General features: G+C 44.4%; 7 protein-coding genes across 7 annotated transcripts; all 7 read right to left on the reverse strand.

Moving 5' to 3' along the window:
* Positions 1-17,359: 17,359 nt before the first annotated feature.
* On the reverse strand, positions 17,360-18,067 carry LOC122519045 (piggyBac transposable element-derived protein 2-like). Its single transcript, XM_043638207.1, has one exon. It carries the CDS (start codon positions 18,065-18,067, stop codon positions 17,360-17,362), a length of 708 nt encoding a protein of 235 aa, XP_043494142.1.
* Positions 18,068-18,230: 163 nt separating this feature from the next.
* LOC122519046 lies at positions 18,231-18,887 on the reverse strand. Its single transcript, XM_043638208.1, has 2 exons — positions 18,690-18,887; positions 18,231-18,605 (listed from the first exon to the last, which is right to left on the reverse strand). The coding sequence occupies exons 1-2, from the start codon at positions 18,693-18,695 to the stop codon at positions 18,231-18,233; spliced, it is 381 nt and encodes a 126-aa protein (XP_043494143.1). The 5' UTR covers positions 18,696-18,887.
* On the reverse strand, positions 18,756-19,668 carry LOC122519047. Its single transcript, XM_043638209.1, has 3 exons — positions 19,095-19,668; positions 18,886-18,974; positions 18,756-18,827 (listed from the first exon to the last, which is right to left on the reverse strand). The coding sequence occupies exons 1-3, from the start codon at positions 19,630-19,632 to the stop codon at positions 18,756-18,758; spliced, it is 699 nt and encodes a 232-aa protein (XP_043494144.1). The 5' UTR covers positions 19,633-19,668.
* Positions 19,669-27,058: 7,390 nt separating this feature from the next.
* Positions 27,059-28,159, reverse strand: LOC122519048 (piggyBac transposable element-derived protein 4-like). Its single transcript, XM_043638210.1, has 3 exons — positions 28,090-28,159; positions 27,535-28,035; positions 27,059-27,438 (listed from the first exon to the last, which is right to left on the reverse strand). Exons 1-3 carry the CDS (start codon positions 28,157-28,159, stop codon positions 27,059-27,061), a joined length of 951 nt encoding a protein of 316 aa, XP_043494145.1.
* Positions 28,160-54,520: 26,361 nt separating this feature from the next.
* On the reverse strand, positions 54,521-55,771 carry LOC122519049. The gene has a single exon (XM_043638212.1). It carries the CDS (start codon positions 55,769-55,771, stop codon positions 54,521-54,523), a length of 1,251 nt encoding a protein of 416 aa, XP_043494147.1.
* An 8,312-nt stretch (positions 55,772-64,083) lies between these two features.
* On the reverse strand, positions 64,084-64,626 carry LOC122519050. The gene has a single exon (XM_043638213.1). It carries the CDS (start codon positions 64,624-64,626, stop codon positions 64,084-64,086), a length of 543 nt encoding a protein of 180 aa, XP_043494148.1.
* Positions 64,627-65,633: 1,007 nt separating this feature from the next.
* Positions 65,634-68,187, reverse strand: LOC122519051. Its single transcript, XM_043638214.1, has 2 exons — positions 66,680-68,187; positions 65,634-66,519 (listed from the first exon to the last, which is right to left on the reverse strand). Exons 1-2 carry the CDS (start codon positions 68,185-68,187, stop codon positions 65,634-65,636), a joined length of 2,394 nt encoding a protein of 797 aa, XP_043494149.1.
* Positions 68,188-71,012: the final 2,825 nt, after the last annotated feature.

Below are 71,012 nucleotides of genomic sequence, written 5' to 3' on the forward strand. Positions count from 1 at the left end.
CGAGCTCGGGTCTTCATCACTTTGATCGAGAACGAGCAAAAGCTTCCTCTCATTTTCAATTTTGTCGTCTATGTAGCAACTTTTCCTCTCCTCTCTATATATAGTATATAATATCGTCAGAACTATCATAACCTGTTTAACAAAGAGGATTCTCAATCGGTACACATCTGCAAATAAAAAATATCTTTAAAAATGTAAGATAAATAAACATAAAAAGTTTTGGGTATGAATTGTTTTTTTTTTTTAATGGTATAAAACCATTATTCCGATTTTGAGATACTTTAGAGTTTTAGTTTGAATTGAATTAAAAATATTGCTAAATGTTTTTATGAATTTGAATAATATTTATAAAATACAAGCATATTTAATTTTATTATTCGATAATAAAAAACGACTAATGAAAAATAAGGTTCTATAACTTATATATTACTTCGGGGGAAAAAATTAAAAATTAAAAATTTGTTGCATTAAGATTTTAAAGTGAAACTTTTTTATGATGAATTCGTAATTATTTAGTGTGTCTACTTTGTTATTAACAATATGAAAAGAAGTTGTGCATTCCTGATTCAAACTAATATACTATTCAATTAAACTTATACCACTAAAAAAAAAAGCTTATGCAACATAAAAACACATAATTGAAACAGCATATTTTCTACATATTGCAATATATTGTAACGCTCCCGCCCAAAACACAGATTACGTAAAATAACAAAAACTTTATTCAACAGCGCGGACTCTTACAACCGTTAAGGCCCTTTCTACAGTTTCCCGTAATACAAACACGTCCGTGCTTTCCGAGCTCCTGTCAAGATCTCCCGATCAACAATTCGTTGCCTGGAAACGGCCTTCACGTCCTTTTTCCAGGGACGGCTCAAAACAGGGTCGTAACACTATATATTATATCTTATATATTTATATATATAAGATATGTTATAATAAATCTTACAAATACAAAAAAGTAAAAAACAGATGATTTATTTCTTTTAATATTATTAAAAATGAAATTTTAATTTCTACGAGAAGTTTAACTTCTTCTCAGATAACAGCCTAATGCAAACTTTGTAAAAAAAACAAAAGTAAAAAATTATTTTAGATACATTTGCCGAGCTAATTTTTTCTTTACGCGATTAAACTTGCACTTAAGTTGATAACATGATTAACCGTTAAAAATTTTAATTCTCTAAGCGTATCCTAGTATTAACAGACACGAATCGATACTCCGTTTTCTATCCTAACCCGATAAAACTACCTCTTAATTATTTTCTAGTTTGCAAATATAACGAGACAACTTTTGTCTAAATTAATTTTCTGCGAATAATTCTTTTATTTAATCAAGTAGAAAATGTTAACATTTAATTACGATTAACTTAATTACGGAGATTTTTTATTTTACATAAATTTTTATAGCGTTAGTATTGATATTTGATTATGTAGAGCATATAAATCTTATGTTACTATTATTAACATTCCTGTCGGATAATTTATATATAGACCGTTTATTTTGAAAATGATGCAAGTCCATTTTCTGTTTATTAAGAAAATTAAAGGTTTACATTTCTGTCAGTTAAGAAATATAAGTTAATTATGTCAAGTCTGGCAGTGTTTCTACTAATTTATCTCAATATGTAATTTACATATATAAATTTCTTTCTACGTAATTCTTTTACAGGCCAATTTTAACTTGGACAAAGCATTGGCATTTTTAAAGGAATTAAGCACCAACTAGTTATAAACAAAAAGTTTATGCTAAATTAAATATAAATTACGTGATCTTTTTTTTTTTTAAAATGGACTTCTTACACCACTTTCAAAGTAAATAGTCAATATGCGTATTAAATTAAAGTCGTGTAAAAAAAGTTTGTGTAAAACATTATCGGGTGTATTTATCCCGGAACTAAGTAGCTATCCATAAAGTTGAAAACCTCTGATAATTAGATTTTAAAAAGTATACAGTATAACCTGCTGAGTACAAAGTTATCTTAGAGCTCTAAGAGATAACATATTTTTCATCTGATATCCGAAAAAACTGGCCAGAAAGATAACAAAGTTAATGTAAAGATCTCTTATGCGCCGTTTTTGACGTCGGTAAGAGCTTTAAAACCTGATATCCAAAAGTTAACATTAATAAGATGGAATTCGGAGGTTATTCAAGACATTTTTTTATTGAATAATGTAAAATATTTCATATTTTAATAATTTTTATTTTCCTATAGTTGATAAATTAATAGAATAACTTATATTGAAATAATAATTATTATAATTAAATGCAAAAATAATAACTATAAAATATACTATAATTATAAAAAATATAATATACTGTATTTTAGTTACTATAAGCTACTCGTATAATTTTTTTTTTAAATAGAAGAGGTAAAATAGAATCAATAATAATTTTATAAATACTTTTTCGAGAAATTGACAATAAAATTTTTAAATTATTAAATTTCTCTATCTTTTTTCTCTCGTTTTATTTCTTAGTTTCATTTTCTCGCAATAGGTACATATTTATATATGGATCAATTGATTATTTTTAACACGATAAATACAAGTTTCGCTTCTATCGGGCATTTGAAGGACACACAAAGTTTTTGTTTTTTTATATTTTTAATACTTGTAAAATTGTTAAGCCTTAGCAGTCTTCGAAAAATTGTTCAAAGTAGCTCAATTTTGCGATATATTTAAATAATTAAATAATGTAAAATAAGCGAAGATCTACTGTGTTTTGATAAAAAAGTTATGATAAACTCTTTTGTAGTTTTAGAATGTTCCATTAAAGCAAATATAAACCTACTACTCTTTTCTCTCTTCTATCTCTTTGTACTTTTGTTTTCAAAGTTCTCCGCTTTATCTCGTGTTACGTTACCTGGTACTGCAAGCGGTAAAATTACACTTTATATTTACTGTTAACGTCTCATTATGTGATAGTCTTTCATTAATGTATTGCAATTTGTATATTTTATTGGGTTGTCCTTAAAGTTCGGGTCGGTTTATATAAATACATTTGTTCGATTTATGTTTTAATTATACAAATTGGTTTTTTTTTCAAAATTATTTTTACATATATTATAAATATTAAATTTAACAAAATTTTTTTTCTTATTTTCCCGGTAGGTAGTTTTAAAATCGCATACCTCTGATAATATTTAATCGAATCTGGCAATATTTATGTAGTTTAACAATTGCCATATCGAAGAGTAATTAAAACAAAAAGTTGTGTATTTATTTTTTCAATCAAAAGTTATTGCATCTTAAAAATAAATTACAATGAGTAAGAAAGTCGGGACATTTTGAAGTTTTTTTAGGATATGCGTGAGATGAAGTTGGTTCAAGTGTTTTCAATCTGGAAATTTTGATGTCAAAGATACACGTTGGGTCGATCAATCACAAAAAAAGTTAATGAAATCATGGACTACAGTAACAAGAGTTATCACTTTAGTTAAAAGATGACAAAAGGTGGTCGAGCGAAATGACAGATATTTTTTTTGAATAGATTTCATTTAAAATATCAATAAAACTACTTTCTTTACTTTCGCATTAATTTATTTTGAATTTTAAATAAATAGAACCTAAAATAATGAACAAACAAAGATTATTTTTCTTGAATAACAAATGTTATTAATAACATCTCACTTTAATGAATTTTTTAAACATGTGAGGTATGCATTAGTTTTCGGCAGATTTAATAATTATAATTTTTTTCCGAACGCTAATAAAGTAAATTATATTCCTCTATCACTGATTGTATTGTGCGCAGATTTTCCCAACAATGGAGGTCTCTAGTGATTGTGATAAGCTAATGATCAGGAAAAAGAAAGGTTGATTTAAAATATGAAATAAAACACGTTATTGAGCCAATAGAAAATATATAATATTTTTATTAGCTCGTCAGGGAAAAGCTTCGCGGCATATAAATCCTCATTGATAAATTGGATATAATACTGAACAGCGTCCAACCAAAGATTCGGACACGTGGTTCTTCACCTCTCGCTCGCTTCGCTTCTATATAGATACAATAATGAATCTCGCCTCTGGCTCGTCTGTAGAGTGTCAAGAGAGTTTAAACACTTCGCTTATTCTCTTTCTCATCGGTTTGCTGCTTTCGCGGTGATGCACCTCTCTCTCTCTCTCTCTCTCTCGTACGTGGAAGTATAAGGGATACACTTATACCTCGCTTATATACAGGGTGATTTACTAACTCTTGTCACCAAGATAGCTCCGAAAATGTGAAAGTAGCAGGAAAGTTTATTCAACAAAAGTTGCAAGAAAAATTCAGAAGTATAATATGACGTCAGTTTTTTTGCTAGGTTTAGTCGCTTCTAAGATTTAAGAGTCAAATTTGTTTTTTTAAATGGAATGCTATGTTTTGGTACTTATTTTCTGATAACGGTTGTCGTGGCGAATCCAACGATGTGTAACATTAAATACAGAAAATATTTATTAAATATGACGTACTCATTAAACCTGACTATTCCGTCTGACTGTTCCGTCCTTTGTCGGATACCTGAAGGATGACGTAACCCTGTCGCAAGCACGACGCGGAGGAGCTGTATCGTGGCTGGGCTGGCTGGTTCGCCAAACTTGACCTTTGTTGATCTTCAAATACCTTAATGTTGCACATTGTTGGATTCACCATGACAGCCGCTATCAGAAAATAAGTGCCGGAACATATCATTCCATTTAAAAAACCAAACTTGACTCTTAAATCTCTGAAGCGACTAAACCTAGCAAAAAAAAAACTGACGTCATATTATATTCCCGAATTTTTCATGCAACTTTTGTTCTATAAACTTTTCTGCTATTATCATACTTTCAGAGCTATCTTGGTGGCAAGAGTTAATAAATCACCCTGTATATTTTTTTCTTGTCGTATAATATCTGTTCTCCTGGGGGCGTGTACTCTCCAGCGGAAGAGAATAGCAAATGCGGTTTTGTTAGCGGGCATAGCATGGCGTGCTTAGCAACGGTTCAAAGAGAGATGTGGGGCGTCTATTGACACTCTTAAATATTCCCTAAATGACTAGAGGCGACAATGGCTATGACCATAATATAGGTAAGATTAATATAACCATACGTATACCTACATTAAAATTAAATAAATTGCAAATATTAACTTTTGAAGTTCAAAAAAGAATATAAAAAGTTGTTTTCAAACGATTACATACTTTCTAAAGTATTTTACATTATATTTTATTGTTTAAACTAATTAATAATTCGCGTGTCTCATAAAGCCGTACAATAATAATAAAAGTAGACCGTTAATTACGGAATAGATCTTTTTTGTCTCATAAGCACGGTCAATTCAAAATTTACTGTACGTACTATTAAGACGCTATTAATATTGGGTTGGCAACCAAGTGATTGTGGATTTTAAATAAGAAGGAAAATTCCAAATTCGATAATTTAACTATTAATTTCATAAATAGATAATATAATTTTATTTATCAACTAATAAACTATCATATAAATATAAAAAGTTATCAGAAAAATTCGTTGTGTAGATAATAATAAACAAAATTGCAAAATTTGCAAGCAATTTGTGTATTCAACGTAATGAAAGGAATTTCTATGCATTTCAAGTGAACGAATAATAATTAATTTTTTCTTAAAAGTCACAGTGATTATTAAAGTAGTAAAATTGTTGTATTTATTTGTTAGGTGTTACAATTAAAAAAAGTGATACTTATATTTAATTTAAATAAATGCGTAGTCAAAATATTTTCTATCTATTGGAATGTCTCATCTGAGGGGACATATGTTTCATGGTTAGGTCTTTTACCTTATTGGAGAGTCGTAACAATTGCCCTACAAATCCTGCTGTGATAAGTGCTGTGAAAGGAAAATAAAGCAGCAGTTTGAAATAGAAATATTAATACGAAATTATAACGGTAAACATTTAGGTTGTTTAAGTATAAATAATTAAAATTGAATAAATAATTGTTTAATTATTGTAAAATAATGTGTAAATAGTAATAATGATAATAATGATAATAGTTGTAATAGTGGTAATAGTGGTAATAGTGATATTAAATCCTAATCATTTAGTAAAAAAAAACGAGTACGTGTTATTCGACCTTTTATAATTTTATTCACTTCTCCACTTAGTAAACTTATGACATAAGAATCTTAAATTGCTACTTTTTGAAAATGTGAATCACGAACATATTGACACTCACTTAATTATTTACTTGGAAATAACCACAACGGGGTCGCAAGAGTTAACGTAGGTACTTAACTATAAAGGCATAGCATGTACGGTCGTCTTTGGTATGTGACCTATCCTTTTACTTTTCCATTCGTTTTTTCTTCCTCGCAAATAAACCTAAGTAACGTTGATACCTTTTTATATATATTTGCAATTATTTTATATTTATTATACTTTAACGGAAATGAAAATCTGTTGTACATTTCACATTTACATATAATCTAACTATAACATTAACGTTATCTATAAGTAAATACAGGGTTAGTCTATAACAATTATGAGCTGGTAATATAACCTAATTATTTTTTATTTTACGAAAAAAATGCTTAGGATAATATTACACTATTTTAAAGGCTGTATCTGATAGGAGACATTGTTTCTTAAAATAAATTTTTTTACAGGATTTTAAAGTCACTAGTATTTTTTTATTTAAATTATACTTAATTTTTTTTTTTTAATCCTTTCGTAACACTAAATGGTAAAGTGTTAGGATACAATGTTAAAAGCTAATTTGTTTAGAAGGAACACAATTCTATTTCTTTTAAATTTCGTACATATGCCTTATAACATTTGTTAAAAATATGATTGTAAATATGTAGTTCTTGAATCATTAATTTTTTTATTCCAAAAATTTCTGTTTTAAATTAACCAAAAAATTAAAGTCGCGCAAATTACGAGATATTTTTTTCACCAAACTTTCGTGTACCAATAACTTTTTGATATTGAATCTTAATATTTTCCTCCTGTGTCAGGATTTATAATAGTTATTTAGAGAAAGGTTCTATTCATTTTCACTGAAATTGTGTCAATGATTCTACTCCTATAAGCTTAAGAATTGTTTAAGTAGAAAAAGAGGTAGCGAGCTGGACTCGTGGGAATAAATAATCCGTTTAAAAATTATTAAATAATTATCACTGTCATAAAATTATAATTTTATATCAAGTGCTGGCAATTTTTTTCTTTTTTTTTCTTATGCATGAATTACTTTCTGTAGTAAGGGCCAATTTGTGGCATTGTATACTTAAATACTACAAATTTAGTGTAACTAAGGGAGAGAGAATATTTTCACTTTTCCTCTTCTCTTTCCTCCCCCCTCCCCTATTGAATAAAAATTCCAAATAAAATTCAAATTAATTTACACACACACACAGAGCTACTGATATAAGTTAATTTCCTTAAAGAAATTGATTTATTGTAATTATTTCATCGCCCAAAATACAGACTTAATAATTACTATCGGTTTCACTAAATACAGGATATGGATTTAATAACTAATCAAAAACTGGATTTATAGGGTATTTGTTCTTATAGGTTGATTACATTTTACTGACTAGCTGATTTTGATTCTTACCGATCCTTTTTAACTACATGACGTTAGAGTTTATTGAAGATGACTCGTAATTATTATTGGATACAGTAATTAACACTCATAACTCCGATTGGTTAGGAGCCTTATTGCATTACGAGAAATATCAAACTGATATAAGGTTTGAGATATTTGGTGGAATGCGCTTTTATTACTAAAAGTGTTGTAGCTTTTGTGAATTGTTTGTCCTTAGGAATACTGTATATATATATTCGTATAGTCATGTAAGAATCTTCAATTTCTATACTGTGCACGGACACATGCCTCCTGCGCCTTCTCAAACTGCTTGATAATAAAATTGTACTCTTTCAAGCTTCCATGTTGTAAGGACAGAGTAAAAGACAGGAGTTCGTTTACTGTTAACGATGTATTCTCTTATTTTGTTAAAACATAGATCAGCGTGGCGATTGGTTTCTGTTGCGAATTCTGTTCTTCTCACAGCTTTATTTGCTACCCTGATTTATTCCTAGATTCTGTTAAATTATAGCCTGTTTTTCGATTTTTTGGAATTCCTTCGTTTCGATAGTTCTTGTGAACTAATATATAACGGAGGGATAGTTTTCTCTGAAATAAACATGGCAAACGCTAAATAAAATAAGGTACTTCTGAAAGCATTTAGTTTAAAGGAGAAGGGGGTTCTCTCTATTTCTATGTTATACCCTTATGGGAGGACCGTAAAAGTAGCTCCTTTCCGATTTTTTTTGAAACTTTTCATTTGTAGTAGTTCATGAGAATATTTATTGTATTTACAAAAAATAGATATTCAAGCGTTTTCGAAAAAACGAATGGAAATTTTGCAAAAATGGTCCTCGTGTCTCTGATGCGTTAGATCGATTCCCCGATAAGAAAGAAATTTTTTTCTGGTCTTTTTTTTAATTTTTTTTTTTTTTTTTAATATATACATATATATATATAAGTATATATAATTAGGTTTTTATTGCACAACTTACAAAGTTTTTTACAATGTCTTATCATTCTATCACATATAATTATCTCACATTTTTGGCATTCTCTTAACACACCCCTCGTATACCACTAATTATCACCTATCTTAAAATTATACTATCTAAAAATTATAACTACCCAGATCTCACTCGAGTTCGTCCTCGCCTTCCCTCCCATCCTCCTCTACCCTCCTCCTTTACACAGCTCCTCTACTTCCCTGAAAAATTCACACATCCCAACTCGAATCTTACCTCCTAACATGTTTATTACTTCCTCTCTTATAGCACCTTTCTCTACTCCAACCATCCACTCCTCAACTTCCTTCCTTCCCTTCTCGGAAAGCAATTCCCTTCCTCTGTCACAGATTATCAGATGCTCCAGCGTCTCTACATGCTCTCTGCATAACCTACATTTCCAGTCCTTTTCTCCTTTCTTTCCTGCTTTTCCTAAGTTGCCACATCTTACCCTTGCCCAAACTTCCTTTACCCCTCCCCCTATTCCTTCTTCTGACAAATACTTCCATGGCATTTCATCACCTTCTATTAAATGCCTGTACAAATTATTGTATTCTGACTCCCTAATTTTTTCCTCTTCTTCCCTTAGGCTTCTCTCTTTTAATCCTTCAAGTCCCGTTTTTATCTTCTCTCCTATCCTCCCACCACCTCTTCTTTCCCTTATCATCTCTATCAAATCCTCGATACCCATTTCCCTCAACACACTGACCAAATTCTCCCCCCATTTTGATGGATTCCCGTTCGTTATGCCCTTATTTCCTCCATCACACATATTTTTGGCCACCTTGAATCCTCCATTTCCAGCACTTCCTTGATATAACGCAGCGCTCTTTCCCTTATCATGGATTCCATAGTTGGGATTCCCAACTCTCTTCTCCATATATACTTTGGCGTTGTCCTGTTCACTCCTAATGCCATTTTACAGTATCTGCTCTGTATCCTTTCGAACATCTTTATATCTCCCAGCCCCCATATTTCTACTCCATACATAACCCCCGCTTTCACAATTGAATCCAAAAGGAATATCCTATCCTCCATAATATTTCTCCCTGTCCTTTTCCATATTCCCCATACCATATTCGCCGCCTTTTGCGCTTTCCCAGCTATTTTCCTCCCATGCACCCAAACCGAATTTTTATTTGTAAACCAGTATCCCAGGTATTTAAACTCCCTTACTACCTCCACTTTTGTCTTATTGATCTCCCATTCCTCCCCTTTCTTAACCTTACCTCCGTTTCTGAAAATCATGATCTTTGTTTTCTTTTCGTTTACTCTCATCTTGTTTTCCTGTGCCCATTTTTCCAAATCCTTTAGTATACTTCTCAACCCTTCTGCAGTCTCCGCCAACGCCGCGACGTCATCTGCATACTTTATCGCAAATATTTTTTGCCTCCCTATTACTGCTCCCCCTTCGTTCTTCGCCATCCATCTTTCTTCCAGATCATCTATATACAAGTCGAACAAGACTGCGCTTAGCGCGCAACCTTGTCGCACTCCCTGTTCTGTTCTAAAGCTTTCCGTAATTTTCCCTTGAGTCTGTACTTCCGCTCTCGTTTCCCTATAAATCTCTTTTATTGTCTCCATCATTCTACCTTCTATCCCTTTATCCTTCAACTTCATAATCATCTTTTCCCTGTTTACCCTATCAAATGCTGCTTTGAAGTCAATGAAAGCCACATACAGCTTCCCACCTTTCACTTTCAGTCTATTATTTATTATTGCGTTTAATGTAAAAATCTGATCCCTAGTACCTCTTCCCTTTCTGAATCCCGCCTGGCTTTCCTTCAGCTTTTTGTGTTTTTCTATCCAACCACTTAATCTTTCTGTCATCATCTTTGTTAATACCTTGTAACCCACATCCAATAACGATACTCCTCTATAATTTTCTGCCTTGTCCCTATCCCCATCCTTAAAAATTGGCACAATTCTCGCCGTTTCCCATCCCTTCTCCATGTCCCCGTGCAACCAGACCCTATTCAGTGCGTCTCTTAACTCCTCCTTCTGCCTCTCCGGTAAAGCCTTCAAAAATTCCACCCCTATTCCATCCTCTCCTGCAGCCTTCCCGTTCCCCATTCTGCTCAGAGCACTCTCCAATTCCATCCTCCCGAACTCCTCAAAAAATTCCCTCTTTTCCTTCTTTTCCTCTTCGCTAATCTCCTGCTCTTCTTTTTCCCAAACACTTCCAATCCTTCCCTCCCTCTCTATCCCACTCCCTTCATTCCCTTCCTCATTCAGCTGCCCCTCAAAATGCCCCCTCCATTGCTCCTTCGTTAATCTTTCAGACGTCCTACATCTACCCTTGCTTCTGAATCTGTTTATCGCCTTCCACCACATTGTCATATCCTTTGCCTTTCCTACTTCCTCCCACAGCTCCCTTCTCCATTTATCCCTTGCTTCCTTATATGCTTCTCTCACTTTCCTTCTTTCTCTAACCAATTCTTGCTTGTTCTCTAAACTCCTATCCTTCGTAAACGCTTTCAATTTATCCCATACTTTCTTTCTTTGCACCTTACATTCCTCATTGAACCACCTAGGCAGTTCCCTCTTTCTCTTTCTTTTTCCATCTCTGGATTTTAACCCTATCCTCTCCGCAGCCCTCAGTATTTTCTTTTTTACCCCCTCCCATCCCTCCCTTCCCTGTCCAAGCTCCTCCTCCCTCTGAATTTCCTCTCTGAATTTTTCCGCTTTCTCTTCTTTCCAAATTAACCTCCCCCTCTTTTTTCCTCTTCATCCTCTATCTCCTCCTCTTGCCCCACCCCCCCTTTTCCACCAATCTCAAATATTATCGGCAAATGATCCGACTCGATTCTTTCCCTCACCTCCATCCATCTGACCGTACTTTTTCTCCCTCTGTCTAATTCAATCAAGTAATCAATCACCGATCCACTACACTCTTCACCACCTCCTACAAAGGTAATTCTGCCCTCCCTATCTCCCTTCGCCCTCCCATTCAGTACCTTCAAACCAAGCTCTTACAGACGCCTAACAGCCTTCTACCTTCTGCATTCACCGTACTATCCTGAGACTTCCTCATTTCCCCCTCAAACTCCTCCACACCATCAATATTAACTGCCTGTTCGCCTCCAATTCTCGCATTCCAATCACCGACAATAATAACATTCTCGGTGGCTCCTCCCTCCTCCAGTATTAGTTCTTTTAATTCCTTCTCCAATTTCTTAATTCCTACATTGTTGTACACCGTTATAATAGCCGTTTTTTCCCTTGTCTCATCATTCACCATGATTAGTCCAGATTTCCATTTTCTTATGCTCCAGTTCCTTGCCAAACCCTTTCTTATACCTACCACCTGACCCCCTTTTGCTCTACCTTTCTTCACCCCTTTTTCCCTATACGCTTCCAAAAAGTACCAACTATACCCTCCACTCATTTTTTGTTCCGTTTTAGCTTCATCCTTCTTTTCCACCCACGTTTCCTGCAATATTATCATATCCATCTCTTCCAACATCTCCCATGCTTCTCCTATTTTAAACACTCCTGCTATGTTCCAATTGATTACTTTGAATCCTTTTTTATTGCATATCCCATTTTTTCCCCTTCTTCTCCCTTCTCCCCTCTTACTCGCCTTCAAAACTTCATTATTTCTCCTTTTTTTCCCTTCCTTCTCGCCCCTATCCTCCGTATCACTTGCTCCGAAAGGGCTGCCTCACATCTTCCCCTTTTCTTCATCGCTCAAGCTTCCCTTTCCTCTCGTTCCATCTCCACCACTCGTTATTCAACCATAAATTCATATGGTTTGCCCATACCTGCCTCCCCCTTCTTCTTTCATTCTCCGCAATCCCGCAAAGCCACCTTCTCGTTTCCTTCTCCTTCCTTGTCCAGTCATTACTCACCCATATCCCTGACCCTTTTAATTCCTTCGCTTTCTTCATCATACTCATCTTCTCCGACCAATTCCTGAATTTTAATACTATCAGCCCTTTGCTGATGTGCTTTGTCACCGCTTGCCTTCTAAGATCTTGTTCGGTTCTTCTTGAAATTTCTTCTATTATACCCTCTTTCGCGGTCCTTTCCCCTTCCCTAAAGGAGATACAAACATTGTTCCTCCGGCTCTCCCTCTTGCTTCTTTCCTCCCTCCATTCCCCTTCCGATAACGGCTCAGGTCCTCTATCTTGCTCTTTTCTCCTCCTTCCCTGCTCATAACCCAATCCACCGAAGTTGCCCTCGTTATTATTTATGTCATTCCTTACTTTTCCACCAAGCCTACCCCTTTCCTCTTGCCACCACCCTTTTCGCTACTCCTCTCTACCACACTCTCTAACGCTGTTCTTCCTCATTTCTCCCCGACTTCCTCTACACCTCCCCTCACCCTTTCTTGTTAATTCCCCCACTCTGTTGCTCTTCTCCACATCCCATCCTCCTCGCTTCTGGACCGACGACCTCCCTTCATACTCCACCGACCCACCGCTCACAGACTCCAAACTGCCACTTCTTCCTCCCTCGCCTCTTGTATTCAAACCCTTTCTCCTTTTATCCCTGTCTTCCTCTTCCATCACTAGCCTATTTATTTTCCGCAATAGTCGCTCCCGTTCCTCCTCCCACTGCTTCCTGTCTCGATCCGCCACCTCTCTCATTCTCCTCAGATCATTTTCCCACCTCCTTCTCTCATTTTTTATCCTTGTACATTCCGTACACATTTCCTCCTCTCTCCACTCTTTTTTCCATCCGGCTATCTCGTCCGTCACCCGCTGCCACATCTTATCCATCGCAACATTCACCCTCCTTTTAACTTCTTGTCCTAACACACTCTCCAGCTCTTTTGCTTTCTTGTCCATTCTATTTTCCATCTTTATCTCCGATTCCCTCAATCCTTTCAGCCAATTGTGTAGACTCTCCGACTCCTCTGGTATATACTCGATACTCCTGATATTGTCCATATAGTCCCCAACCTCTTTCGAGGTCCCTTCTTCCCTTCCTTCTTTTCCACTGTTACCCGCGCTTTCCTCCACACTTCCCTCTCCTATCACCCCTTGTTTTTCAACCTTCCCCTCATCCTTCTTAAGCTCGACACCTTCCAAGTGCGCCTTCCCTTTCACCTCCCCCAAAACTATCAGCACATCTTCATTCCGGCTTCTCTCCGTCCCTACACTCCTCCCCTCTTCTCCATCTGTCCTCTCCCCTCCCTCATTCGCCTCATTAAGCAGCTCCGCCAAGTTCGCTGCCCATTGCGTTCACCACCTGCCCCATCAACGCTCCTTTCCATCCATCCCTCCCTCCTTACTGCTCCCTTCCACCATTTCTGCCGAGTACTCACACGGCGTACGCCTCAACTTGCATCTCGGCTCAAACCCCATCCACGCGCCGTCTTTCTCTTCTCCCTCCACCGTCAAGAAACGGTCTATCTTCTCGCTGCCGCAATTTCCCACTTTTCCTTCACCTTTTTTTGGTCTTCCCAGGCCTCTTTCTTCACAACTTCTGCCTTGTTCTTTCCCATCGTTCCCTCTACCGGCGCCTCGCTCAACCCTGTCACTTCCTCACTCATCCTATCCACCTAACCTCCACAAAAAATACACCTATCTACACTTGCACCTTAAACTCCTTCCTCTCCCTTAATCTATTCACCTACACTCGTACTGGCTCCTCTCCCCTGTCTCCACCACTATTTCTCCTTTTCTCTTCCCTAATTTGATAATTACTTCTTCCTTTTAATTTCTTTCGGCACTCGCTCTCCAAGGTCCACTCTCACCAAAACTTCCCCCTCTCCGTTATATATATATAAGTAAATTTCTTTGTCTTGGTAGTGGTGGTAACTACGGTTTGAATAATTAGTACAACGGTTGATGCTAAGTTGAAACTGAATCAACAAAAATGTACAGCTTTCCTTTATTATGATTAAAACTTAAATAATAAATAATAAACGATATATAATATATAATAAACTTAAAATATTAAACTTAAATAATAAATTAATATAACAAAAATATCTCTACGAGTTTACTTCTCGTCTCACGTAGTTACGACTCTCAAGTGCTGCGGCCAGGCGACTTGAACTTGGTCTGAGTGTCGAGCAGCTCCATCTAGCGAGTCGCATTACAGTTTGGATTTATCCCCAAACTTACATATATATATATACATTTGTCTTGTCAACGTTCTAACTTTTCGACGAAAAATATATATATACGGATATATATATTAGTTAGTATTTATCGATCTGAGACGAATATCCATTAATTTATAAAAATAGTTATCAAAATCTTATTTTTTCTCAAGATAGATTCTCGTTTTGTCATTCTACTTTTCCATTATTCATAATAAATGTTTGAATTCAAATACCGTGAGAAAGTGGCTGGTCTAATTGAGACAATTAACGAAACTTCTGTAAATTCATCCACGCCATTTTGGTTGCAAGTTTAAATATGAAAAAAGACAAGTAGAAATAAAAAAAAAAACTAATAATTTATTAATATAAATATTTGTCGAACAGTGGGAGAAACGTGTGTGCATGGTCTTATCGAGATGCCAATTTTCTTTTTCCTTCCCATTCTCTTTTTTTTTTGCCAATTTTTCTGCTTGTTTTATTACTTGTAATATTTATATAGCTTTGTAAGCTGTGCTTTAAATATTGCGCAACTGCTGCTTATTTTTGTAATATTTTGCTTGAAGAGAAACATTTTTCTGACACGGTCTACAATACAAACGTGCACGCACATTACACAACGTGCTCCCCCCCCTTGTAAATTATTTGCTAAGGCGTATTTGTAATGGTAAATTGAATGGTTTATAAACCCTTTCAATCATTTTCTTAACTATGCCCCATTATAACCGTTTCGATTGAATCGGTCTAAATGATAAGTTGAATCTTTTTATGATACTGCCACTGTAAATCATTTTTGTTAATCTTCTGTGAAGGCGTGTCTATTACAATAAATTGCATAATTTTCGAAGCATCTACCTCATCCTGCAAATCATCTAGTTTAATAATCGTTTCTATTGAATCGATCGATTTTACAACTGAAATCCTTTTTTTATTACGCAATTGTAGTCCCCCCGTTTAAATTATTTGCATAGACGTATCTATGATAGTATAATGAATTGTTTATAGACATTTTCAAATCCATTTTCTAAACTGTGCCCGATTGTAATTGTTTCGATTGAATCGGTCTAAATGATAAGTTGAATCTTTTTATGATACTGCCACAGTAAATCATTTTTGTTAATCTTCTGTGAAGGCGTGTCTATTACAATAAATTGCATAATTTTCGAAGCATCTACCTAATCCTGCAAATCATCTAGTTTAATAATCGTTTCGATTGAATCGATCGATTTTACAAGTGAAATCCTTTTTTTATAACGCAATTGTAGTCCCCCCGTTTGAATGATTTGTATACACGTAAAAAAAAAAATTGAATAATTTCTCCGATTTGTTCCTATTAATCCTCCAAAGCATGTGTAACTTTCTCACCATGGCAGATGGGTCGAAACCCTGATACTTGCATGCTTCAATCATACATGTGGCTCTGTTTTTCGAATCGATCGAATTTTCAAGTATAATCTGATATATCTGATTTAATTTCCTCTGGAATTTTTGTTTTTCTTTTTTTTTCTATCTCTATAAGACCTTCTAAGTGGTTTATGCATGACATAAGGTTATCAATTGTATTCAATTCCTTCCTGGATATGTGCGGTAGTATTTTTTCTGGTAAGCCCAAAACGATTAGGTTTATTTGAGTATTTTCTAATATTTTCGGGTCTGTGCCTAAAAGTAGGTTTCTTTTTTTTAGCGCGTATTCTAATAGTGATCCGTTTAAATATCGAAAATCGTATGCATATTTTATTTCTGGCCACCCTATCACTGCAAAAGTATCTAGAAAGGAATTCTTCCAATGCTCCCATGGTCGTGTAATCTTATTAGTCTTCAGAAAACTTTGGAACCAGTCAAGGGCCGGTCCCTCCAAAAAAAAACGCAACGTCTCAGCGTAATTCTCTTCTCTACAATTTATGCGAGTGCACTCACTCACAAATTGATCTATAAATGTATCCGCGTTCTGATTTTTTCCAGAATATTTATCAAGAACCATGTTCTTTATTCGCGACGTGATATTTTCATACGGGAAGGTTTCAAGGTTATGGGGAGAAACGGAACTAGGATCAGCATATGCCCGACACTCATCCAAATAAATACCGTCGTAACATACGTTACCCTCTTCATCCAAGTAACGACTTTTGAGATCATCTATAAGAGAAATCCACACCTTCCGGAACTTTCCCCGTGTTTTTAAACTCTTGCCTATGTTTTTCACGATTCCGGTTTCGAAAAGGTCTCGATGTTTCTCTTTCGTTGAAAAATTTTCCGGGAATTCATAGGTAGTGTCCTCTCCTTCTAACTGAATCATACGAACTCTCAAAATGGTAGTCTTAATGTCTAATGCCTCTGAGACAAAGCAGAATCTTGCTCGAACAACAGCCATTTTTTTTTTGTTGATTTATAAGTAAATTTCTTTGTCTTGGTAGTGGTGGTAACTACGGTTTGAATAATTAATTAGTACAACGGTTGATGCTAAGTTGAAACTGAATCAACAAAAATGTACAGCTTTCCTTTATTATGATTATAACTTAAATAATAAATAATAAACGATATATAATATATAATAAACTTAAAATATTAAACTTAAATAATAAATTAACCCTCTATGGGCCGAATTTTTGTTTTAAATCCAAAAAATTTGGTGGAACAAAAAATCAGCAATTATAAACCTATATATGCAAATGAGAACAAAAAATTTCGGTTCAAACAATTTTATTGCAGTAATTACACTATGTGACTTTCAAGTCACAGCGGCCTATAATGTTTGAAACCGTGTCTATGAAAACTTAAGCGTGGAATGCCACAAAACAGTTTGCACTTGGCGTTAAACATAAATGGACATTGCATTTGGAACATTTAATTTTTGGAACTCCTTTACATCCGGGATTTTTACAACGTCCTCTGTTATCCGAAAAAATTGGCCAATGTGCTACTTCATCCTTTCGCACGTCTTCTACAGGTAGTATTGAATTTGATCTCCTTTTTCTTTTATTTTGCAATTGTTTATATACTTCGCTTGAAGCAGGACGCCCTCTTTTCTTTTGGGTTCCTTTGCGTTCCTGACATAAACAAGATGCAATTTCGGTTTTGAATGTCAATAAACTATACTGACGGCTGGGGCTTACAGAATGCGATATGCAATCTCGCTTATATAAGAGCCAAGCATTGACCACCGCTAAATCTAACAAATGAAACATAATGCGGTGGTACCATTTCTTTGATCGAATTTTTATTCGATACAATGCTATCAATGAATCAACTAAATCTACACCACCCATGTGTTGATTGTATATTTTTACTATATTTGGTCGTTGTACGTCGATCATTCTGTTTATTTTTTTGTCCCACCTTTTCACTATGTCTATTGGTTCAACTTCACAAAACGTGCTCATCAAATGAACAGCCTTATTATCGTACCACTTTACCGCATTTATGGTGACCCTGTCAATAGACGTAGAAAGTATCTCATAACTTCCTCGGCCCTTAGTTTTCATGAGTTTATCGGACGGAAATTCACAGTTTTTTAGTCGGTTTAACCGCACTGTTGCAATACTTTGTATTCCTAATTTTTCTAACTCAGTTATTAAAGGCAACGTCGAAAACCAATTGTCGAAACAAATTTTGTAAAACGATTGTCTAAGAAAATTCTAAGAAAGTCTAGAAAAGTCTAAGAAATTCAGTTGATGCAGCTTCGGAAAATTTTACGTTTATGTGTTTAAAATCTAATATACTACTCAAGAACATGAAATCCTGATACGGAGCGTAGATAATGATTGGTGCATTATACCAACCTTTGATATAAACATTGACAATAAAGATACAAACTTGTGTTAGTTTAGGAAGCTCGACTTTAGCAAGTTTAAATTGACTTTTAAATAAATAAATTTTTAAGCAGTAAATTGCTTTTGACAGCCATCGAGCATGATGGTGTGCTCCAGGAGTCTTGAAAGAAATACCTTGAGGTGGAACTTCTCCCAAAAATATACAGACCAAAGTTAAGAGCTCTTTATAATCCCCTCTAGGTTGGAATTCCTAAAATAATCAGAATATTTTTATTGATCCGTTGATGATAGTTGTCGTATAAAAACAAAGTGATATTTAATTGATTAAGTTTACCTTCATTTGATATAAAATAAATTCCAAAATATCTTGTTTTTTTTTCACACAAAATTTGCTTGACGTTTAGATCATCCATTCCTGTTTCAAACTGGGACTGATCGATCGTGGACCATTCTCGTTTGAATCGATTAAAAACTGCCGGAGTTGGACCACAAGACACAGGCCAGACAACTTCAGCAACACTTTTTAAAACTAGCTCATAAATATGATGCCGACAGGGAAACCAGAGCAATTTTTCATTCAAAGCTTTCTCAATGTATACTGCTGCTCCATTCTCATCACCTTTAAACACAGTCAATAATGATCAATACAAAAAACCAATGAGAAAAATCCAATGACGATAAAGCATAATTTTTGGCTTAGAGCACATAGTTTTAATCTAGTTGCACAAAAATGTAATACCTGAGTTAACGTAGGCAGTGTCGAAGCACATTCCTTTAACATTATTGACAATGTCCCATCGTTTTAACTCTGCGACTATCGATTGAGCTTGATTAAATCCTGTACCACTGTTTAATTTTGGAACTGCTAGAAGTTGTTCATAATTTAGACCTGATAAAACTATTGGCAGCCTGTCAACTTTCTGAGTACCACCACAATCTGGGAGCAATTTACCGTCCCAGTGTAATACTAAATTCTGGACAGCAGAATTATTATTTTTTATATCTGTCGCCATCATTTTTCTCATTTTATTACGATCTCTATGTATTAACCTATGGCTAACATTAATTTTGTTAGGATCATGGCCCAAACTCTTTGCGACAGCGATAACGATATAAGCAGCATTTCTGCTAGAGACATTTGATCTGTCCAAAGCTGATGATAATTCGGGAGTCATAACATCTATTTTATTTTCATGTGAACTTTGCGGAAGTTTGTCTTCAAAATTAGATATCGTTCTTTTTGGAGCTCTTGAACAAGAACTAGATGATCTGCTCATTTCTCCAAAAGAAATAGATGTGTCAGATAAAGCTTGACTTAACAATGATTATCCTTTCACATGCATATAACGAGGAATGCATCTAAAAAGAATTTAATTAATATCGATGATTTTAATTGTAAACTAATACACTTCAATATAATTTCGATAAATACATAGTCGAAAACTGCATTTTTTTGTGTATTTCATAGATAATAATTTTCAATCTACATAAAATATAGTACAATAAAAATAAATATATATAATTTTGTGCTGTTCCATGGTACCTGTAAAAATAATTGTGTCATACTACCATTTAATATAACTCAGTCCCTCTTTTGATTCGTTTTTCCCTTCTCTTGGACTAAGTGCTTCATTGTCTCCATAATTAATTTATCCTGCCAACAAAACATTAAAAATAGGATCGTTTTGTCTGGGTGTAATTTTAGGCAAGGATATGATTCTATCCTTATGCGTAAGATAGAATCAAGGCTAGCGTGGGTAGGGTCGCTTCCCTGAAGTTGATTCCATCTTAACAAATGGCGCCCTTTGCGAAGAAGAAATCCACCCGTTACCCCTTGAGACCTTGATTAAAAAATATAGGAAGACGAAACGGGAGACGAACCTGAAAAAGAAAAGATTATGCAGAAGTCGTTAACGTATCAAAGTACTTCATTTATTCGTAATCATAATTATTAAGAAACATTATAAGGTAATTAGTTCCCATAGATGAAACGGATAGAAGGAACTAAGGAATGGGGTAAAAGAATATGGTATTAATTGGGAAGTTAAAAGAAACTAATTACAATTATAATGTTTATGGCAAGCGGTCTTTGGCTAGATTTTACTTGCAATGGATAAAATATAAAATATGTTAAACATTATATTCAAATAAACGCCATCGTCCAGGTCTAACCACGAGGAGGTAACCGCTTCTGAAGACCAAGGATTTCCATCCTGAAGATGTCCTTATCCCAATTAAGTGTAAACTATAGAAAATGAAAGTCCCGAAAAGGGAAATCCTTGAAATTATTATCGAGAATGAAGCGTAAAGGGGAATACCAAATAACAAAATGATAGGCGAGAAGTGAAAATTGAATAGAATCGAAATAATATGGAATCTGTGAACGAATAAATTACATTAAAAATAACGGTTTAGTCCTCGTGCTGTCTGGGTGTGGTCCTCCTCCTGTGTAACCTGAAACAAAAAAACTTAAACCAGTATTTGATAGTGAGGCATTAGACAAAGACAAATGTCATATGACAAAGAAAATGTAAAGATGATTGTTGTGAATCTTAATCTATTAAAACAAAACTGTCGTAAAACTGATGATAAACTTACGAAATTAGAGTCGACGAGAAACCGAAAATAAGGATTTCCTCTCGAAACCGGAAGTAGGGTCCCATCTAGGAACCGGAAGTATAGGCCTATCTTGGAACCGGAAATAAGGGTCCCTCTGGGAACCGGAAGTAGGGTTCTCTCTGGGAACTGGAAGTAGGGTCTTCTCTGGGAACTGGAAGTAGGGTCTCCTCTGGGAACCGGAAGTAGGGTCTCCCGCTTTCGCCCACTAGCACCGCAGATAGATGAGTCCCTCCCTGGGAAAAGAACCATTTCTCATCCCTGGGAGGCACTAAGTTCTCGTTCTAATTCCCTGTTACTGAGTTCTTCCTGTTTTCTAAGTGTTTCTTCTTGTGTTTTTCCTGTCAATTGTAATATGTCCGTCTTGTCAATTTCCGTTAAAGGTTCAATGCAATTTTTCTTAAGTAAATTTATCTCAGCGCCAGTGTCAATCATGAGTGTCACTTGTCCAGTCAGTCGAGGTGAGATCCCTGTGACACAAGGAGACTCCCACCTTGGATTATACCTTATTCGCTTGATCGAAACGGTCTTGGTCTTGGTGCTGGACTCTTTGGACGCTCCTTGGGAGTGGGGGAGCGACGCGCGTCTTCGTCCGCGCCCCTTTTTAAGTTTCCCGAATTGAGATTCTCGATTTTATATTTGCAAACAAACCGTGCCTCTTCTAAATTCAAGTGATCGAGGCGGAGAAGAGCCTTGACGGATTCGGCTCGAGAGGAGGTAAAGGAAAAATACGTTCCTTATCCCGGTCAATTTCTTTAAAATTTAGAAAATTTACACGGTTTAGAACTATGTTGCCCTATTTTTGGTCAGTCCGTTCAGCCGGTACTTTACCAGGGATCTGGGCTAGATGATCTTAGAAGAGCCAACAAGTGCCAATAACTTGTAATGTTAAGATGGATGAGAGGTACTTATCCTTGAAATAGATGAATATATCCTCTAGAAAATACGATTTGTGCTGAATGCCGATAATCCACGGACCCAAGCTCCTTAGAATCAATTGCGTTGATTAGGTGGTCACAGAATTTCGGTGTAAAAAGGTTTTATTAAATGAATATCACTTGATTAATAGGTAAAAACTAAAGTACGAATAAAATTAACAGCTTAACGAATCTAGAAGACGAACAACAGGGATTCAGATCAGGTAGATCGTGCACAGACGCGGTTTTCATCATAAGACAGATAACAGAAAAATCAATTGAATACAACAGACCAGCATATGTGTGTTTCATTGATCTGGAAAAGGCATTCGACCGTGTGCAATTAAAGGATGTTATACACCTCCTTTATAACCGGCAAATTCCGAATAATCTTATCAAGACCATAGAGAACATCTATAGAAACAATAAGATCCAAGCAAAGATAAATGGTGCCTTGACTGAACCGATTGATGCAGGTCGTGGTATCCGACAAGGGGATTCCCTAAGTCCCCTGCTTTTTAACATCATTATGGACGAAATAATAAGAAATGTAAGACTACTAAAAGGATATAAAATGGGCAACGAAGAAATAACCATCCTATGCTACGCTGATGACGCTGTATTAGTGGCCGAAAATGAGGATGATCTACAACGTCTATTACACCGATTTAACTGCATAGCCAAATCATTCAATATGAAGATATCGGCCCAGAAAACTAAATGCATGACAACGTCAAAGACACCGTTAAGGTGCAAACTGGAAATTGAAGGGAAGGTTATTCAGCAGGAAATGAGATTTAAGTACCTAGGAATAGAAATCTCAGGGTATGGTGATGTTGAAGCAGAGGTAAGAGAACAGACAATGAAGGCATCCAGAATAGCGGGTTGTTTGAATGACACAATATGGCGAAACAAAAGCATGGATATAGAAACCAAAGCAAGAATCTACAAGGCAATGGTAAGACCTATTATGACATATACCGCAGAAACTCGACCAGACACAGCGAAAACGAAACAGTTACTAGAGACAACCGAAATGAGAGTTCTTCGCAGAATAGTTGGAAAAACACTACTGGATCGAGAGAGAAGTGAAGATATAAGAAGAACATGCAAAGTGGAGAACGTTAACGTATGGATACTAAAAAAAAAAAAGAATGGAACGAACATATCAACAGAATGGACAACGGAAGAATCGTCAGAATTGCACGGGATAAGTCACCGGTTGGCCGCAGAAGCACGGGACGCCCACGAAAACGATGGTGCGACAATTTAACAGTGCAATAGGCAGAAAAACGTCGTTACGAAACAGGCAACTTGCCTAAACTAAAGAATGAAGAAGAAGAAGAAGAAACTAAAGTATATTCAAACAAGAGTTGCACAAGTGGTTTACAGAATTTTGATCACTTGTTGTAACTGTCACACGGATATATTACAAATGTAACACGAATTATAAATGTGGCGTGTTAAAGTGCGTTTACTGTACGCAAATTGTAATAATTAATATAACTAAAGAATTTTCATATTTCTTCTCTCAAAAATTGATAAAACAATGGTAAATTATTTATTACATACTATGGCTCCGCAATGACAGCAATCCCGATCCCTTCTTTGCCTATACGCTATGCAAGCAGGTCTTGCGCACGTGCGCGTGGTTCAGGTTAATTTGTAGACACTGTGTGTGTGTGTGTGTTCACTTTTAGTTATTATTAACACTGTCGACCCCTGCTCTCACCTCAGGTTCTGCAAGCCTGTCTATTTAGCAGCCCAAGTCTTGATCTACTGTTCCATGCCCCACACTTGTGGGAATAGACAGGTCCACGGCCATTCCATCGTCCTCCACGCTATTTCCGGCACCCGTAAGACCTGCGATTGGCCTAACCCTACTCGCACTTACGGATACAAAAGTACTGTCTCTAATCTTACGCGGAGGCACTACTGGACACTCCCAGAACCCCGCCCGATTGTTTGTGTTCTTATGACTGACGTCCTTGCATACCGGACGCGCATCATTGTTGCCACACGCTTTAGCTACATAGTTCGGTTTTCCACAAATAAAGCATAGGTGTGCCTGGACAACTCGCAGCAACGTGCCCCCTGGCAAGACATCGATGGCACCGCAGCGGTTGTTGTCGAAGGTTTACAATTCTTGCCGAGGACCACCCGAAGTCTATCTTGCCCTTACTGAGGGCAGCCTGAATTATCGCTATCGTAGCTGTAACAATGGTTTACCCAAGACGACCTCTATCAGCTCTTTTCTCCCTAACCTTAATTTGGTTTAGGTCTATATTACCCTTTATTTCTAACAGAGCATTCCTTATGATTTTGATATTTGCTCCGGCATTCAGACCTACCAGCCTGATAGAGCCTATTTTTAGCGGCCGAATAATGTTGACCTCCGGGATCGTCCTCTTCTGGGCCTCAGCTATTCGATCCGCCTTATCTGCAGCATGCTTCCCACGGGTACTCCAAATTAAGGCTCCCATAATACCCCTCCTAACGGGTATTCTGCCGTGGCCTAACTTCTTGAGGTTAATTTTCTCCATAGTCTTGAGAAGAGCATCCCAGTATGAAACCTCCTCGATAGATACCAGGAAATCCTCTGTAGTCTCCCTCACCATTTTACTAGGGTTATTCATTCTTCCAACTTCCTCCTGTGTATTCTTCTTTTTAGCAGTGCTGTTGTCAGCAGACTGCTTCTTCGTTCTCTCCCCAGTACGTGGGTTGGCAGTATTTACCTGCACTGTGGCTGCTCCTAGCTGCTCCTAGCTGCTAGCGCTGCTTTTTTCGCCCAACAACCTGAACAAATCCGTCTTGACAAGGAACGGAAGCGCTTGTACTTTCTACCTTGTAGCAGCTACAGCAGCTTGTTGAGGAGACTTAGCAACAGCCGGTAACAAACTCCGCAACTCCTTGTTTTACTGCTGTAGCTCACTTATGCCTTTGGTAACCTCCTTAACACTTTGCCGGCCGCACAAGTTCTATTGCTCTTCAACGGTGGTATTTATGCAATCGTTCGTAACATAAGTAGTTGCATTATAATTATTATTAAAGAAGGCATTAAGCTAACTGTTACACAATTTTTTTGTATAATCTTATATTTTTAACATTTTACTTAAAAAATTCAACCCTTAGAATCCGTATATTTTATTTGTGTGATAAATTTCAAAAAATTTTCCTACATGCAGAGGAATGTTACACGCAGAACACATATATGCGGTTAAACTTCTTTTTTTTTGCAGAAGTGCACACTTTACAAGCTCTTCGCGGATTTTGAATTCTACCGTTGCCAAAAATACGCGTTATGCTGTGTTTTCTCATGTCCGCTGTAAGCCTGTCTGGTGGATCATACTTTGGCGATCTTTGACTACATTCAGCAGGCGACCTTTATTCTTGCTCCTATTCATTTCCATTAATCCATGATATTACAACTCCATGTAAAGAAATATTCTTTAATTAATTTACCGCGTTAGTCAAAATCGTCGGTACATACAACTGACATATAAGTCAGCTGTAAAAAGAGGGGGTATACCCTCTCTAAATATATATACCCTCTCTAGAGAGAGGGGGATAGAAAAGAGTTGCGAGATCAGTCGCGAGCGTTTACTTGAGCAGTAGGGACGATACGGTTTATAACGAACACTAAATGTCGTTTCTTCTCGTTACAGGTAAGAAATGTAAATATTAGTCACATCCTGCAATTTTCCTGGCAGATCAAAAATTTCGCCGTCTGGTGTTGTAATGGAAGTCACAAATAGCGCGTTCGACTTCTTGTCTGTAGCTGCTTTCATGATAAATTCGAAACGTAGTTTCTCCATTTTTCTTCTGTTTTTCTTTTTAAATTTTAACGGACAAAAATGTCGTTTTATAAGACTATTTATGGTGTAGGTAGAATACAGTTAAAAACAAAATTGTCTTTCTGTAACGAGAAGATTTAAACTTTTATTTACAAACTTATGTGACTAATATTTACATCTCTTCCTGTATCGAGAAGAAACGACATTTAATGTTCGTTATAACACGTATCGTCCCTACGTATCATTCCCCTCTCTTTTACAACAGCTGACTTATACGTCAGCTGTATGTATCGACGATTTGAAAGAAAGCGGTAAATTAATTAAAGGAAGGATAGTTTCTTTACATCTTCCCTCCCGAATTTTGATACATGGAATAAATTTGACCTTGGTCTTTTTTGTCCAATGTTAATTTCAAATATTGAGTCCGAAAATTTTCTTATAATTTCGTAAGGTCCATTTCTCAATTCATTCATTTTTTTTTTATTCAACTTGTTTCCGTTCTCCACGTGTACTAAATCGCCTGCCAACTAAACGTCAGCTATTTTTTTTTTTATCATACACTTTCTTGTTATACTCATGAGATTTTTTCGAGTTTTTCAACGCTGTTATTGTATCTTTTAACAAATCTTCCTCCGTGATTGTTATTCTTAATTCTCTAGCACTTTCACAACCGCATGTTTGCGCAGTGAAACGTCGCCAGTGGCCGGCAATATTTTGGAAGAAAAAATTTTACGTTGATTCATGAAACAATTACCATTATTATTATAAATCAATAATCAACATTATTATACAACAATATTTTCAAATCAGTTGCCTAAGTGTAATACAACTTTTCAAGTTTTACACGTAAATCTTGTGATTTTTCTCTGACGATGTGAATAGCATACATTACATCTTCTTCTTTTACATTGGTTAGTTTGACTAATTGGTATCAATTGGTGGTGTTTTTAATTTCCAGAAAGTCTGTGAAGTGCATCCTGATGATGATGAGTCGGTGTTGTATGATTTGTAATATTCCTTTCAATGTCTCTGTCTTGTATCCAATATTTTGCTACACGCAGCAGGAAGTCACGAAATGCCATAGTTTTACCACAACTTCCGTTCATATGTTTATATACTTTAAACGCATTGAACAAACCGCAGTTAAAAAGGTACAATGAAACCTTTTTAGACCACTTTAGAGTCTTTCTGAATATAGGGTAATAACCTAGATATTGATCAGCTCGATCCACTCCTTTCACATGCTGATTATAATCAAAAATGCATCGGGGTTTTTGAATCGCTCGGCCAGTTTTTCCGCAAATCTTTACAGTGTACACAAATTCGGTATTGTAAATTGTAGATATCATTCGGACAATTCTTTTTTTCAAGGTTTGCTACAACTGCAAAAGTATTTCTCCTTGTCGCCTAAACAAGGATTCCGATCTTTTCAATTTCGCATTTTTTAAAGAATCTGGTAGTTCTCGGTCACGTCTTATATTTCCACACACTCGGATTTGTTTCAAAAGTAGTTCTTTTGCGAGGGCAACACTATTGTACAGATTGTCCATATAGAGATGGTGCAATTTTCCAAAGGAACGTCTCAATAATTTCATTATCGTCGTGTTTAAACTTTGCCCAACGCCACAATAAAGTTTAAAACTCGAAATATATCCAGTAGCAGAATCACATAGCATTCGAATAAGGATACCATATTTGGTAATTTTGGATGGATTATAAGTTTTAAAGTTAAGCTTTCCGCGCCACGGTATCATACCTTCGTAAATACAAATGTTTTGCGAAAGATTGAAATTTTCTTCAAATTTTTTGGAGAAATATTCGATTAGGTATTGTACTTTGAAGAGTCAATTACCATTGGTAGGCGTGTTAGCATTGTTTGCAAAATGAATATATGTCAATATTTGCCTGAATCTATTGCGGCTCATTGTCTTGGAAAATATTGGAGTCTTCATCAGTGGATTTGTGGACCAGTAATCCTCCATTTTTGGTTTTTTTACAAGTCCCATTATAATTATTAGTCCAAACCACTTTTTCAGTTCTGCAACCGTTACATCTAACCATTTGGCACTTTTTTTTCGCTCTTTATACTTTTCACAATTCTGTGCGTGGTATCTTTTTGTTTCCGTGGCAATAAATTCAAATAAATCGTTTCCATTAAACATATCTACGAATTCATCAACCATACTTGTATTTGTTGGAAACACAGTAGGACCCGGAGAGCCCCTAAAAGCTTCATTATTATTCGTAGTTGTATCCAATTCTGTCCAGTCTAAATGTATTTCTTCGTCGCTTTCGTCAGAAGAACTCGGTAACTGCAGGACCCGTCGTTTTCTTTGCACTCCAGTAATAATGTCTGAATCGACAGATTTTGCATCACTTCCTTCTTCACTTGTTTATTCTAAATCACCATCTGCAGGAACATCAGAAAGCACATCAGCATAATAATCTTCTGAACTATTGTTTTCGTCGTAATCCATTATTATTAGGGAATATTTTCACAATGTTACTGAAATTATATACCGAATTACAATGTGACGTTCTGAAAACAAGCTTTCGTCCAGAAATTATTTTATCGTATTCGTGCTAAATTCTCAGAAACAACATACCTTGTTGCTTATCAATAAGCAAAATTGAAATTTATTTCGTAAAAAAGTATTCTGTCGTTAGTCCTCCAAACCCGAAAGGGGCGGAGTAAGAATAAATAAAATAAAAAAAAGTATTCTGTCGTTAACGATAATATTTAGACTCTCCAAAACGCTTCGTGATAGATTCTTTAGTCCAAAGGTTTTGCGTAGTAGAATTTTACATCATTTAAGCATTTGACGTGTTAAGAAAAGTTTTGCAAGTTGATTGCTACTGGTACCACGTGGGAATCACCGGCAAATAGCGATTGACCTATCAGTGGTACCACGTGGGAATCACCGGCAAATAGCGACTGGCCTATCAATGGTTATTATATATGGCCAATTCCTGTGGCACTTCTCTCTCCATTCTTCGGGTTTCCCACCCCTCTCGCGCGTTCACCCGGAGTGGCAGTCCTCTTCTGTTCGGAAGCTGGCTCTATCTGCAGGCGGCGTTTCCTCTTCCTCACCACCTCAATGAATCCATCCTGCGAGGTGGCTGCAGTAGTCACGGTAATTATCCTTGGGGTAGGAGCCCCCGAAGTTCCCGGGGCGGGAGCACTCCTATTTCCTCCCTCCACGGTCTTCCCGACTACGTTTGGCACACGCTGAAGGGGCCCTCTGGTTCCAATGAAGGCGTTCCATAATTCTGCCTGAGTTCGCTGTAGAGCCTCGACGCTCTTGTTCAGCTCCCTCAGCATAGCTATCACGCATCCCTCGTTGTCGCCGGCCCTTGCAACCTCCAGCCTCTTCTCCAGAGCTGGGGTGACTTTTCCTCCTGTGGGCGGCACCTGTCTCCCCTGATTTGGGGCAGCCATCGCCTTAACTTCTTGGCTCCGTGCTGGAGCCTCTCGCTTCTTGGCTCCTTTCTGAGCCCAGCAATTTCAATCTCCATTTCGCGCATCCTCTCGTCGCGAATTTTGCTTCCATTCTCAGCTGAATGACTGCTTCAGCCCTTGAGACCGGAGTGCCCGACTGCCTATCCAATCGCTCCTCCACTTCATCGGCAACGATGAGCGCCTCCTTGATGAGACGCTTCATCTTTCCCGACACCTCTCCTTTAAGGTTGGAGCACCGCGCCCTCTCGGCCTCCAACCCCCTTAGGTGCACCTCAAGTCTGTCCGGGAGCCTCCCGGCTTCCAGCGTTGATAGCGGCTGGATGTTGCCTCCGCTCCTGTTCGCCGCCTCCGGTTCAGTAATGAGGCAGTTGTCCTCCTCCGATGACTGGATGACACGTCTTATCCTCTTCCTCCTGGTTCTGGTCCCAATTGGCAGGTCCGAGTCCGAGAGCCGTAGTTCCTCCAGAGCCCTGTCCTCTCGCTGCCACTCCTCCATCTCCGCCTCATTTCCTGACGCATTAGTCACTCCGCAGGCCAGGTCACCTACCTGCGAACAACTTCCCGAAGTAGTAACCAGAGTCTGGGCCGGGTTGCCTACCGCAGATTCATGACAGTCGTAGGATGACGACGATGGGTGGCCTGTCCTACAACCACCAAACACCGCCGTTGTGTAGGTATCCCTCCCACACTGTTTGGTCACTGAAGTTGTACCTTCCATATTTAATAAATGTTTAGGCATAAGCCCAGTGAGGAAAGGAAAGGAAAGGAAGGAAGTAAAAAGGCGGAGAAAAGAATAGAAAAGGAGGGGATAGAAAGAATCACAGAAAGGAATAGCCACATAGAGCACGCACACACCATTCATACCCTCCCCCTTAGTCGCCTCTTACGACAAGCAGGGAATACTGTGGGAGTATTCTACTACCCCCAACCCACGAGGGGTACCCTGACGAAACCCTGACGCAACCCTTTTTTTTTTTTTTTTTCGTCAGGGGGAAAAACCTTCAAAGGCCCCTTGGGCCCGGTACCCAAGGGAGTGTCGGATTCTTACCGACTAAAAAACCCCCTGGTGCAAATTCATTCATTCGTTGGATGGGAGAGGCGGATCCGTGATATATACACATAACACACCTACTTCCCATCCCGATGAGCCTGGCCGGTGTTCTGCCAGGCTCTCTTCATTCATTCAAAAAATACCACTCACACCTTATAACTAACTATTGCGCCTCACGGTGCGGCGCAACCTAAAACTACTATTTATATATGTACAGACCCGACCATTCATCCCAAGATGCAATGGTCGGGTTCACGCATCCCATACATCCGCATGCTCATTCGTCTCCTTAGGGGGAAGCGACGCGCTAGACCGAGCCAGGCGCCGCCAAAGCTGTCCGGAGCCTCGCCCGGGGGGGCTGCCTAGGAGCTATTCTCCTATGCGGCCTAGCAAACACTCTTCTTCTGTTTCGAATCTCATTCTCCCCCGCTCTTTCAGCATCTTCCTTGGCCCTCATAACTAGTCCTGAAAAGGACTGGAATGCAGCCCACGCCCCCGGGGTATCCAGGGATCGCCCGACTATCCTGGGGAGAGTGAGCTGCACCCCCCCGAGTTCCCTGACAAAGGAAGCCCTTTCATCCGTCCACGCAGGGCACTCAATCAGGGTGTGTTCAGCATCATCATTTTCCGCACCGCAGTGAAAACACTGCGGGGAGTTCGTTCTCCTAATACCATACAGGTACGCCGGAAAGCAGCCATGGCCAGTCATCAGCTGAGTTGTGTGGAAGGTCGTTTCCAAGGAAAACGGCCTTCCAACCCACTCCTCCTACCTGGAAGCGATGGCTGCCCTCACGCGCACCCCCGTTGCTCCGACTGTGTCAACGAGATTAAGTTCTTCCTCCTTCCATGCAACAATTGCCCTTCTCTTGGCAATGGCACCCAGCAAGGCCCTTGTGCTAGGGGAAACGGGATCCTCCACTTCCCGGACCGCTGCGTAAGCATCCGCCAGCTGCGGTGCCAGATGGTCGAGGGGAATGATCCTTGCGACTATCATTGCTGCATAGAAGGATACTGTCCTATACGAGCAGCACACCCTCATTGCTACCCTTCTTTGCAAGGCCCGAACAGCCCGCCTGATCCTCTGGTCTTCCACAACAGCGCGCCACCACACCCGAGCACCATAAAGGAGCACGAAGTGGATCACGCTGCTATAGAGGCGTCGCTTCTTCTCCCTCGGCCCGTGGAGGTTCGGAAGGATCCTCCCAATGGACCGAAGGATCCCCTTTACTTTCGGAATTAAGGTCTCGAAGTGGGGCCTGAAAGTCAATCCTGAATCTAAAACTATGCCCAGGTATTTGACGCTGGGCTTTACTGCAATACAAACCCCCCTGAGTCTGATCACAGGGGGGGGAGCAATTCTGCGTCTGCGGAAGGCAGAGGCAGGGAAAGCCATTGCCTCCGTTTTATGCGGCGCCACTTTAAGACCCAAACTCTCGATCTCATTCACAAGGACCTCGAGGTCCCTTTCACACGCTAACATCGCACTAGCCGGGTCCCGCCCCGCTGAAAGAAGGGCCGTGTCGTCTGCGTAGCAAACCACACGAGACCCCCCCGGCAGCGGGACCCGGAGGACCCGGTCGTAGGCGATGTTCCACAGTGTGGGGCCCAGGAAAGAGCCCTGTGGGACCCCACACGTCGCACTTACACTATGTACATTACCCCGCCTTCCGACGAAGGACAGAATCCGGTCCCTAAAATAGTCTTTGATAGTGTTAATCAGGTAGGTGTTGAAGCCACTACCCTCCATGGCTGCTATCACTGTTCTCCAGGGGAGCGAGTTGAAAGCGTTCGCAACGTCCAAGAGCACAAGTACGCTAACCCGACCATCACTCGCGCACTCCTGTATATATTGTTTTACCTCTTCTATTGCTCCCAGGGTGGAGTGACCCACTCTGAAGCTATGTTGACACGGAGAGAGGATCCTTCTTTGGTCCAAGAACCCGCTCACCCTGGAGACGATCACCCTTTCGAACAGCTTCCCCACCTTATCCAACAGGCATATCGGCCTGTACGAGCTGGGTGCGTCATCACAGTGGTCGCCCCCCATATTTGATGAGGACGAGCTTCGCTCTCTTCCATACTCGCGGGAAGACTCCTCTTCTTAAAAGCAAAGTAAAACACCTCGCCAGGCCCCTACCGCAATGGATGGCTGCTCTCTTAACCACCAGGCCAGGGATCCCATCTGGTCCCGGTGCTCTCCCAAGACCGATCCTTAGAGCGGCCTCACGTACTTCCTCTATAGTGACGATGATTTCGTCTAAGTCCACCAAGTTGATATTAGGGGCTATTAATTGGTCACATCCCGGGAACAATGTCGTCACTATCCTCATGAGGAGAGAAGGGTCCAGTGCCTCAGTAAGGGGGGGAGACCGCGAGCTCTAAGCCTGTTCATGACAAGCTTGTAGGGTCTCCCCCAGGGATCTTCTTCGATGGTAGTGAGGAAGTCCCTCCAGGCCGAAGCCTTGGCCCTTCCGATGGCACGGACCAAGCTCCTCCTCGTTTCTCTCCTATTCTCTAAGCAACCTCTGATCCTGGCCTAATCTCCGCTACGCCTAGCTCTTAAATAGCGTCTTCTTGCTGCTGTAGCCGTCCTCCTCAAGGCAGCAATTTCCGGCGACCACCATGCCACCACACGTCTCCTGTTTTTAGAAGTCCTAACTCTTGGCATGCCTGTATCACATGCGTTCAGTAGAGAGTTGTTTGTCCACACCACTAAGTTTTCAACACTATCACTATTGTCCCGTGTCCAGTCGGCAGATACGAGGGCTGCGGCGAGTCTATCCTCATCCACAGCCCTCGTATCCCACCTAGGGAAAATTCTGTCTCTGGAGCAAAGGCTTTGGAAGCCTGTAGCCTCACGCCTATATTTATTTATTTTCTTACTCAGCCCCTTTCGAGTTTGGAGGACTTCCCTTACAATCTCCCTTTTACAATCGCTTATAATACTTTGCCATTAAACCATGAACATATTACCTATAACATCCTAGATACACTATATTACCAACATAACAACTTACTACTAACAAACTTAAAAACTGACTTAATATAAAAACAAACAAAAATTATCTTAACACTTTTCTCTCAAACCCTCTCCGCTTCCCTTCTCTTTCCTATCACTCGTTTTAATATTTCTGCCTCCTTCGCATCCTGACTTAGTATCTCTTCTATTCCAACCTCACTCCTCGTTACTTCACATGTTCCCAGTATGTGCATGTAATCTTCCTCTCCTTTATTGCACAATCTACACCTCTTCTCTTCCTTCCCTTTCCAAAACTCTCTGCTTTTGCATTCATTCCCGCATCTGAATCTTGCTATTATTTTCCTATCCCTCATTGACATATCCTTTTTCAAATATTCTGGTTCTTCCTCTACTCTTATATACTTGTATATCGCATTATACCTTGAATTACCTATCTTATCCATTCCCTCTTCCTTGAATTTCCTTTCCATGTTCAATAATATCTTTTCTCTTACCTCCTCTTTGAACTCCATACCTCTCATATATCTTGATTCCTTATTCTCTCTCTTCTTATTATTCCGACCCTCATCTTTGACTCTTTCCCTATTTTCTCTCTTTCTCTATCTCTATCCCTTTCTCTTATACATTCCTTCACCAATTTTATATCCGAATCCCTTATCTTCTCTTCGAATTTTAACGCTCTTCTTAATGCTTTAATTCTCATTTTTTCATATTTACATTTTTCCTCCACTATATAATTTGGCGTATTACTATCTAACCCTAAGGTCCATTTCATATATCTTCTTTGTACACTTTCCAGCCTCTCATCTTCCTCCCAACCCCATGTTTCTGCTCCAAATAACGCTACACTCTCCACTAACGCTGTAAACAATTCTTTCTTCTTCTGTAGCTTTTTTTAAATATCCTTTCTCCTATACTCCACGCATTCTTCATTACGATTATTGCTTTCCTCTTCCTCTCCTCCAAGTGCCTCTCATTTCTTCCATTCTTCTGTAATATAACCTAGTTATCTTATCTCCTCCACCTCCTCTAATTCTCTATCACCCCACTTCCACAGTCTATCCTTACCTTTTCTTTTTTCAAATACCATAATTTTCGTTTTAGTATCACTTAATATCATCTTCTTCTTTTCCAGGTATTTCTTAAACCTTCTTATCATACCTTTCAATTCTTCTTCTCTATCTGCAATTAATACTATATCGTCTGCATATGATACGCTCCACAACTTCTCTTTCCCAACTCTACATCCTCCTTCTTGCCCTTTTCTCATCTCCTCTTTTAAGTCCGCCATATACACATTAAACAAAGTTGGACTTAACGGGCATCCTTGTCTTACTCCCTTTTCCGTCAAAAATTCCTCCGCTTCTTCCTCTCCTACTTTGATTACATTTATTGTTTCTTGTAAATGTCAAATCCTCCTACTTAGTTTAATTCCCACCCCCATCTCCCTCAACCTCTCTTTTAATACTTCTCTATCCACCCTGTCAAACGTCTCCTTAAGATCAACAAAACATGCAAAAATTTTTCCTTTCGGTTTACATAATTTTCATCTACAATATGTTTAACTGTATATATCGCCTCTACTACTCCTCTCTTCTCTCTAAAACCAAACTGGCTCTCCGCTAATTTACCCTCTATCTTCTTTTTCAGCATTTCATTCAGCACACTAGCATATATTTTATATGCTGTACAAGTTAAAGTTACTCCTCTGTAATTTTCTATACTATCTTTATCATCTTTTTTATAAATCATGCACATTGTCCCTCTTCTCCACTGTTCCGGTATTTCCCCCTCTTTCCATATTTTCCTCAACAACTCCCACAGCGCTGTCTCCACTTCTTTTGGCATATATTTCCACACTTCATTTTCTAACTTATCCTCCCCCGGTGCCTTTCCTAACTTAAGTTTATTGACCTGTCTCAAAAATTCTTCCTTGACCAGTTCTTCTTGCTCCTCTATCTGCTGTTCTACCTCTTCCCTCCTACTTCCCCTCTGTTCTCTTCCCCTTCTTTCCTTTCCTCCTAACTTTTCCATGAAATGTTTTCTCCAATGTTATATCCTGATCTTTTTGCTTATCTCTTCTTTCCGCTTCTTTCTGAACCTATTAATATACCTCCATACCTCTCCTTCACCTGTTGCATTTTTTAACTTCTCCTCTTCTAAACTTTCAAACCTTTTCCTTTTTGCCTCACACCAATTCCTGTACTCTCTTTTTTGCCTAAATAAAAACTCCTTTGTACTTCCTTTTTCCTCCATGACTTCAGAATTTTCCTTAATTCCCTCTTTTTTCCTTTCCATTCCTTATCATACCATTTTCTATCTCCCAACTTCCATGCCTTGACTCGCTTCTTCATTCTAGGTACTGCTCTTTCTATTACCTCCTTTTCTCTTCCCACCTTCCCTCTATCTCCTCTTCTTTTCCCAACCAACCTTTACACCTTTCATGATACTGCTCAATCACCTCCCTGGACCAAATTCTTCTTTCTATCTCCTTTTCTACTTTTCTTCCTCTGCCTTTAATTTTACTTCTTCCTCTAAGTATACTTCTAACGGCATATGATCTGCCTCCGTTCTATGCCCTATTCTTATTTCCTTCATCTGGTCAAAAGCCTCCTGATTCCCAATTGCATAATCTATCACCGATTCCCCTCTGCTACCAATATATGTGAACTCTCCTTCCTCTCCTTTCTGCCCATTTACTATGCACCATCCTTCTTCTGCTATTTCCTTTACAAGTCTTCTTCCTTCCTCATTTATTGTCTCATCTTTTGACTGTCTTACTTTAACTCTCTTACTTTCCCAATCCGTTTCCTCTACCCATCCTCCCTCATTACCGGTTCTTGCATTCCAATCTCCCACTAACAAAACACATCCTTTTTCTTTTGACTTTACTTTTCCTCTTATAATTTCCATTGTCCTTACTATATCTCGGCTGTACACCCCTACTATTTTCCAAATCTGTCCTCCCTGCCTTATCTCCTGCATAACTATATTCTCACTCCAAACCTCAAATTTCCTACCCATCACCTCTTTACTAATTCCTACTATTATTCCTCCTTTTGCTCTGCCTTTACTATAATTTCTTGTTGCTGCTACACATTTCCACTCAAACTCTCTTGGCAATTTCCCTTCTAACCCTGCCCATTTATCTTTCTCCAACCAAGTCTCTACTAATATTACCACCTCAAAGCCACTCAGATATTTCCACACTTTGTCCTAACTTAAAACCCCCGCTATATTCCACACATACATACTCATTCTTTTTTTCTCTCCTCCTCCTCCTTTCTAACTTCCTGTTCCTCTCAATCCTTCCTTCTCTCCTTTCCCTCCTCCACAAACTCCTCCCTCCACTCATCATACCTCATCCATCTATCCTCTATTAATATCCTCATATAACCTACTCTAGCTCTTTTTCCTTTACACCTCTGTTCTCTTGCCTTATCTAAAATCATCCTCTGGATCTCCCTTTCCTTTATCGTCATGTCCCTATCTATATACACTCCTCTTTCTAAGTACTTCTTATTCCTCATTACCTGATCCCTCATTTCCTTATTCTCCAGCTTTACTACCACTAATTTTTTCTCCCTTCTCCCCTTACTCACTCTTACTTCTGTAGCTTTCTCCACTTTAACCTTTACTTTAATATTCTTTTCGATGAACTCTTCCACCTTTTTTTCCAAATTTTCCTTCTCCATGTTTGTACCCCTTATCACAATATTATTCCTTCTCTTCTCTCTCTCACTCTTTCCTTATCCCATTCCAGCCTGTATATTCTCTGTTCCAGTGATTTCTTTTCCTCCATCCATTGTTGCCTTTCTCTCATCCACAATTTCTTCTTCTCTTTCCATTCCTCTTCCCTTTTTTCTAAAATGCTAATCAAACTTTCTATTTTCTTTTCCATTCTGCCCAGCTTCTCATTCATCTCTCTACTATCCTGGTTCTCCTTCTCGAAGCATAACCTCGACTGTTCCATCTCCTTTTTGTCTGCCTTACTCCTTGTTTTGGTGTTTCCGCTTTTATTACCGTTCATCTTAATAATTCTCCTTGGTCTGACAGAAATCTTCTTTATCGACTCTTCTACCAACGCTTATCCTCTATCCTAACCTCACTCTATCAGGCGTCCTTCTTTTTTACCCTTTTTCTTCCTCTCTACACTCTCTTAATCCTTCCAGACCTCTTAAACTTCTTCCTTTACTTTACCCTTCCTTCTCTATTCCAGTTGCTCCTCCTTTTACCCTTTAATCTTCTACTTATCACTCTTTTTCTGGGATCTTTCTTTCACACGACCACTCTTTCTCGCGCTCCTCCCGGAAGTCCGCTTCACGCCTATATTTAAATACTACATACAAATGGTCCGAAAGGGACTCAGCCTCATCCACTCTCCAATCCGTTAAGCGGACGCTAGCTGTCGGAGATCCCCACGTAAGGTCTACAACGCTCGACCCTTGCGGCCGAACGCACGTGGGGTGGCCAACCTGGTTGCCCAGGCTTAGGTTCAACCTATTGGCCCACATGCAGAGCAACTCTCCCCTTAGGTTGCTTCTGCCTTCCGGATCCCATTTATGGGACCGGGCATTAAAGTCTCCGGCAACCAACGCTGGAAGAGCAGGAAATGTTCCTAAGAGCTCTTCGAGCTCATCAAGGAGTCTACAAAATTTACTAATATTCTCGCTGGGGGGAAAGTAGACAGAAACTACCAGCGAGTCCCCCCACTTAGCGGCTACAAAAAACAAATTCCTGCGCACCAGGCTACAGGTTCCTCCACCTTTGCTCGCAACAATCGCAGCAAGTGGCGACCCTTCCCGGGATGAGAGCCATCTCTCATCCCCAGGAGGGACCCACCACGGCTCTGACACTATAGCGATGCCCGCCCCCACTTCCCTCATTCGCTGGCCCAGTAAATCCTGAGCCCGACGCGCATGATTAAGGTTGACCTGGACAACGCTATACATAATGTTTTAGTTAGATGTAATATCTGAACTGCATGAAGGGGCAGGATTCGCCTGCTCAACCTCCATGCAATTGTCACTATTCACACTATTTACAGAATTTTTGTTACAAACACTCAGACCGGCTCCGACGCCCGCACTACCCGGAGCCTCGTCAACACTCACCGGCGCAACCCGTCTACCAGTTGCTTCCAAAATCAAATCCTTCCCCCTGATGGGAGGCACTAATGGGCACCCCCAAGAGCCCGCCCTGTGTGAGACCTGAGAACGCCCCGCCTCCACACAGACCGGACACCTTGGCTTCCCCCCGCACTCGCGCGCCACGTGACCCGGCTCACCACATTGGAAGCATACACTAATCCTTGCACCGGGTGCCGGACAAGAGGCCGCTACGTGTCCCCTCGCCAGACACCTGTGGCACCTTAGGGGCCTGGGCCTCACAGGTAGCACGCGCACCTTTCCCCATCCTATTAAAATGTTCCCTTTCTCCACAGCTGCCTGAGCAAGAGCCGTCGGGGCCGCAACGGTGGCCTCGTAGCGACCGCCCCTGCCCAAGCGAATCTCCCCCATTGTAATCAAATTTGGGTCAACCCCAGTTCTACCCTGCAACAGCCCACACCTGACCGCCGTCAGGGTGGTTGTTGGGTAAATCCCCACTAATTTGATGGGGCAGGTCCTCTGAGGTCTTGAGATTTTGGCCTCAGGGAGGACCCCCCTCATCGCCTCCGCCACTCTGTCCGCTTTTGTATTCGCGTCCTTGCCGCGCACTTCCCAAATAAACGACCCCGTAAGTCCTCTTCTGTATGATAGACCGTTAACACCAATGTCTTCTAGTCTAATATTACTCTCAATTTTTTGTAGGGCCTCCACATAGGAAGCCCCTCCCTCACAGGTCAGAGAGACAGCCGCGGTCTCCCTGATCCTTCCTGAGGTTTTCTTCTTCTTTTTCTTCTTTCTTTTGTTCATTTTTGTTGGCCCTCCATGGGGCTACGTCCCTCCGCGCGAGGACAGCCAGGGGGGGGAACAACCCTCCCGACACCTGATTGCGTGGGCAAGGGCCCCCCAACAGCCATCGCAGCCCTACCCCTCCGCCTGACCTCTATGAACCCGTCCCTGTCTGGGATGGGGGCCAGTGGCGTCGGTTTCACCGGCGAAGAGGCAACTCGTGGTCGGGCCGCGACCTGGGCGTAAGAGCCCCCTCCACTCTTCATTTCACTAAGTTCCTTCTGTATCGCTATTATGGATTTTGTCAACTCGGTAAGTATTCTATTTGTCGACCCGCCGTTCAAATCCTCTTCTCTTCTTGCCGCGGCTAGTCTATCTTCCCCAGCGGATCGGGTCTGACTTGTCCCGACTGCCCTAGTTGGGGCATTGGCACTGCTATCCCTTGTCATCGCGTATCTTTCCAGAAGTGCGTCCTTTCTTCTCACCTCTTTCTTGAGGCGCAGGCATTCCTCCTCTACTTGTTTTAATCGGTCATTTGTGGCCTTGGTTTCTGCCCTAAGCTGTTCTATTAGAACTTGAACGTTAGGGCCGCAATTCACCATATTTCTCGCCCGTAGTTCTTTAGCTATTTCTACAATCCCAAGGTTGCAACTTTTCATGCGACCTGATATATCGCCTTTGATGTTTCCACAAGTTTTTCGCTTTACTTCAGCCTCCATTGCATGGTCCAGAATCTTCTCAATTAGTCTGCCAGTCTCGATGTTGGAGATCGACGGCTTCTCTGGGAGGACCACATCTGCGTTGGTTAAGTCTATAATCTCTTCTTCTGAGGATGAGGTGCATGCCATTGGCCTCGCCCTTTTACACGTTCTGGCTGTTGAAATGTCAGATTCCATCTCTTCAGAGCACATCGTAGTGCACCTTGGCCCCTCTACAGAGCACTCCCCTCTTCCTGAAACATTGGTCAATTCGCGGGCCAGGTCGCCTACCCGCGAACAGCTTCCCGTAATTGTTTCCAGAGTCAGGGCCGGGTCACCTACCCCAGACTCATAGCAGTTGCAGGATGACGACGGAGGGTGGCCTGCTCTAGCACCACCTAACACCGCCGTTGTGTGGATATCCCTTCCACACCGTTTACTTGCTGAACTTGTACTCATCATCATAATTAATAATTTTTTTGAATGGCACAAGCCAGCAGAAAGGAAAAGAAATGAAAGAAGCAAGAGACGAAGAAAAGAGTAGAAAAAGAGGGGATAGGAAGAATTAAAGATAGAAATAGCCACACAGAGAGCAATCACACACCATTCATACCATCCCTTTTAGTCGCCTCTTACGACAAGCAGGGAATACTGTGGGAGTATTCTACTACCCCCAACCCACGGGGGGTCCCTGACGCAACCCTGACGCAACCCTGACGCAACCCTGACGCAACCCTTTTTTTTTTTTTTTTTTTTTTCGTCAGGGGGAAAAACCTTCAAAAGGCCCTTTGGGCCCGGTACCCAAGGGAGTGTCGGATTCTTACCGACTAAAAAACCCCTGGTGCAATCACATTCATTCGTTGGATGGGAGAGGCGGAACCGTGCTACATGCACATACTTCACCCGCTCCCATCCCGATGAGCCTGGCCGGTGTTTTGCCAGGCTCTCTCCATTCACGCACACTCACATACACCTTACAACTAATTATTGCGCCTCACCGTGAGGCGCAACCTAAAACTACTATTTATAATTATATACACTAACCCGACCATTCATCCCATGATGCAATGGTCGGGTTCATACAACCCATGCATGAGCATGCTCTTTCTTCTCTGCAGGGGAAAGCGACGCACTAGACCGGGCCAGGCGCCGCCAAAGCTGCCCGGAGCATCGCCCGGGGGGGCCGCCTAGGAGCTACTCTCCTATGCGGCCAAGCATTCATCCTTCTTCTGTTGCGCATAACTCTCTCCCTCTCTCTTTGAGCATCCTCCTTGGCTTTCATAACTAGTCCTGAGAAGGACTGGAATGCAGCCCACGCCCCCGGGGTATCCAGGGATCGCCCGACTATCTCAGGGAGAGTGAGCTGCCCCCCCCCCCCAGTTCCCTGACCAAGGAGGCCCTCTCATCCGTCCACGCAGGGCACTCAATCAGGGTGTGTTCGGCATCGTCAATCTCCGCACCACAGTGGAAACACTGTGGGGAATCTGCTCTTCTAATACCGTATAGGTACGCGGGAAAGCAGCCATGGCCAGTCATCAGCCGAGTGGTGTGGAACGTCGTTTCAAAAGAAAACGGCCTTCCAACCCACTCCTCCAACCTGGAAGCGATGGCTGCTCTCACGCGCACCCCCGTTGCTCCGATTGCGCCAACGAGGTTTTCTTCTTCTTCCTTCCATGAGGCAATTGCTCTCCTCTTGGCAATAGCGCCCAGCACGGCCCGTGTCCTAGGGGAAACGGGATCCTCCGCTTCCCGGACCGCTGCGTAGACATCCGCCAGCTGCGGCGCCAGATGGTCGAGGGGAATAATCCCCGCGACCATCATTGCCGCATGGAAGGACACCGTTTTATACGCGCAGCACACCCTGATTGCCACCCTTCTTTGCAGGGCCCGAACAGCCCGCCTGACCCTCTGATCTTCCGCAACAGCGCGCCACCACACCGGAGCACCATAAAGGTGCACGGAGTGGATCACGCTGCTGTAGAGGCGTCGCTTCTTTTCCCTCGGCCCGTGAAGGTTCGGAAGGATCCTCCCAATGGACCGAAGGATCCCCTGCACTTTTGGAATTAAGGCCTCGAAATGGGGCCTGAAAGTCATACCTGAATCTAAAACTATGCCCAGGTATTTAACACTGAGCTTCACCGCAATACAAACCCCCCTGAGTATGATCACAGGGAGGGGAGCAATCCTGCGTCTGCGGAAGGCAGAGGCAGGGAAGGCCATCGCCTCCGTTTTGTGCGGCGCCACTTTAGGGCCCAAACTCTCGATCTCATTCACCAGGACCTCGAGGTCCCTCTCACACGCTAACATCGCACTAGCCGGGTCCCGCCCCGCTGACAGGAGGGCCGTGTCATCTGCGTAGCAAACAACACGAGACCCCCCCGGCAGCGGGACTCGGAGGACCCGGTCGTAGGCGATGTTCCACAGTGTGGGGCCCAGGACAGAGCCCTGTGGGACCCCACACGTCACACTTACGCTATGAGCAATGCCCTGTCCTCCTATGAAGGACAGGAGCCTATTTCTAAAGTAGTCCTTAATAATATTAATATATAGGTGGGGAAGCCACTCCTCACCATGGTATCCACGACAGTTCTCCAGGGGAGCGAGTTGAATGCGTTGGAGATGTCCAACGCCACCATCACATCCACCCGTCCATCACTCGCGCACTCCTGTATATAATCTCTAACCTCCCCAATGGCTCCGAGGGTGGAACGGCCCACTCTGAAGCCATGTTGGTGTGGCGAAAGTACACTTCTTTGTTCCAAGAACTCGCTCACCCTGGAGACGATCACCCTTTCGAATAGCTTCCCCACCTCGTCTAATAGACATATAGGTCTAAACGAACCTGGAGAGTCGTCGTGATTGTTGTTCTTCTTCCTCACAAGGACCAATCTGGCCCTTTTCCACGCACACGGAAATACACCACTCCTTAGTAACACGGAATAGCTGTCCGCTAGTCCCTTGCTACAGAAGGTTGCAGCCCTTTTCAGCACCAGTCCTGGAACCCCATCAGGACTCGGCGCCCTTCCAAAGCCAATCCTCGCAGCAGCCCTACGCACCTCCTCTTCGGAGACCCTGATCTCCGCCGGATTAACCACTTCGGTGTTTGGGGACACCGGTCTTCCGTCCCCAGGGAATAATGCAGTTATAATTCCAGCTAAAAGAGAGGGGTCCAGTGCCTCAGTAAGGGGGGGGAGACCTCGAGCTCTAAGCTTGTTCATAACAAGCTTATATGGCCTCCCCCAGGGATCTTCCTCGATGGTAGTGAGGAAGTCCCTCCAGGCCGAAGCCTTGGCTCTTCTGATAGCACGGACGGAACCCTCTTGGCCTCTCTCCTGCTTTGAAGGCAATCCCTCATCCTGGCCGGGTCGCCGCTGCGTCTAGCCCTCTGGTAGCGCCTTCTCGTTACCATGGCCACCCTCCTAAGGGCTGCGATCTCTTGAGACCACCACGACACTATTCTCCCCCTGTTCACTCCTGTTCTAAACCGAGACATGCCAATGTCACATGCACTAGTCAGAGAGTTGTTTATCCACCGCATTAAGTCCTCCCCACTGGCACTATGGTCCCGTGTCCAGTCAGCAGATACGATGGCTGCGGCGAGCCTATCCTCGTCCACAGCCCTCGTATTCCACCTAGGGAAAATTCTATCCCTAGAGCAAAGGCTTCGGAAGCCTGTAGCCTCACGCCTATAATTAAAAATAACGTACATATGGTCCGAAAGGGACTCGGCCTCATCCACTCTCCAATCCGATAAGCGGACGATAGCTGCCGGAGATCCCCACGTAAGGTCTATAACGCTCGACCCTTGCGGCTGAACGCACGTGGGGTGGCCAACCTGGTTGCCCAGGCTTAGGTTCGACCTATTGGCCCACATGCAGAGCAACTCACCCTTAGGTTACTTCTTCCTTCCGGATCCCATCTATGGGACCGGGCATTGAAGTCTCTGGCAACCAACGCTGGAAGAGCAGAAAATGTTCCTAAGAGCTCTTCGAGCTCATCAAGGAGTCTACAGAATTTACTAATATCCTCGCTGGGGGGAACGTAGACTGAAACTACCAGCGAGCCCCCCCATTTAGCGGCCACAAAAAACAAACCCCTGCGCACTAGGCTACAGGTTCCTCCGCCTTTGCTCACGAGAATCGCGGCGAGGGGCGCCCCCCCCAGGGATGAGAGCCATTTCTCATCCCCAGGGGGGACCCACCACGGCTCCGACACTATGGCGATGTCCGCCTTAACCTCCCTTATTCGCTGGCCCAGTAAATCCTGGGCCCTACGCGCGTGATTGAGGTTAATTTGGATCATCGCCATTTTAGTCTAGAACCATTTCAAGGTTGCATGGAGGGGCAGGGTCCGCCTGCTCCACCTCAATACCATTATTGTTATTGTTATTTACACCAGTATTTACAATAGGGGCAGCGCCCGATTCGGCCCCGACGCCCGCACTACCCGTACTGCCGACCCGCCGGCTGGCTGCCTCCAGAATTTTGTCCTTCCCCCTAATAGGAGGCACCAATGGGCACTCCCAGGAGCCCGCTCTATGCGACGTCTGGGAACGCCCCGCTTCCGCACAGACCGGACACTTCGGTTGTCCTCGCACACGTGCTCCACATGTCCCGGCTCTCCGCATCGGAAGCAAACACTAAGTCTCGCACTGGGAGCTGGGCAGAGGCCGCCACATGACCCCTTGCCAGGCACCTGTGGCACCTTAGAGGCCTTGGCCTAATGGGGAAAACCCGCACCTTCCCCCACCCCACTACGATTGTACCTTTCTCAATGGCCGCCTGGGCTAGAGCCGTCGGAGCCACAACAGTGGCCTCGTAACGGCCGCCCCTGCCCAGGCGAATTTCTCTTATAGAGATTAAATTGGGGTCCATCCCCGATCTACCCCCCAGCAACCCGCACCTGACCGCTGTCAGGGTGGTAGTCGGGTAGACCCCCACCAATCTAATTGGGGCAGTCCTCTGAGGCCTCGCGATCTTCGCCTCAGGGAGGACCCCCCTCATCGCCTCTGCGACTCTGTCCGCTTTCGCATTGGCGTCCTTTCCCCTAACTTCCCAAATGAAGGAGCTCGTCAGGCCCCTCCTATACGATAAGCCACTGACGCCAATGTCGTCAAGCTTCACGTTTTCTTCAATCTTTTGAAGGGCCTTTAAATATGAGGCCCCTCAATCACAGGTCAGGGAGACTGCCGCCGTCTCCCTGATTCTTCTTGCTTTACTCTTTTTATTCTTCTTTTTATTCCTCTTTGGTTCTTCCGTTGCAGAGACCCCCTCCCCCACGCGAGGTCGAGCAGAAGGAGCTATCCCTCCAACTCCCGCTCGTACAGGGAGGAGTCCCCCAGCAGGCACAGGAGCCCTGCCCCTCCTTCTAACTTCTATAAACCCATCCTTGTCTGGGATGTGTGCCAGTGGCGTCGGCACCACTGGCGGGGGAGCAACCCGCGGTCGAGCGGCTGCCACTTGGGCGTAAGAGCCCCGTCCCTTTTTAAAGTCATCCATGTCCTCTTGTAGTTTCGTAATGGATTTGGATAATTCCGAGAGGACTCTTCCAATAGCCCTGCAGTCCATACCTTCTTCTTTTCTAGCAGCAGCTATTATCTCGTCTCCGAGAGAACGGTTTTGACTTACTGCGGAAACCCTTGTCGGGACACTTACACTATTCTCGATGGTTCGCTTCTCAAGGAGCGCATCCTTCCGCCTAAGCTCTTTTCTGAGGCGTGAGCACTCCTCCTCCACATTCTTCAGTCTATCGTTCGTAGCCCTAGCCTCTGCTCTAAGTTGTTCCAGCAAAACTTGCACTTCAGGGCCACAATTCGATCTATTCCGGGCCTGTAACTCCTTAGCCAATTCTATGATGCCTAAGTTACAGTTTTTCATTTTTCCGGAATATCTCCTTTTAAATTACAACATATCTTTCTTTTACTTTCGGATTTAAAAGCGTGTTCCAGAATCCGCTCTATGATTCTACCTGTTTCGATAGTAGAGACCAATAGACCCTCCGGAGCAGTTCCAGTCAGATCGACAACCTCCTCCTCGGACGACGAGGAGTAGGCGATCGGCCTCGCCCTTTTCCGGAATGATCCGACTGATGGTGCATCGGATTCCACCTTTTGCCTTCCTGACGCATTAGTCAGTTCGCGGGCCAGGTCGCCTACCCGCGAATAACTTCCCGAAGCTCTATCCAGAGTCGGGGCCGGGTCGCCTACCCCAGACTCATAGCAGTTGCCGGATGTCGACGGTGGGTGGCCTGCTCTCTCACCACTAATCACCGCAGTTGTGTGAGTATCCCTCCCACACTGGGTTTTCGCTGAACTTGTACTCATTTCATATTTTTTAATAAATGGCACAAGCCAGCGGAAAGGAAAGGAAAAGAAGGAAGTAAGAGAGAAGAAAAGAGAAGAAAAGAGGGGATAGAAAGAATTAAAGATAGGAATAGCATACGGAGAGCAATATACACCATTCACCCATCCCTTTTAGTCGCCTCTTACGACAAGCAGGGAATACTGTTTGAGTATTCTATTACCCCCTACCCACGGGGGGACCCTGACGCAACCCTGACGCAACCCTTTTTTTTTTTTTTTTTTTTTTTTCGTCAGGGGGAAAACCTTCAATAGGCCCCTTGAGCCCGGTACTCAAGGGAGTGTCGGATTCTTACCGACTAAAAACCCACCTGGTGCAAAGTCTCCCGCGAGGAGAAGAGGCAGGCGCAACGCACAGTCTGTACAGTTCAAATTACCTGTGTGCCTCTCCCCTAATAAGCCCGGCCGGAAGTTCGCCACGCTTTCTCCCGCACAAACACACACACTCCTACATCCGGCGCTCTCAACGGTAGAGTTTCCTCCCCGGAGGCGCAATCTCTCATACCTAGGCGCACTGACAGATACAACTGGAGACGCAGACTACTCACTCACTCCTGGCCTGACCTTACAATAAGACAATGTTCCGGTCAGGCCCACTCCACTCTCATACCGTATTTACACACAGCCCTCACACTCCAGTATAATTAACTCCATACAATGAGGGGGAAGCGACGCACAGCCGTCAGCCATTCGTCGCCCCAGCCACGCGAAGTCTCGCCCGAGGGGGCCGCCTAGGAGCAAGTCTCCTCTGCGGCACCGCACGCAACCTTCTCCCATACCTCGTTCTCTCTCTCTCCGCATCCTCTTTCGCCCTTATTACGCGCCCCGCGAAAGACCGGAATGCATCCCATCCCCCCGGCATATCCAAGGATGCCCTGACTATGCCGGAGAGGGAGAAATGCACCCCCCCCAAGTCCCCAACAAGACCGTCCCGCTCACTCATCCACGCAGGGCAGTCGACCAGGGTGTGGTCAGCGTCGCCTACATTTGCTCCGCAGTGAAAGCACTGCGGAGATACCGCCTTCCCTATTCTACAAAGGAACGCAGGGAAGCAGCCATGTCCGGTCATCAGCTGAGTGGTGTGAAAGGTCGTACTTATGGAGTGCGGCCTTTCAACCCACTCATCCAACCTATCGGCAATAGCTGCCCTAACCCGCGCCCCCGTTTCTCCCGTTACCCCCGTCAAACCTAACTCCTCTTCCTTCCATGCAGCAACCGCCATCCTCCTGGCCTCAGCGCCCAGCGCCGCCTTAATGACTGGAGGAACAGGTCCCTCCGCATCATTAAGGGTCACATACACCTCTGCTAGTCGGGGCGCAAGATGATCGAGAGGAATGATCCCCGCAACCATCATCGCCGCATGGAACGACACCGTCTTATATGCGCAACACACCCTATCGCCACCCTCCTCTGAAACGATCGAATGGCCCGCTTGACACGCATGTCCTCCACAACAGCGCGCACCACACCGGTGCCCCATAAATGAGCACCGATTGGACCACGCTACCGTAGAGGCGTCTCTTCTTCTCCCCCGGTCCATGAAGGTCCGGAAGGAGCCTCCAAGAGACCGGAGGATCCCCTCCGCCTTCGGAATCAAGGCCGCAAAGTGGGGCCTAAAAGTGAAGCTAGAGTCTAACACCACGCCCAGGTACTTGACTCTGGGACCTATAACAACCCCAGACCCCTAACCCTAATGGCGGGGGCCAGAACATTCCTGCGTCTGCGGAGGGCAGAGGCAGGGAAGGCCATTGCCTCCGTCTTGTGTGGCGCCACCTCGAGGCCAAGCTCCTCAATCGCACCCACTAACACGTCAAGGTCGCGTTCCGCGTTCGCGATTGCCTCCGACAAGTCCCGTCCCAATGACAGAAGGGCCGTGTCGTCTGCGTAACAGACGACCCGGGAACCCCCCGGCATCGGAACCCGGAGGACACTGTCATAGGCGACGTTCCACAGGGTTGGTCCCAGCACCGAACCCTGCGGAACCCCGCACGAAACTTGTCTTTCCTCCAATTGTCCCCGCTTCCCGACAAACAATAATGTTCGGTTGGACAAATAACTTCTTATAATGTTCACAATATATGTGGGAAGGCCCATTCCATCCAGCGCCCTGAAGATGGTCTCCCACGGCAGTAAGTTAAACGCATTCTTGATATCCAGCGAAGTCAGGATCCCAACGCACTCACTGTCCACACACTCCCGCACTACGTTTTTCACCTCCATTATGGCACCGACCGTTGAGCGTCTAACGCGAAAGCCATGTTGCGCCTGCGACAGCAGACCCCCTGTCTCCAGGCACCTGTTTATCCTTGCCACAATCACCCGCTCGAACAGTTTCGCGGCCTCATCCAGCAGGCAGATCGGTCTGTAGGAGCCAGGCAGATCCGGTTGGGCGTCCTGTTTCTTCTTTATCAGGACCAGCCTAGCCCTTTTCCAGGCTGTTGGAAAGTTGCTGGTCCTGAAACACTCCGTAAATAGTTCAGCTAGACCGACCCCGCAGTGGACCGCTGCTGCCTTTATCACTATGCCCGGGACCCCGTCCGGTCCCGGAGCCTTTCCACCGGCGATCTTTCTTGCCGCAGTCAGCACCTCTTCCAGCGTTACCGCCGCACCATCCACTTGAACACCGCGCAAGTCCCCACTAATGTTCCGCTCCACTTGGGGAAATAGGCCATCCTACACCCGGTCCATCACTTCTGGCTCGAGTACCTCTGTCAAGGGTGCTGAGTATGGCCTCAACTTCCCCATGACCAGGCGATATGGTCTGCCCCACGGGTCTGCCTCATGCATCCCCACGAAGTCTCTCCAGGCAGTGGCTTTGGCCTTCCTAATGGCCCTCTTCAATTGTTTTTTAGTCTCCCTGCGGGCCTCCAGACACAGCTCCATTCTTCTTTGGTCTCTACTGCGTCTGGCCTTCAGAAAGCGCCTCCTAGCCGCAGTCGCTTCTGCCCTAAGAGCAGACAGTTCCTGCGACCACCAACACGCCTTCCTCCTCCTGTCCCTCGTGTTCCCCGCTCTCGGCAGTGCCATGTCACACACGCGCACTAACATTCCGCGCAGCCACCTAACAAAATCTCGCGCACTACACTCGCTACTGGGACGAGTCCAGTCGCCCGATATAAGGGCAGCGTCGAGCATATCCTCGTCCGCAGTCCTCGCATTCCACCGAGGGAAAGTCTTGCCGGGCCGGCTCAAGCTTTGGACCCCTGCAGTCTCATGGCAGTATTTATAAGCTACATACACATGGTCCGAAAGGGACTCTGCCTCATCTACCCTCCACTCCGATAAGCGGACACTAGCAGCTGACGAGCCCCACGTGAGGTCAATGACGCTCGACCCTTGTGGCCGAACGCACGTAGGGCAGCCAATTCGGTTGAAGAGGTGCAAGTTCAACCGATTGGCCCAGGTAGAGAGCAACCCACCCATTAGGTTACTCCTACCCTCCGGGTCCCATCTACGGGCCCGGGCATTAAAGTCGCCAGCCACCAACACCGGAGAGGTAGGAAATCTTCCCAAGAGCTCTTCGAGCTCGTCCAGGAGTCTACAATATTTACTAATTACCTCGCTGGGGGGAAAGTAGACTGAAATCACCAGCGAGTCCCCCCACTTAACGGCTACAAAGAAGTTACCCCTATGCACCAGACTGCAGGGTCTTCTACTTTCACCTACCAATACCGCAGACAGCGGAGCCCCACCCAGGGACGAAAACCATTTCTCATCACCGGGTGGAACCCACCACGGCTCTGAGATAACCGCGATCCCCGCCCCACACTCGCGCATACGCTGGATCAGTAGATCCTGCGCACCCCGCGCATGGTTCAGGTTCACCTGTACGCAGCATTCACTAAGGGACATTATTAATGGTTACACCACTAACCCCCGCTACTTCTGCAGGCCCCGCACACCTGTTCCTATCGCAGCCCTTGCCCTGCGCAGTTTTTTCGTTCACGATCCTTGTAGGAGTAGACAGGTCTACGTCCACCTCCATACCCTCTCCCCCCACCGAAACACTAGGCACCCGAGCCTCACTAGCACCCGCGGACGCGCACGTTTCACTGTTAGCCCTTCGCGGAGGGACCACCGGGCATTCCCAGCTCCCCGCACGATGGTTCTTGTTCCTGTGCCCGGCGTCCCTACACACCGGACACTCTACCTTATTTTTACAGTCCCTTGCATTGTGACCCGGTTGGCTACACTGATAGCAAAGGCTCGCCCTAGAGGTTGGGCTAGGGCAGCTCATAGCAACATGCCCTTTGGCCAGGCATCGGTGGCAACGCAGTGGCTTTGTCGGAGCTCGACCACTCTTGCCCGGTATAGACCGATGTCTACCTCCCCCCCCTGTTGATAACAGCCTGAGCCATTTCCACCGGGGCAGAGACAACCGTCTCCCAGAGACGTCCCCTGCCTGCCCCATCTCACCAACCCAGATTTTATTTGGGTCGACGTTCCCCTTTACTGTGAGGAGGGCATTCCTTATAATAGTCATGTTCAGGCTTGGGTCAATACCCACCAGCCTAAAGGACCTCGTTTTCTGTGGCCGAGCGATCTTGGCTTCCGGTACCGTCCTCCTCAAGGCTTCGGCCACCCGGTCCGCCTTTACAGCAGCCTCCTTCCCCCTGACACTGAAGATGAAGGCCCCCGTTAGACCCCTCCTCATTGTTACATTCTCTACCCCAATCTCCTTGAGGCTAATGCTCTCCCTGGCCTTGGCGAGAGCATCGCGATAAGACATCGCCTCGTTGCACGCCAGTGAGACCACTGCCGTCTCCCTGGTCCCACCGCTGCGATTCTTCCTCTTCTTCCTCTTCTTTTTCTTCTTAGTGCCACTTCCTGTGGCACCCCGATCCCCCGATGTGGTGGCCTTCTCCTGCCTGACAGCTGGTTTTGTCTGCTGGCGACGTTTCCTTCTTCCCATCACCTCGATAAATCCATCCTGTAAGGGGGGGACAAAGTACTCGCAGTAGGCATCCTTTGGGCAGGAGCCCTCGAGATTCCCGGGGCAGGAGCACTTCCCTTCCCCCCACCGCAGTCCCTTCTGTTTCCCGCTGGGGTGGCTTGCTGGCTCCCTTGAAGATGTTCCACATCTCCAACTGTGTCTTCTGCAGGGCCTCAATACTCTTACCAAAGTCCCTCAGAACCGCCATCACACAGCCCATACCATCACCAACCCTCGCATCTTCCAATCTCTTTTCCAGAGATAGGGTTGCTCTACTTGTTGTAGGCCTCTGCCTCCCTTGATTCGGGGCAGCAACCGCCTTTACTCCATTGCTTTGTTTGTCAGCATCTCGCTTTTTAAGCTCCCTCTGGAGCCTAGCGATTTCACCTTCCATCTGACGAATCTGTTCGTCTCTTATCTTTGCTTCCGTTCTCAGCTGGATCACTGCCTCAGCCCTTGAGAACGGGGAGCTGGACTGTCTATCCATCCGCTCTTCCATCTCGTCGGCAATGATAAGCGAGTCTCTAACAAATCGCTTGATCTTGCCCGACACTTCTCCTTTCAAATTCGAGCATCGCGCTCTCTCCTTCTCTATCCCCCTTAGGTTTGACCTAAGTTTCTCCGGTAGTCTTCCTGCCTCCAGTGTCAGCGGCGTCTGGCCTCCTCCTGGTGCATCCTCTTCTACGATGAGGCAGTCGTCCTCCTCCGACGACGTGATGATACGCCTCATCCTCTTGCTGCCCCCTGGTCTTGATCGGCGAGTCCGAATCCGACAGCCGCCACTCCTCCAAAGCCCTAGCTTCCTTCTGCCATCCCTCCATCTGTGCCTCTTTTCCTGGTGCCTTAGTCGATTCGCGGGCCAGGTCACCTACCTGCGAACAACTTCCCGAGGCATTAACCAGAGTCTGGGCCGGGTTGCCTACCACAGACTCCTGACAGTAGTATGATGTCGACGATAGGTGGCCTGTCCTACCACCACCAAACACCGCTGTTGTGTAGGTATCTCTCCCACACGGGTTTTTCTCCAAGCTTGTACTATCCATATTTATATTTTAATTGGTAGGCACAAGCCCAGAGGAAAAGAAATTAAACGAAGAAAGTAAGAGACAAGAAAAGAATAGAAAAGAGGGGATAGAAAGCATTACAGAGAGGAATAGCCATACAGAACATGCACACACATCATTCACACCCTCCCTTTTAGTCGCCTCTTACGACAAGCAGGGAATACTGTGGGAGTATTCTTCTACCCCCTACCCACGGGGGGACCCTGACGCAACCCTTTTTTTTTTTTTTTTTTTTTCGTCAGGGGGAAAAACCTTCAAAAGGCCCCTTGGGCCCGGTACCCAAGGAAGTGTCGGATTTCTACCGACTAAAAAACCCCCTGGTGCAAACACATTCATTCGCTGGATTGGAGAGGCGGAACCGTGCTACATGCACATACTTCACCTACTCCCATCCCGATAAGCCTGGCCGGTGTTTTGCCAGGCTCTCTCCATTCACGCACACTCACATACACCTTACAACTAATTATTGCGCCTCACCGTGAGGCGCAACCTAAAACTACTATTTATAATTATATACACTAACCCGACCATCCATTCCATGATGCAATGGTCGGGTTCATACAACCCATGCATGAGCATGCTCTTCTTCTCTGCAGGGGAAAGCGACGCACTAGACCGGGCCAGGCGCCGCCAAAGCTACCCGGAGCCTCGCCCGGGGGGGCCGCCTAGGAGCTACTCTCCTATGCGGCCAAGCATTCATCCTTCTTCTGTTGCGCATAACTCTCTCCCTCTCTCTTTGAGCATCCTCCTTGGCTTTCATAACTAGTCCTGAGAAGGACTGGAATGCAGCCCACGCCCCCGGGGTATCCAGGGATCGCCCGACTATCCCGGGGAGAGTGAGCTGCACCCCCCCCAGTTCCCTGACCAAGAAGGCCCTCGCATTCGTCCATGCAGGGCATTCAATCAGGGTGTGATCAGCATCATCGTTCCCCGCATCGCAGTGAAAACACCGCGGGGAGTCTGCTTTCCTGATACCGTATAGGTACGCGGGAATGCAGCTATGGCCAGTCATCAGCTGAGTGGTGTGGAAGGTCGTTCCAAAGAAAACGGCCTTCCAACCCACTTCTCTAACCTGGAAGCGATGGCTGCTCTCACGCGCACCCCCGTTGCTCCTATTGCGCTAACGAGATTTTCTTCTTCTTCCTTCCATGCGACAATTGCCCTCCTCTTGGCAACAGCGCCCAGCACGGCCCTTTCCTAGGGGAAACGGGATCCTCCGCTTCCCGGACCGCTGCGTAGACGTCCGCAAGCTGCGGCGCCAGATGATCGAGGGGAATAATCCCCGCGACCATCATTGCCGCATGGAAGGATACCGTTCTATACGCGCAGCACACCCTGATTGCTACCCTTCTTTGCAGGGCCCGAACAGCCCGCCTGATCCTCTGGTCTTCCACAACAGCGCGCCACCACACCGGAGCACCATAAAAGAGCACGGAGTTGATCACGCTGCTGTAGAGGCGTCGCTTCTTTTCCCTCGGCCCGTGGAGGTTCGGAAGGATCCTCCCAATGGACCGAAGGATCCCCTGCACTTTCGGAATAAAGGCCTCGAAATGGGGCCTGAAAGTCATACCTGAATCTAAAACTATGCCCAGGTATTTAACACTGGGCTTCACCGCAATACAAACCCCCCTGAGTCTGTTCACAGGGGGGGGAGCAATCCTGCGTCTGCGGAAGGCAGAGGCAGGGAAGGCCATCGCCTCCGTTTTGTGCGGCGCCACTTTAAGGCTAAACTCTCTATCTCATTCACAAGGACCTCGAGGTCCCTTTCACACGCAAACATCGCACTAGCCGGGTCCCGCCCCGCTGACAGGAGGGCCGTGTCATCTGCGTAGCAAACAACACGAGACCCCCCTGGCAGCGGGACTCGGAGGACCCGGTCGTAGGCGATGTTCCACAGTGTGGGGCCCAGGACAGAGCCCTGTGGGACCCCACACGTCACACTAACATTGTTTACAATACCCTGCCTTCCGATGAAGGACAGGAGTCGATCTCTAAAATAGTCTCTTATTATATTTACTAGGTAGGTGGGGAAGCCGCTGCCCTCCATTGCTGCTATCACTGTCCTCCAGGGGAGCGAGTTGAAAGCGTTCGCAACGTCTAGCAACACAAGAACGCCCACCCGTCCATCACTCGCGCACTCCTGTATGTATCGTTTTACTTCCCCTATGGCCCTAATGGTGGAATGCCCCACCCTAAAGCCATATTGGCAGGGAGAGAGGATCCCTTCTTGATCCAAGAACCCGCTCACCCTGGAGACAATCACCCTTTCGAACAGCTTCCCCACCTCATCCAGTAGGCATATAGGCCTATAAGAGCTGGGCAAGTCATCATCATGGTCGTTTCCCTTTTTGATGAGAACGAGTTTCGCCCTCTTCCATGGTCGCGGGAAGACTCCTCTTCTTAGCAGCATAGTAAAAATCTGGCCAGGCCCCTACCACAATAAATGGCTGCTCTTTTGATCACCAGGCCAGGGATCCCATCTGGTCCTGGTGCTCTCCCAAGACCGATCCTTAGAGCGGCCTCACGTACTTCCTCTATAGTTACGATGATTTCGTCTAAGTCCACCAAGTTGATATTAGGGGCTATTAATTGGTCACCACCCGGGAACAATGTCGTCACTATTCTCATGAGAAAAGAAGGGTCCAGTGCCTCAGTAAGGGGGGGGAGACCCCGAGCTCTAAGCTTGTTCATAACAAGCTTGTATGGCCTCCCCAGGGATCTTCCTCGATGGTAGTGAGGAAGTCCCTCCAGGCCGAAGCCTTGGCCCTTCTGATAGCACGGACCAAAACCCCTCTTGGCCTCTCTCCTGCTCTCCAGGCATTCATGTACTCTGGCTGGGTCGCCGCTGCGCCTAACCCTCTGGTAGCGCCTCCTCGTCGTCGTGGCCACCCTCCTTAGTGTCGATAACTCCGACGACCACCACGACACAGCACGCTCCTGACACCTCGTCGAACCGAGTCTTGACATAGAGATGTCACAAGCACCAGTCAAAGCATGTCTTATCCACCACACTAAGTCCTCCCCGCTGGCACCATGGTCCCGTGTCCAGTCGGCAGATACGAGGGCTGCGGCGAGCCTATCCTCGTCCACAGCCCTCGCATCCCATCTAGGGAAAATTCTCTCCCTTGAGCAAAGGCTTCGGAAGCCTGTAGCCTCACGCCTATAATTGAATATGATATACAAGTGGTCCGAAAGGGACTCGGCCTCATCCACTCTCCAATCCGATAAGCGGACGATGGCTGTCGGAGATCCCCACGTAAGGTCTATAACGCTCGACCCTTGCGGCCGAACGCACGTGGGGTGGCCAACCTGGTTGCCCAGGCTTAGGTTCGACCTATTGGCCCACATGCAGAGCAACTCACCCCTTAGGTTACTTCTGCCTTCCGGATCCCATCTGTGGGACCGGGCATTGAAGTCTCCGGCAACCAACGCTGGAAGAGTAGGAAATGATCCTAAGAGCTCTTCGAGCTCATCAAGGAGTCTACAAAATTTACTAATATCCTCGCTGGGGGGAAAGTAGACAGAGACTACCAGCGAGTCCCCCCATTTAGCGGCCACAAAAAACAAACCCCTTCGCACTAGGCTACAGGTTCCTCCATCTTTGCTCACGAGAATCGCGGCGAGGGGCGACCCCCCAGGGATGAGAGCCATTTCTCATCCCCAGGGGGAACCCACCACGGCTCCGATACTATGGCGATGTCCGCCTCAACCTCCCTCATTCGCTGGCCCAGCAAATCCTGGGCCCTACGCGCATGGTTGAGGTTGATTTGGATCACCGCCATATTAAGTTAAAATAACGTTAAGATTGCATGGAGGGGCAGGAGCCGCCTGCTCCACCTCCATTACACTATCTTTTGGACCCTTATTAGGTCCCACACACGGTCCCGCACTATTGTCGGCCGGCACACTAGTCACACGCACTTCTGCGACATTTTTGTCCGCGACTCCCAGTATTTGTTCCCTACGTCCGATAGGAGGCACCTGTGGGCACTCCCAGGAACCCGCCCTGTGCGAGGTCTGGGAGCGACCCGCCTCCGCACAGACCGGACACTTGGGACCAGCCCCACACTCGCGAGCGACGTGCCCCGGCTCACCGCACCGGAAGCAGACATTTGTTCTCGCACAGGGTGCCGGGCAAGAGGCCGCAACATGGCCTCTTGCGAGACACCTGTGGCATCTCAGGGGCCTGGCACGAACGGGGAAGATCCGCACTCTCCCCCACCCCACAAGCATATTGCCCTTGTCTATGGCCGCTTGGGCAAGAGCCGTCGGTGCCACCACCGTGGCCTCGTAACGACCACCCCTGCCCGGCCGGATATCTCCCATTGGTATGAGGTTCGGGTCAATGCCCGACCTCCCCTCCAGCAACGCGCACCTAATCGCGGTGAGGGTGGTTGTTGGGTATAAGCCCTCCAACCTGATGGGGGAGGTCCTCTGAGGCCTTAAAATTTTGGCCTCAGGGAGGACCCCCCTCATCGCCTCCGCGACCTTGTCCGCTCTCGCATTAGCGTCCTTACCCCGGACCTCCCATATGAAGGAGCCCGTCAAGCCCCTCCTATATGAGAGTCCCTTGACACCAATGGTGTCCAGGTTGACGCTACTTTCCAGTTTTTTAAGAGCCTCCAGGTAGGAGGCTCCTCCCTCGCAGGTCAGAGAGACTGCGGCGGTCTCCCTGGTCCTCTTGGCTGGGTTCTACTTTTTCTTCCTTTTTTTATTTAAAGGATTCACAGTGGGGGGGGCAACCCTCCCAACACCTGGTTGTGTTGGCAAGGGCCCCCCAGCAGGTATCACAGCCCTGCCCCTTCTTCCGACAACCGTGAACCCATCCCTGCTTGGAGCAGGAACCGGTGGTGTCGCGGTAGCCGTCGGAGGGGCAACCCGTTGCCTAGCTGCAACCTGCGCATATGTGCCACCTCCCTCCTTCAGTCCTCTTAGATCCTCCTGGATGGCAACGACAGCCCTCGCCAGTTCCGTTAAGATCCTGGCCGTTGCCCCGCCATCCAGATTCCCCTCTGCGTTCCTGGCCGCAGTCAGTCTCTCCTGGGTGTTGGAGCTTGGAGCAGCCGAATGGGTCCCACCCCCAGCATTGGGTCCAGATGGGACGTTTGCTCCCCCTCCCGATTTTATCCTCTCCAGGAGCGCATCCTTGCGTTTAAGTTCGCGTCTTAGGCGCGAACACTCCTCTTCAAGCTGTTTCAGCCTGACATTGGTGGCCCTTGTCTCGGCCCGTAGTTGTTCCAGGGCCTCCCTTACATCGGGGCCACAGTTCGCGGTATTGCGAGCCTGTAGCTCCCTGGCAATGCTCGCGATCTCTAGGTGGCAGCTCTTCATTTGGCCAGAGATCTCGCCCTTAATGTTGCCGCATAACTTGCGCCTAGTCTCGGCCTCTGCGGCATGATCCAACAATTGCTGGATCAAACTTCCTGATTCCAACTCAGCCGTAGACGGTTTGGATGGAATACCGTCTAGGTTGGTGAGGTCGATAACCTCCTCCTCGGACGACGAGGAGTAGGCCATCGGCCTCGCCCTTTTTCTTATGGATCCGACCGTTGGAGAGTCGAATTCCATATCTTCTCTTCCTGAAGCATTCGTCAGTTCGCGGGCCAGGTCGCCTACCCGCGAACAACTTCCCGACGTATTGTCTAGGATCGGGGCCGGGTCGCCTACCCTCGATCCATAGCAGTCGCATGATGACGACGGAGGGTGGCCTGCTACTACACCACCTAACACCGCCGGTGTGTGGACATCCGAACCACACTTTGTTGACACTGGTCTTGTACTCATCATAATTTTTTTTGTAATAATGGCACAAGCCAGCAGAAAGGAAAGGAAAAGAAGGAAGTAAGAGAGAAGAAAAGAGAAGAAAAGAGGGGATAGGAAGAGTTAAAGATAGAGATAGCCACACAGAGAGCAGTCACGCACCATTCATACCATCCCTTTTAGTCGCCTCTTACGACAAGCAGGGAATACTGTGGGAGTATTCTACTACCCCCTACCCACGGGGGGGAACCCACAGGGGGAACCTTGACGCAACCCTGAGGCAAGCCTTTTTTCTTTTTTTTTTTTTATTTTCGTCTGGAGGGAAAAAACCTTCATAGGCTTCCTTTGCCCGGTACCCAATGGAGTGTCAGATTCTTACTGATTAATAAACCTCCTGAAACTAATGCTAACATGCAAAGGGGTTAGGGGCACCCGAAACGCACGATTTGTACAACAGATTCATACCTAAATGCCCCCTCCCTGGCGAGCCTGGCCGGACTTTGCCATGCTTTCATTATCATTTGTTCTATAAAACCACTCATTCCTGCATCCTTTACGCCACTCAACGGTAGAGTTTCCTCTCCGGAGGCGCAAACTACACACATACCTTGGCGCACTCCACGGTTGGGATCTATCCCTACCAGAGGCGTAATTTACACTAACTATATACATGAAGTACATTCATTAAATATACTTGCACTTGGCCTGACCATTCATCCCATGATGCACTGGCCAGACCCATTTAACGCTATTCTACACTCGCTCCATTAGGGGGAAGTGGCGCTCAGGACTCAGTCATTCGCCGCAAAGACTGCACGAAGTCTCGCCCGGGGGCGGCGCCGCCTAGGAGCAAGTCTCCTCTGCGGCTCCGCATGCAATCCTCTCTCATTCAATTCTCTCTCTCTTTCCTTATTCTCCTTTTTCCGCATAACGTGTTCCGCAAAGGACTGAAATTCAGCCCACCCCCCCGGCATATACAAGGATGCCCTGACTATGCCTGGGCGGAAGACATGCATCCCCCCCTAAATCCCTTACTAGACCGTTCCGTTCATCCGTCTACGCGGGGCAGTCAACCAGGGTTTGATCCGCATCATCCGCGTCAGCTCTGCAGTGAAAGCACTGCGGGGATACAGCCCTCCTTATTCTATTATTTTATTTTATTTTATTCTTTACTCCGCCCCTTTCGGGTTTGGAGGGCTTCCCTTACAATCTCCCTTTTTACAATATCTTACAATACTTTACCATTTAACTATAAACATATATATATATATATATCATCTTAAATAAACTATATTACAAACATAACAACTTAATACTAACAAATTCAACTTTATAACTGACTTAATTTAAAAAAACAATCAAAAATTATCTTAACAATCTTCTCTCAAACCCTCTCCGCTTCCCTTCTCTTTCCTATAACTCGTTTTAATATTTCTGCCTCCTTCGCATCCTGACTTAGTATCTCTTCTATTCCAACCTCACTCCTCGTTACTTCACATGTTCCCAGTATGTGCATGTAATCTTCCTCTCCTTTATTGCACAATCTACACCTCTTCTCTTCCTCCCCTTTCAAAACTCTCTGCTTTTGCATTCATTCCCGCATCTGAATCTTGCTATTATTTTCCTATCCCTCATTGACATATCCTTTTTCAAATATTCTGGTTCTTTCTCTACTCTTATATACTTGTATATCGCATTATACCTTGAATTACCTATCTTATCCCTTCTCTCTTCCTTGAATTTCCTTTCCATGTTCAATAATATCTTTTCTCTTACCTCCTCTTTGAACTCCATACCTCTCATATATCTTGATTCCTTATTCTCTCTCTTCTTATTATTCCGACCCTCATCTTTGACTCTTTCCCTATTTCTCACTTTCCCTGTCTCTATCCCTTTCTCTTATACACATTCCTTCACCAATTTTATATCTGAATTTAACGCTCTTCTTAATGTTTAATTCTCATTTTTTCATATTTACATTCTTCCTCCACTATATAATTTGGCGTATTTACTATCTAACCCTAAAGTCCATTTCATATATCTTCTTTGTACACTTTCCAACCTCTCATCTTCCTTCCATCCCCATATTTCCGCTCCAAATAACGCTACACTCTCCACTAACGCTGTAAACAATTTCTTCTTCTGTAGCTTTTTTAAAATATTCTTTCTCCTATACTCAACGCATTCTTCATTACAATTATTGCTTTCCTCTTCCTCTCCTCCATGTGCCTCTCATTCCTTCCATTCTTCTGTAAATATAACCTCGGTATCTTATTTCCTACACTTCCTCTAATTCTCTGTCACCCCACTTCCACAATCTATCCTTTTTTTTTCGTTTTTCAAATACCAGAATTTTTGTTTTTGTTTCTCTTAATATCATCTTCTTCCTTTCAAGATACTTCTTAAACCTTCCTAGCATTCCTTTCAATTCTTCTCTCTCTATCTGCTATCAATACAATAACGTCAGCATATGATACACTCAATACCTTCTCGTTCTCAACTCTACATCCTCCTTCTTGCCCTTTTCTCATATCCTCTTCTAAGTCCGCCATATACACATAAAACAAAGTTGGACTTAACGGGCATCCTTGCCTTACCCCCTTTTCCGTCAAAAATTCCTCCGCTTCTTCCTCTCCTACTTTGATTACATTTATTGTTTCTCTATATATATCCATAATCCTCCTGCTTAACTTAATCCCCACCCCCATCTCCCTCAACCTCTCTTTTAATACTTCTCTATCCACCCTGTCAAACGTCTCCTTAAGATCAACAAAACATGCAAAAATTTTTCCTTTCGGTTTACTTAGCTTATCATCTACTATATGTTTAACTGTATATATCGCCTCTACTACTCCTCTCTTCTCTCTAAAACCAAACTGGCTCTCCGCTTATTTACCCTCTATTTTCTTCTTCAACATTTCATTCAACATACTAGCATATATTTTATATGCTGTGCAAGTTAATGTTACTCCTCTGTAATTTTCTATAATATCTTTATCCCCTTTTTTATAAATCATGCACATTGTCCCTCTTCTCCACAGTTCCGGTATTTCCCCCTCTTTCCATATTTTTCCTCAGCAACTCCCACAGCGCTGTCTCCACCTCTATTTGCATATATTTCCACACTTTATTCTCTAACTTATCCTCCCCCGGTGCCTTTCCTAACTTAAGTTTATTGACCTGTCTCAAAAATTCTTCCTTGACCAATTCTTCTTGCTCCTCTATCTGCTGCCCTACCTCTTCCCTCCTCCATTCCCTCTGTTCTCTTCCCCTTCTTTCCTTTCCTCCTAACTTTTCCGTGAAATGTTTTCTCCAATGTTCTATCCTGAGCTTTTTGCTTATCTCTTCTTTACGCTTCTTTCTGAACCTATTAATATACCTCTATACCTCTCCTTCACCTGTTGCATTTTTTAACTTCTCCTCCTCTAAACTTTCAAACCTTTTCCTTTTTGCCTCACACCAATTCCTATACTCTCTTTTTTTGCTTAAATAAAAACTCCTTTGTACTTCCTTTTTCCTCCATAACTTCAAAATTTTCCTTAATTCCCTCTTTTTTCCTTTCCATTCCTTATCATACCATTTTCTATCTCCCAACTTCCATGCCTTGACTCGCTTCTTCATTTTAGGTACTGCTCTTTCTATTACCTACTTTATCTCTTCCCACCTTTCCTCTATCTCCTCTTCTTTTCCCAACCAACCTTTACACCTTTCATGATACTGCTCAATCACCTCCATGGACCAAATTCTTCTTTCTATCTCCTTTTCTACCTTCTCTTCCTCTGCCTTTAATTTTACTTCTTCCTCTAAATATACTTCTAACGGCATATGATCTGCCTCCGTTCTATGCCCTATTCTCATTTCCTTTATCTGGTCAAAAGCCTCCTGATTCCCAATTGCATAATCTATTACCGATTCCCCTCTGCTACCAATATATGTGAACTCTCCTTCCTCTCCTTTCTGCCCATTTACTATGCACCATCTTTCTTCTTCTATTTCCTTTACAAGTCTTGTTCCTTCCTCATTTATTGTCTCATCTTTTGACTGTCTTACTTTAACTCTCTTACTTTCCCTATCCGTTTCCTCTACCCAACCTCCCTCATTACCGGTTCTTGCATTCCAATCTCCCACTAACAAAACACATCCTTTTTCTTTTACTTTACTTTTCCTCTTATAATTTTCATTGTCCTTACTATATCTTGGCTGTACACCCCTACTATTTTCCAAATCTGTCCTCCCTGCCTTATCTCCTGCATAACTATATTCTCATTCCAAACCTCAAATTTCTTACCCATCACCCTTTTACTAATTCCTACTATTATTTCTCCTTTTGCTCTGCCTTTACTATAATTTCTTGTTGCTGCTACACATTTCCACTCAAACTCTCTTGGCAATTTCCCTTCTAACCCTGCCCATTTATCTTTCTCCAACCATGTCTCTACTAATATTACCACCTCAAAACCACTCAGATACTTCCACACTCCTTGTCCTTACTTAACACCCCCGCTACATTCCACACACACATACTCATCTTTTTTTACTCTCCTCCCCCTCTTCTCTAACTTCCTCTTCCTCTCAATCCTTCCTTCTCTCCTTTCCCTCCTTCACAAACTCCCCCCTCCACTCATCATACCTCATCCATCTATCCTCTATTAATATCCTCATATAACCTACTATAGCTCTTTTTCCTTTACACCTCTGTTCTCTTGCCTTATCTAAAATCATCCTCTGGATCTCCCTTTCCTTTATCGTCATGTCCCTATCTATATACACTCCTCTTTCTAAGTACTTCTTATTCCTCATTACCTGATCCCTCATTTCCTTATTCTCCAGCTTTACTACCACTAATTTTTTCTCCCTCTGCCCCTTACTCACTCTTACTTCTGTAGCTTTCTCCACTTTAACCTTTACTTTAATATTCTTTCAATAAATTCATCCACCTTTTTTTCCAAATTTTCCTTCTGCATGTTTGTACACCTTATCACAATATTATTCCGTCTCTTCTCTCTCTCACCTCTTTCCTTATCCCATTCCAGCCTGTATATTCTCTGTTCCAGTGATTTCTTTTCCTCCATCCATTGTTGCCTTTCTCTCATCCACAATTTCTTCTCCTCTTTCCATTCCTCTTCCCTTTTTTCTAAAATGCTAATCAAACTTTCTATTTTCTTTTCCATTCTGCCCAACTTCTCATTCATCTCTCTACTATCCTGGTTCTCCTTCTCGAAGCATAACCTCGACTGTTTCATCTCCTTTTTGTTTGCCTTACTCCTTGTTTTGATGTTTCCGCTTGTATTACCGTTCATCTTAATAATTCTCCTTGGTCTGACAGAACTTTTCCTTACCGACTCTTCCACCAACGCTTTATCCTCTATCTTAACTTCACTCTATCAGGCGTTTTCCCTCTTTTACACTTTTACCTAGACTCTACACTCTCCTAATCCTTACAGACCCCTTAAACTTCTTCCTTTACTTTACCCTTCCTTCTCTATTCTAGTTGCTCTTTCTTTTACCCTTTAATCTTCCAATTATCACTCTTTTTCTGGGATCGTTCTTCCACACGACCACTCTTTCTCGCGCTCCTACCGGAAGTCCGAAAAGTGATTATATTAATCACTTGAGTGGTCTAAGAAACGGAACGATATCGCAAATAAGAATCAGAGAGTCGTTGAGAAATCACGTCGTAACCGTTTGAGAATATCAACTATAATGGCTGCCGGGTAACGGCTGCCGAAAAAGCCGGCGTTACAGCTAGGCGTCAAAAAAGGAGCTCGGGAACGAAGCGTATTCCTAGTGCGATAACTGTAGGTTGGCGCCGTTCTTTGGGAATGCTTATTCCCAAACATTCCTCCCGCTATCAGCAACGGGGTTGATGATGAGTAAGGAGTCCCCTTGTTGAGTCGCCGGCAGCACGGCGAGCTTGGCGACCGGCCGGGTGAGTGTTGTGTTTGCCGTTTTGAGAGACACCACCCTGGTGAGTCCATCTTCCCCTGGCAACAGCTTGAGTACTCTGGCCATGGGCCACTTTCCTGGAGGCAGCCGCTCATCAGTGAGCAGAACTAGAGAGCCTACCTGTATATTATTGTGAGGGTGCCTCCACTTCGAGATTGCTTGCAATCGCTACAAGTATTGAGTGGACCATAAGCGCTAGAACTGCTCCATCTGCTGTTGGATGAATTGCCATCGGGACAGCCGATTGACCGAGACGTCTAGAAGTGAGTGCTCGCATTGAGAGCGGTCCCAATGAGAAAATGATCTGGTGTGAGCGCTGTCGTGTCCTCTGGGTCATCGCTGAGCGGTTCGAGAGGTCGTGAGTTGAGAATGGCTTCTATTTGAGCTAGGAGCATGGATGCTTCCTCGTAAGTGAGTAACGTATCTCCGACCGTGCGCTCGACGTGGAACTTAAATGATTTGACTGCTGCTTCCCACTTACCACCCATGTGGGGCGCAGCTGGTGGGTTAAAGTGCCACTTTGTGTTGTCTTGCCCCAGTAGTGCGGAGAACTTGAGATGTCCAGGTGAGCTTGCAGTGAAGCAGCGCTTGAGTTGCGCCTCCGCGCCCAAAAAATTGGTTCCGCAATCGGAATAGAGTGCGGATGGGGTCCCGCGTCTTGAGGTGAATCTTCGGTACGTTGAGATGAACCCTTCATAAGTGTAGTCGGAGACCACCTCAAGGTGAGTAGCCGATGTTGTGAGACAAACAAACACGCAGATATCCATCCTTTGTAAGTTTTTGCCCCGCAGCCTCGCCATGTTTTGAGTAGTCGATGCCCGTGTGTGAGAAGGGGCGTGATGGTGTGACACGCGCCAGAGGTAGTTGCTCCATTAGCTGCTGGGCGCAGATCCCCTTGTGGCGAGCGCACATCACACACCTGAGGATATGAGATTTGACTGGAGCTCGACCGCTGACGATCCAATAGAGCTGTCTGATAAACGCTAGAGTCGACTGAGTTCCTCTATGCATCGTCTGCTTGTGAGAGTGAGCGATAATGAGCTCTGAGAATCTTGAAGTCCGAGGAAGGATTGCAGGATGTTTCGTGTTATATGAGAGTTCTGATCTTCTGAGACGACCGCCTACTCCGAGCACACCTTCATTGTCGATGAAGGCGGTGAGTCGGCTGAGTGGGTGAGAGCTTGGCAGGTGAGATTGTCGTCTGAGCAGAGCGAGTTCATCCTGGAAGAATGCTGCCTGAGTTGCCTTGATCCAAAAGAGTCGCGAGTCTTCCAAATTCTTTCATCTTGAGGGATGAGCCTTGATCCATTTGTGTGTCACTTGAGAGTCCATCCACAAATGTACGTTCGTAATAGTCATGTTTAGAGTAGCGTAAACATGTTTGAGTAGCGTGGAGAGTATCATCGCTGCTGAGAGCTCTAACTTCGGGATTGTTAGCCGTTTGAGTAGAGCAACTTTTGTTTTTGAGCAGACGAGTGAGACGTTGGCGCCAGTGGACGGTGAGTTGACGATCAAATACACAACGGCTCCCATTGCGAACTGAGATGCCTCAGCGAAACCGTGCAGTTCATCCGTTGAATGACTTGGTTCCATATGTAACCGTGGTTAGTTGGAAGTAAGATTCCTTGAGCTGCTTGTCTACCCACAATATTCGTTGGAGATCCCAATCGTCAGAGTGTATCTTGATCTGTCGATACATCTTCGTGATGTCCTAGGCGAACAGATACTTACGGCGGCGTATCTAGATGAGCAGGTCGAAGAGGTTGAGCATCAAATTTGGACCAGTGTTCATGAGATCATTGAGAGATTAGCCCGTGGAGGTTGTGCTTGAGCCGTTGAAGACCACTCGGAGCTTAGTGGTTGAGCTGTCTGGCTTGAGAACTCCGTGATGCGGAAGATAGTAGTGTGGTCTTGTGACTGTTGAGTTGTCTACGAGTTTGGTCATGTGACCAGCCTCCTCGTACTCTCTCATGAACTGCGTGTACCGTTGCTGGTACTGATGATCTCTGCGAACCCGGGTGAGTGTTCGTTGCAGACAGGCGTGAGCAGTGTGTTGAGAGTCGCTTAAGAGCTTAGGAAAAGAGTTGAGAGGTATCCTGACGATGTAACGCCCTGTCAGGTCTCTCGCATGAGTAGTCTTGAAGTTGTGTTCACACTCCAGCTCTTCAGGTGTGAGTTGACCGTCATTTACCGTTAGAACCTCCTCTTGAACCCAAAATTTGGTGAGTAGATCTTGCAAGCAGGAGTTCGTCGGTTGTGAGATGCTATGATGAGTCTTCCTTGCCAGCGTGACCGGTGCCCGAGTTGGGCCGATGACTAGCTTCCCGAAGATGGACAGTCGAGCAATGGGGTCGCTAGGTGAATACCGAATAATGTTAGGCCTGATGAGGTTTCCGTAAAAGTCGGCCCCAATGATCACGTCTACAGCTCTTGGAGTGAGAAATTCTGGGTCAGCGAGGTTTAAGTCTCTCAAGTGAGGCCATTCAGGCTCGTGAGATATCTCGCCAGACGGCAGGATGCTGGTGACCGTCTTTAGCACATGAGCCGTTATTCTCACCGAGAGTGGTCTGTATCTGGAGTGAAGGTCGATGGTGACCACACCGCTGGTCTGAGATGTCTTTTTGCCTCCAACTTCATAGACGTCCAGCGTTGAGTGTCGCCGTTCAATATGCAGTTGTCTGGTGAGACCTTCGCTGACGAATGAGATTTCTGACCTGGGGTCAATGAGTGCGCGTACCTGAGATGACGAGGTGGGTGAGAAGACTGTGGCTATTGCGGTTGCCAACAATGTGAGATGACTATGCTGCTTGAGTGGGCACGTCGGTGTGGGATCGTAAACACCGACGATCTGACCTGTTCTTCATGCGGTTGAGGGTTTGGCATCTTGGCATTATCATCGGAGCCCGCTGGATATTAATGCTTGATGGATCAGCTGTCGCATGATCCCCTGGAGCTTTCTGAATGACGTCTGGGTTTGTGGCGAAAAGGCTGCAGATACTGGCACCATGGAGCATGGTGTTATGCATGCTGTTGCAGTTCCTGCAATGCCTGCGGCTGTTACAGTTTCTAAGGTTGTGCCTACCTAGGCAATTGCAGCACAGGCTTCGCTCCTTCACCACCCTTAAGCGCTGACTTAGTGAATATTCGCGAAACCTTGGACACACTACGATGAAGTGATCCTGTCTACAACAATCGCATGGATACGTTGAGTGGGACTGAGCTGACTGAGTAGACTGTTGAGACGCCTGAGTGACCGGTTTAGGAGGGTTGGCTCGGGACTGTTGAGATGCCAGATGGACAACGACGCGCTTGGGCACTGATGTCTTCGACGCGTTCTCCTCTATGTTCTCTAGCGTGCGAGCCCGAGCCATGAGAAATTCCGTGAGCTGACTAAGTGATGGGAACTCATCGGTAGATGTTAATGATGTTTCCCATCTCTCGCGCGTGTCTCGGTCGATCAGCCCACTGGCGAGCGTCACCAAGAGACACTCATCAGTGTTGGCCTGCTTGAGTGCCTGAGTCGTCTCATTGATGATATTAAGAAACTTCGTGAGTGAGCTGGTTTGCCGCTTTTGCATGGGTTTCAGGTTGAGCAATCTTTCGAGCTGGGCTTTAATTATGAGTCGCCTGTTCTCAAACCGGTTGTTGAGAAATGACCATGCTGTGGCGTAGGATGAGTGGTCTGGCGTGAGATTCAGGATGAGCTCTGACGCATCACCCTGCATTGCGGCCTTGAGATACTGGAATTTCTCGAGGTCTCTGAGATCTGAGCGACTCCCGATGACCGAGATGAACATGGCCTTGAAATCTGGCCATTTCCAAATGTCTCCGCTGAACGTAGGCATAGTCAGTTCCGGGAGACGTGAGCGTGTCCGTGTGCCATCTGCTGCCGCAGCGGCTGGCTGAGTAGTCTTGATGAGTTGTTCTTGGAGCCGTCCTAGTGTGCGCTTCACTTTAATCACCAGCTTATTTTCTTTGAGATGGACCTTTGAATTAAAGTAAGAGTGATCCAAATGAGCTGGGGGCCAGTGAGACACCAACCATGAATGCTCTGTCCGAAAAGTCTGGTGCAATTCATTGAGCTTATCTAGCATCATGGTCACTTCGGTCAATGCAAGGTCAGCTGCTGGCTCGGTGACTTGGCTGAGCATATCTTCCATCGCCTCAACGAGCTCATTCTGAGCCTGCACCCTTAAAAGGAGCTCACTACTGAACCTTGACGGCGACAGACTTCGAGTCACCGCCCCTTGAGCTGCTGATGTACTGAGCAGATCTGTTGTTTGAGTCTGCGACCCTGTGAGAGACGATATCGACTCGACTGACCCCTTGGGGGTTGCATTCTTGTCGCGCGTGACAGGCATGATTAGGATGATGAGACTTCCTTATGATCGGTCTAATAGGCCGACAAGCGCCTACGCGAGAAGTGAAGTAAAGTGAACGCGAGAGAGTGAGTGTGAGAGGGCGATAATCTCGTTGAGCACTACACGAGCGAGCAAGAGAGAAGACACTAGCTTCGCAACGCACGAATCGCGAGCGAGCGAGAGAGCTGTCACTAGATTCGCACTAACGCGAGCGAACAAGTGATGGCGATAATCTCGCTGAGCACGATGCGAGCGAGCACGAGAGAAGACACTAGGTTCGCAACGCACGAATCGCGAGCGAGCACGAGAGAGATGTCACTAGAGTCTCACTAACGCGAGCAAGCAAGAGATGGCGATAATCTTGCTGAGCACGATCGTAATGGAGCGAGTGAGATGGCACTATCCTCGCTTTGCACGAACGCGAGAAAGACTTCCGCGAAGGACGCGCACGAGATAGAGAGAGACGGCAATATACCTCGCGGCGCACGAACGTGAGCGAGGAAGAGAGACGGCACTACACGCACTTCACACTATTTCGTATAATTGGCAATTGTAAGAATGCCCGATCCGGCTCGAAGGACCATATGTTGAGGAAATAAATTAAAAAATGAGATGAGAAGAACGCCGAGCACCTTACAATTGCCGTGGTCTGATTTTAAATAATTCCGTTACAAAGAAGGTGGTGGTCACGTGTTACCGTAGTGAGTTTTGTGAGAAGTCTGTTGTAGATTAAAAAGGGTTATGAGACGTTTGGATTATATTAATCCTGTGAGAAGACTTTTAGAGATTATATTAATCTCTTGAGTGTTCTGAGAAACGGAACGAGCTCGACAATGAGAAACTGAGATGACCTTTTAAGAGCACGTCGTAACCGTATGAGAATTTTAACTGTACTGTCCTTGCTGCCGGAAATGCCGGCGTTACGATGATTCTTCAAGAGAATGCTGGGAAAAGAGGCGTGTCTTCATCACGCCACAACTGTCACGTGGCGCCGTTCGATTTGAATGCTTATTCCCAAACAATTATCCTTTTTTTTTGGTCATATGTATCGGACTTGCCCATAGACTGCTGGATGGTCGTATTACTCCGTTGTCCAGGAGTCGCGTATCTCCGCTCTAGCTGCATTCGCTTTTTGTCTAAAGAGTTCGCGTGGACGTTCAGTGATGGGTGCTCCTGTGGTGACGATGGTGTGGCTGAAAGCACTCTTTGAGTCTGGCGTGAAGAAGTTTGGTTTCGTAATGTTGATGTATTTTGTGAGCAAATCTGCGTATGACATGTTATGACTTAGGGTGGAAATACCATTAATCGTTGGTGTTGTGGCTGTACCCGAGATTGAGAGTGTCGTGTTACTGTCGATTAGTTTGCGGCGTCGCATGTTTATCAGTAAACCGTAGTGTGCCAGGAAATCTGCACCAAGTATGGCTGTGGTTACCACAGCTATGATGAAAGTTTAGTTGAAGGGACGTCTGAGACCAAGATCGAGAATCATCAATTTAGTACCATAGGTAGTAATGTGCGAGACATTAGCAGCGTATAATTTAAGATGTTGTGCTATAGATTTATCTCCACACAGGTGACGAGGTAGGATGGTGACTATGGACCCTTTATCGATCTAGTACTTTAAATTAGTACGTCTGTCGTAGATGTGGAGACAAATTTCTGTTTTCTGAGGAAACGTGGTGCTGGCCTGGTCTGCCTGTACCGCGGACAGCACTTCTAGTTTCCCTGCTTGTTATTCGGTTGTATGAAATTGCATGGTCGTAAGCAATGTTGTGCATCGATTCCAAATTTGCGTTGATAATAACAGATGCCCTCCCTGGAACGTGATCGGCTGCGGGAACGTTGTCCTTGGTTTATCGGACGGCTACGACTGCGTCTATCGTTGCTGCAACAGCTGTGAGAATTATTATTATTATTTGTTTGAATGCGTTTGAGCTCATTGCTTATGCTATCGAATTTAACCAGCAAGCCATTGAGTCTTTCTTCTAAAACGTCCATTCTGGCCTCCAAAGCCTTTTGGTTCTCTGCAGAGATGTTACGGTGCGAGACGGCCATTACATTTGATCCCGCACAACTTTCCAGCATCGCATCCGCCATATCCGCCAATTTTCCCAGCGAGACTTCAATGCAACCTATCAATTATGTCCAGATGTTTGTGGGCATGCATTGGAGGAATCTGGTACGGAGAAATTCTTCGTGAACTAGGTCACCGCTCAGGTTACGCATTTTCATAATAGTTGTGACGGGCGTTTATCACTCAGCTGGAGCTCGTTAAGGTACTTTTGGATCTGTCTCTGTTTTGAATCCGTCAGTCGTTGCAATAATAACCTTATTATAGGGCTATATTTGTCTATTTCTGGCGGCTTGTGGAGAAAGTCCGAGATGTTCTCCATAATATATCTGGAATTAAGGTTTCAAAGACAAGGTCATTCTTCCTGGTGTCAGAGGTGATGCGTCGGTTTTTAAAAATTGATTCTATTTGTTGAAACCAAATATCTGGGATGTTCTTCATGAATGGTGGTAATCTAACAGTGACTCCATTCACATAACCTTCGGTGGCAGCAGGTGAAATATGACAAGCTGGTCCTGTTCCATCAGATGTTTGAGAGAATGTAGATGTATGGCCTGGCGTTTGTCTCGTTTTTTCTCGTTGGCTATATCATCGTTCCGTCTAACTGCTCTTGTAACGGGTGGTGAACGAGTTAAGTCGAACGACATGATTCTTGCTGGTCTGAATAGGCTCCTCTTTGTACACTAACAAGGGGACCTTACACTGGGACCCCCACAGATCTTAACGAGCTTTGGTATATTAGTAGTATACTTTT

This window comes from Polistes fuscatus, unplaced genomic scaffold (assembly GCF_010416935.1).
Source record: "Polistes fuscatus isolate 324 unplaced genomic scaffold, CU_Pfus_HIC Scaffold29, whole genome shotgun sequence".
NCBI lineage: Eukaryota > Metazoa > Arthropoda > Insecta > Hymenoptera > Vespidae > Polistes > Polistes fuscatus.

What these genes read in the sequence shown, in the direction of transcription:
- LOC122519047 (XM_043638209.1), bottom strand. Translation starts at nt 19,632, where the DNA reads ATGAGCAGATCATCTAGTTCTTGTTCAAGAGCTCCAAAAAGAACGATA. An exon ending in CACTGCCTACGTTAACTCAG is followed by an intron (nt 18,975 to 19,094) that starts GTATTACATTTT and finishes CTGTGTTTAAAG; the next exon opens with GTGATGAGAATGGAGCAGCA. An exon ending in GGCATCATATTTATGAGCTA is followed by an intron (nt 18,828 to 18,885) that starts GTTTTAAAAAGT and finishes CAACTCCGGCAG; the next exon opens with TTTTTAATCGATTCAAACGA.
- LOC122519045 (XM_043638207.1), bottom strand. Translation starts at nt 18,067, where the DNA reads ATGAAAACTAAGGGCCGAGGAAGTTATGAGATACTTTCTACGTCTATT.
- LOC122519050 (XM_043638213.1), bottom strand. Translation starts at nt 64,626, where the DNA reads ATGGCGAGGCTGCGGGGCAAAAACTTACAAAGGATGGATATCTGCGTG.
- LOC122519051 (XM_043638214.1), bottom strand. Translation starts at nt 68,187, where the DNA reads ATGCCTGTCACGCGCGACAAGAATGCAACCCCCAAGGGGTCAGTCGAG. An exon ending in CTCAACCGCATGAAGAACAG is followed by an intron (nt 66,520 to 66,679) that starts GTCAGATCGTCG and finishes CTCATTCGTCAG; the next exon opens with CGAAGGTCTCACCAGACAAC.
- LOC122519049 (XM_043638212.1), bottom strand. Translation starts at nt 55,771, where the DNA reads ATGGCTCTCATCCCTGGGGGGTCGCCCCTCGCCGCGATTCTCGTGAGC.
- LOC122519048 (XM_043638210.1), bottom strand. Translation starts at nt 28,159, where the DNA reads ATGGATTACGACGAAAACAATAGTTCAGAAGATTATTATGCTGATGTG. An exon ending in TTCTGATGTTCCTGCAGATG is followed by an intron (nt 28,036 to 28,089) that starts GTGATTTAGAAT and finishes CTGTCGATTCAG; the next exon opens with ACATTATTACTGGAGTGCAA. An exon ending in TGCTAACACGCCTACCAATG is followed by an intron (nt 27,439 to 27,534) that starts GTAATTGACTCT and finishes GTATTTACGAAG; the next exon opens with GTATGATACCGTGGCGCGGA.